Source organism: Papaver somniferum, chromosome 11 (assembly GCF_003573695.1).
Source record: "Papaver somniferum cultivar HN1 chromosome 11, ASM357369v1, whole genome shotgun sequence".
Taxonomy (NCBI): Eukaryota; Viridiplantae; Streptophyta; class Magnoliopsida; order Ranunculales; family Papaveraceae; genus Papaver; species Papaver somniferum.
This window is the reverse complement of record NC_039368.1, coordinates 13,922,965-13,995,053: the sequence shown is the minus strand read 5'-3', so window position 1 is coordinate 13,995,053 and position 72,089 is coordinate 13,922,965. Positions and strand designations below refer to the sequence as shown.

General features: G+C 38.2%; 4 protein-coding genes and 2 long non-coding RNA genes across 7 annotated transcripts; 2 read left to right on the top strand and 4 right to left on the bottom strand.

The window, feature by feature from the left end:
• Positions 1-38,646: 38,646 nt before the first annotated feature.
• Positions 38,647-43,106, bottom strand: LOC113321225. The gene is made up of 4 exons (XR_003346558.1): positions 42,896-43,106; positions 41,686-41,847; positions 39,889-39,973; positions 38,647-39,167 (listed from the first exon to the last, which is right to left on the bottom strand). It is a non-coding gene; the product is annotated as an uncharacterized LOC113321225 (long non-coding RNA).
• A 343-nt stretch (positions 43,107-43,449) lies between these two features.
• Positions 43,450-45,723, top strand: LOC113323460 (pentatricopeptide repeat-containing protein ELI1, chloroplastic-like). The gene is made up of 2 exons (XM_026571777.1): positions 43,450-45,341; positions 45,587-45,723. The coding sequence occupies exon 1, from the start codon at positions 43,589-43,591 to the stop codon at positions 45,290-45,292; it is 1,704 nt and encodes a 567-aa protein (XP_026427562.1). The 5' UTR covers positions 43,450-43,588; the 3' UTR covers positions 45,293-45,341; positions 45,587-45,723.
• LOC113323459 (TOM1-like protein 6) lies at positions 45,341-48,481 on the bottom strand. The gene is made up of 9 exons (XM_026571776.1): positions 48,267-48,481; positions 48,089-48,167; positions 47,899-47,997; positions 47,656-47,769; positions 47,302-47,483; positions 47,077-47,158; positions 46,885-46,970; positions 46,358-46,741; positions 45,341-46,254 (listed from the first exon to the last, which is right to left on the bottom strand). The coding sequence occupies exons 1-9, from the start codon at positions 48,374-48,376 to the stop codon at positions 45,462-45,464; spliced, it is 1,929 nt and encodes a 642-aa protein (XP_026427561.1). The 5' UTR covers positions 48,377-48,481; the 3' UTR covers positions 45,341-45,461.
• On the top strand, positions 46,111-47,640 carry LOC113323461. Its single transcript, XR_003347623.1, has 3 exons — positions 46,111-46,232; positions 46,899-47,008; positions 47,415-47,640. It is a non-coding gene; the product is annotated as an uncharacterized LOC113323461 (long non-coding RNA).
• A 179-nt stretch (positions 48,482-48,660) lies between the features above and the next one.
• LOC113324151 (protein LURP-one-related 15-like) lies at positions 48,661-49,822 on the bottom strand. Its single transcript, XM_026572479.1, has 3 exons — positions 49,461-49,822; positions 49,076-49,298; positions 48,661-48,977 (listed from the first exon to the last, which is right to left on the bottom strand). Exons 1-3 carry the CDS (start codon positions 49,790-49,792, stop codon positions 48,834-48,836), a joined length of 699 nt encoding a protein of 232 aa, XP_026428264.1. The 5' UTR covers positions 49,793-49,822; the 3' UTR covers positions 48,661-48,833.
• Positions 49,823-59,378: 9,556 nt separating this feature from the next.
• On the bottom strand, positions 59,379-61,368 carry LOC113320134 (protein LURP-one-related 15-like). 2 transcript variants are annotated; one of them, XM_026568069.1, is made up of 4 exons: positions 61,041-61,368; positions 60,217-60,326; positions 59,859-60,113; positions 59,379-59,740 (listed from the first exon to the last, which is right to left on the bottom strand). In XM_026568069.1, exons 1-4 carry the CDS (start codon positions 61,078-61,080, stop codon positions 59,597-59,599), a joined length of 549 nt encoding a protein of 182 aa, XP_026423854.1. In that variant the 5' UTR covers positions 61,081-61,368; the 3' UTR covers positions 59,379-59,596. The 2 variants fall into 2 exon arrangements, with proteins under 2 accessions (XP_026423854.1, XP_026423853.1); XM_026568068.1 differs by lacking the exon at positions 61,041-61,368 and having other exon boundaries at positions 60,217-60,699.
• Positions 61,369-72,089: the final 10,721 nt, after the last annotated feature.

Below are 72,089 nucleotides of genomic sequence, written 5' to 3'. Positions count from 1 at the left end.
CATGAGCAAGGGTTGCTATGAGTGGCTATGGTATGACGCCATTCTTAGGGTTTCCTGGGTCCCACATGGCTCGTGGCATGTTGTGGGGCCCGAAGTGGCGTAATTTAGGCCACAGCTGGAAATTAGGGTTTTGACTAACGCCACTAAAGCAAGGTCGTGTTTCTGATTAGGATACCCTAATTGAAGTCCGCTGGCCACGAACAGAAGGTGGGTTATGTTGTAGTCTTAAATTTGCGGTAAATACGGATTCGTTACTCGGACTTGAAAAGATTTTTAAAACAAAAATATATAAAAAATTGTCACAGGATCAAGAGATACTAGGACTCAGGATTTCACCAATTCTTATACTCATGCGATTCATGTATTTATTCTAAACAGTTATAGTTTCTAAACATCGACTCTTTATTTGCCAAAATATATTTTAAAAATATTAAGTGTAAATCTTAAGCATGGCCTATCAAAAGGATTAGTCCCAAGCATAAACTATAAAATGAAATCACAAATAATTAAGAAAAATCATAATTCAATTCATAATAATGCAAATAGTCATAAAAGAATTAAATAAAAATTATTCATGCATAAAGAATGGTTTCCTCCATCATCCCAGTATTGGGGTTTAGCTATTCATATCAATCACACACTCAACATATTAATTCAAAGCTCAAAGTGTGATTAAAAGAGTCAAAAGTGATAAAATAGTAGTTCTGAGACTTATAAAACACGTCCAGAAAAGAACGACAACAGGAAACTGCAGCGAACTGCGACACCTCTCTTCTGCTGTTGAACTGCTGAAAATAAGACTGTTCTGGAGCTGCTGAAAATAAGACTGTCCTGGAGAGTCTGTTCTTCGTGTTCTTGAAGCTTTTTAATGGCAGCAGCAGCAGCAGGTGATCATTGTTGTTTTTCCTTCTTCTTCGCTCCTCCTGGCTCTGGCTCGACCCCAAACTCTTCATCCCTCTTCTCTGACATAAAACCAACTATTTATAGGCTTTAAATCCCCTTGAAACTCGATCAAACCCCTTCGAAATCTCCATTATTCTTTACGGGTTGTTTGAAGAATAATCTTCTTCTTGTTGCGTTACATGCTGTTTCTAGCTATTCTCTCGTCTCAAATATCTTCTATGACTTTTACCCAACTGTTTTGATGTATATCCCACGCAAGATATCCCATAAATCTCTCAAACTAATCTCAAACCCTAAACAGAAACCGTGTGCACTGTCTTGACTTTGTGTGGATTTTCTGACTTATCCAGCCCAATTAGATGGGTCTAATCGCTTCTAAAAGGTCCCTTATGTCTTGTAGAGTCCGTGGGTACCAAATTTGACCATTGAATCGCCTCCTAGGTCGCTCAAATCCTTGATCCAAAACTGTTGACGCTGCTGCCTTTTTTCCCGCCAAAATCCAGTTTTGAAACTTTGAAGATGACCTCCCCCTATCCAGTTCCGGTGTCCCTTTAGTACATGCCCTGAAATGGGGTGCCCCTTAGTAATTAGGTTACCCCTTATCCAAAGTGAGAGTCCGTATAGTAATTTTCTCCCACGAGCGCAAAAACCACTTTTTAGCCAATTTCACCGCAAAAGCTTATTTCTCCAAAAACACCTACAAAGACATAAAATAACCAAATAAGTACAAAATCGAGTACTAACAAAATAAACAATTGGGACAAATTAGACACATAAATGCGTCTATCAAATACCCCCAAACTTATTATTTGCTAGTCCTCGAGCAAATCTAATCTAAAATAAAATGACTACACTTAGCACGTGCAGTAAGCCGTTAAACCACTAGGTGGCCCTAGTGGCGGAGTGTTGTCTCCGGGAGGTTTACCAGAGGTGTACCCACAAAACCTTAATACTCCAGAGCTTAGCTATCTACGCAGAACCTTGGAAGGCACTAAAGAATCTCCTTGGTTGGCATACTTATTGACTACAGGAAGAAGTACCCTGATGCGAAATTCCAATTGATGTACACGAGTTTGCACTCAAGCATACTAAAATTCATATAAAGTGACAGAGCTCTACTCAGATAGTTGCACTATGGACATCATATTCGGAGTCAAACTAATCACATGGATAGATCAAGAAGATGGATATAGAAAACATAGATGGTTTTGATGTTTACTAAGTGAACGACGTTTCCCATATCTGTCTGAAGGCCTCCGCCAAAATGAACCTATCCTAATGGATTGAGATACTAGTCTGACTAATATCAACACACTGGCATATACAAGGGTACCAGTGGTCGATAACCTAACTCTAGGTCAACACAACTGGCATATACAAGGGTACCAGTGGTCGACTTTATTGAATTTATTCCTTTTGGTCAAATGGTCTGGTCTCAATTTTTTTTTTTTTTTTTTTTTACTTTTTGGTAACTACCATTTTTTTTTTTTTTCATCTTTTTTTTTTCTCTTTTTCTTTTCAACTTTTTTTTCAACTTTTTTTTTTTCATGGTATCTCAATCACTCTAATTCACCCTAGCATTGGTAACAACTTGAATCGTGGGCCCCACCTATCACTTAGAGAAACATAGTTTAAAAACAAAATAAAATAAAAATAGAAGTGAAAAGGACTCAACGAGATATGGTGAAACTATCATGTTATTTCTAACACCTGAGCTCTGTGCTTTTATGAATAGACTCTTTAGATGTTTCCATCTAATCAGATTGGTTCCTCAAACTCCTACAATCAAAATGCTTCCATCCACTTAGATTAGTTAGTGCAATCCTCAATAGGCATAAATTTCTAAGCTCTGGAGTTTATTTATTCATACTGCAACTAAAAGTTTCTCCCATACCCCCAAACTTAAACCTAACATTGTCCTCAATGTTCTAAAGATGAAATTAAAAGCATGAACAAGGAGAAACTGTTACCATTTGAAATGAAAGAGTTACGGAAGGATATTACCTGGTTGCATGAGATTGGGTTACCTCCCAAGAAGTGCTAAGTTTAAAGTCTTCAGCCAGACTAAGAAAAGATTAGTCAACTCGAACCGTATAACAGTAGCCGGAATAACTGTGGGTCTTTAACACCAAAAAGAGCTGACAAAAGGAAACTGCAGTGAACCAAGAAAATGTACAAGACTAGCATGCCCTTACCTAGTTTCCTGATTAAGATATCTATATCTAATTGTGGTTCAGGTTCAGGTTCTATAAAAGGGTCTAAATATATTTCTTTAGGCTGCAACTCCTCAAAATTGAGATCCGAATTATTAGGTCCTAGAGTCTGTGTAATACTTAAATAAGAACTTAGAAGCACAAAATAATAACCTAAATAATTGAGGATCCTCTAAGTCAATCAGGTTTGACTTACATAATTGACCACAGTGAGAGTAGTGGTCATTCTTAAGAAAATGTGTCGATTCTAATATCCTAAAGTAATTAGGTTTAGTCTCAGAACTTAATAATTGACACATTTGAAATTTATACGTTCCCACAATTGTTTGAAAAATATTTGGTGGGAAAACAAAGTCGATCTTAGTATCATAGCCTGGTCTAACCTCATCAACCAGAGGATGGGTTTCTAACAACTGAACTTCCTTATGGACATCACTAGGTTCAGGAAAACGAGTATGAAAGTAATCTTGTAAAATGGTTGAGGCATTGATGTCAAGTCCTAAGTGTGGGGACTTTCTGAGAGTTAAAGGTAAGGCACTAGGGAAGTGATAATCACCCCCAAACTTAGAGTTTTCAGTTTCTCTAGATAGACCTCTAATTCTTGAATTTCCGTATCTTCAGAGTCCTTAAAATATTCAAGAGATTCTTCTAAGTTATTATCAGGTAGTGCATCTTTACTCATCTCTACGGGTCTATCTTTTCTTCCAAGACTATTGTTTCTAAGTCGCTAGACTCTAAAACAGTATTTTCGAAATGAACCCGTTCCTCTAAACCACTATCGGCTTCGTAATCAAAAGGAAAAACTACATCGTCTAAAACGGTGGTATCCCTAATCAAATCCTCGTCCTTTTGAATAGGTGAATAATCATAAAAATTATTTGGATTTGAAGTAGAAATAATATAATCACTATAAAGCTCAATTGGATTACTAGATTCCTGATTACTATGCCTACATATTTCAGATTCTTCATCACTACTATCCTCATCATCATAATAGTACGAAGATGATTGAACCTTATCTAAATAAGTAGTGTTACCAATTATAACCTCGTTATCTTGATTATGTGAAAAAGTATCTTCATTCTCAAGGGTATTATTGGATACACTATATTGGCAATTCAAGTTATTTCGAGCAATACTTTCGTTCGTCTCTAACTCAAGTCTACGTGTCGACTCAGCTATCCTCTCAAGGGTCTCTTCCAAAGAAAGTTCCCTTAGTGTAGGATCTAAGTTTTGAGTTAATCTATTGAGGATATCTTCTACAGATTCAGTTGTTGTTGCAGTTCTTTCGTCCATAACTACATTATTCACCTCATCTAATTTATACGTCGATTCAGCTAACTGACGTGATGACTTAGCTAAATTCCTGAGAGTCTCTTCTAGAGAAGGAATAGGAACTGAAGGATCATAATAAGGACTACTTTTCAAAGTTTGATTGTATCCTCTAAAGACGAAGAACTAGTATTATAATCTTCTTGCTCGTATGACTGATGCGCGTGCGGATAGTAATTGGGCTCACCATGGTATGAACCATAACCTTGAAAAGGTTGGCGTCCCCAGTCACTATTCTCACTATGGTCATAATACTGATGATGTCCATATTCAAATTCAGGTCGATATTCATTGTATTGGCTTCTATCATACCAGTTCGACATTCTTAATTGCAGGGGAATTCTACGCAATCACAAACAAGTCCGACTCGACCAAATCAAACCTATAGAATCTAGCAAACAAAAAGCATGATGGCTCCACTTAGATTGTTTTCTAGACCAGCTTCTATTCCTTCGAAAAGGAATTCGTTACAATTTGAGCACACCCCTCTGGAATCAATCCGAGCTAATGTAAGTTGAATCGAGGCGAGGGAAGCTCAGTGGAGCTTTGATACCCAAGGCCTCACCGCTATCACAAGGCGGCGCAGTCACGCATTCAACTCACAGAAACCATCATGAACTTTGAAATGTGCTTAAAGAGCAACCAATATTTTTCGAACGAGTTTCCTATTAAGCTCGTTACCCTATTGGTCTCGTTCTATTCAAAATTTTAGGCTTAGGTTCGCGTTTGGTTTCGTTTTCCTAAGGCGGGCAAGAAGGAAACGGTGATGAAATCCGAGTCCTTATCTTGTTTAGGCCAGGCCTTGCCCTTTACTAGGAAAATAAAGACAGTCCGGTTCGTCCTCAAACAATTATCACCTTAAGGCAGACAGTAACCCGCTTGCAGGAGATTCGCGGGTGTTTCGATTGGACTTACCTCCCGTACCAGACGGGCGATGAACCGTTGTCGTCGACTCGGGCCACGACTCCTATGCGTGTGCGAACCCGAGGGGCCGAGACGATATCGTAATCGTCGTCCTTCCCTGCAAACAGTTTGTATTTAAGGATACCCTTCCGTAGGGTTTAAAAATAATGTCCAAAGTCCAGAATAAAGTCCAAATAAAAAGTCCAAAATTACAAAAATTATGAAAAATAAAGCCTATTTACAAATTCTAAAAAAAATATATAAAAGCTATATACAAAAAAAAAATAAAATAATAAATAAAAAAAATTAAATCCTAAAAAAATTATGTCTTTTTTTCTCTTCTCTTTTACTTTTAGCTTTAAGCTTTTTGTTCCCAAGTCCTTAGTATTCCACTTCGAACCTGTAAATCAAAGACACAAAAAGAAACGTAAAAAGGAACAAATAATAGTAAAAAAATAAAATAAAATAATAAACCTAAAAACAAATCTATATACAAGTCCGCGTCGGCGGCGCCATTTTGTGTGTAATTCGATTGCGGTAAATACGGATTCGATGCTCGGACTTGAAAGATTTTAAAACAAAAATATATACAAAATTGTCACAGGATCAAGAGATACTAGGACTCAGGATTTCACCAATTCTTATACTCATGCGATTCAATATTATTCTAACAATTATAGCTTATTAACAAATATCGACTCTTACTTTGCCAAAATAGATTTTAAGTATTAATGTAAATCATAAGCATGGCTATCAAGGATTAAGCATAAACCATCAAAAAATCACAAATAATCAAGAAAAATCATAATTCCATTCATAATAGTGCAAATAGTCATAAAAGAATTAAATAAAATTACTCATGCATAAAGAATGGTTTCCTCCATCATCCCAGTATTGGGGTTTAGCTATTCATATCAATCACACACTCAACATATTAATTCAAAGCTCAAAGTGTGATTAAAAGAGTCAAAAGTTATAAAATAGTAGTTCTGAGACTCACAAAACACGTCCAGAAAAAACGACAACAGAAAACTGCAGCGAACTGCGACACCTCTCTTCTGCTGTTGAGCTGCTGAAAATAAGACTGTTCTGAAGCTGCTGAAAATAAGACTGTCCTGGAGAGTCTGTTCTTCGTGTTCTTGAAGCTTTTTAATGGCAGCAGCAGCAGCAGGTGAACATTGCTGTTCCTTCTTCTTCGCTCCTCCTGGCTCTGTCGACCCCAAACTCTTCATCCCCTTCTCTGACATAAAACCAACTATTTATAGGCTTTAAATCCCCTTGAAACTCGATCAAACCCCTTGGAAATCTCCATTATTCTTTACGGGTTGTTTGAAGAATAATCTTCTTCTTGTTGCGTTACAGGCTGTTTCTAGCTATTCTCTCGTCTCAAATATCTTCTAGGACTTTTACCCAACTGTTTTGATGTATATCCCACGCAAGATATCCCATAAATCTCTCAAACTAATCTCAAACCCTAAACAGAAACCGTGTGCACTGTCTTGACTTTGTGTGGATTTTCTGACTTATCCAGCCCAATTAGATGGGTCTAATCGCTTCTAAAAGGTCCCTTATGTCTTGTAGAGTCCGTGGGTACCAAATTTGACCATTGAATCGCCTCCTAGGTCGCTCAAATCCTTGATCCAAAACTGTTGACGCTGCTGCCTTTTTTCCCGCCAAAATCCAGTTTTGAAACTTTGAAGATGACCTCCCCCTATCCAGTTCCGGTGTCCCTTTAGTACATGCCCTGAAATGGGGTGCCCCTTAGTAATTAGGTTACCCCTTATCCAAAGTGAGAGTCCGTATAGTAATTTTCTCCCACGAGCGCAAAAACCACTTTTTAGCCAATTTCGCCGCAAAAGCTTATTTCTCCAAAAACACCTACAAAGACATAAAATAACCAAATAAGTACAAAATCGAGCACTAGCAAAATAAACAATTGGGACAAATTAGACACATAAATGCGTCTATCAGGTTAGCACGTATGCGCCCTATTTATGGCACGTTGGCACGCTCGGCATGTTGTTGTGGTAAAGTGGCACGTTTGGCATGTTTGGCATGCACGTTTAATACATTGACACGACATGGCATGTTTGGCATGCCATTAGCATACAGAGCGGGATGGCATGTTTGGCATGTACGTTTGGCATGCCATTGGCATGTTGGCGCGGTTTTGGAAAGCCAATTTGGCGTTGTGACCAACTAGCGCAATTTTGTCTCTTTTAATACTGTGGCAGGTTTAGAGCAACCTGATTGGTCGATAAAATGAGGGTCCGGCCAAGCATGAGCGTGGCCACACTTCCAGTGCGTGTGGTGGGTTTAAAGCAACCTGATTGGTTGACGGGAAACAGGGGCCGGTCAGGCAACATGCGGTGTGGCCATTTGCAAGTGGCGCCGGCTGGCCTATGGCATGGCCACACCTCCCTTTGTTGCTGATCCTATTCCGGGACTCCTTTTATTCCATGTTTTATGATTTTGGGTAGGATTTTGCACCTACTAATCCATGGAGGATTAATTGCCTACTTCTCCTAAGCTTAATTTCGACCGGCAAGGTCTAATATAATACGCAGGGCGTAAAACCCTAATTTTTACAAATTAGTCAGGGTAATATCTGAATCTTGTGAATTATCACAAAATTGATTGAATTCCATGTGCTGATACAAAGTTCTTTAAGTTTATTTCCAGAGAGCAGTATGCTTTCCGATTGAGTACTTTTATACAAGGACCTTAACCTTGATACTTGGAAATTCGTGCGACTCTGCTGCGAGTGAACACAAATTGTCATGCCATATCAATATTAAGGGTTCATCTAGGGAAGAAAGCATAAGAAAAATACTCGGCAGGCTCCGATATTAGTGAGTAATGCAGCTAGGAGCTTACATATTCATTAGGCTCTATACTAGTGAACAATTCATCTAGGAGCTTGAGTTTCAATATAATATGAAGAGAGACATAGGCACTTATCATATTTTGATATATTCTCCAAATTACCTGCGGAATATATACATATCAGTGTCTACTACATCTGATGTCGGGTCAGGTAGATAGACTTTTACAGTTTTCGCCCTATACTAAAAACCACCATCAACATTAAGTCCTCTTCTTAGCACGTAACAGTGGCATTGTTGTGGGGTAAGCATGAGATGGTGATAGAAAAGGATAACAAATCGAAAGGGCAGGACATGAAGAGGTTACCAGGAAAACATCCGACCGACCTTTGGCCAGAGGCATGAACAGTCCGTGATCTTTGTGACAACGCGCCTATGGCTTGGCCACGGAGTACTGGTGTTACAGAGTGTTGGCGCCGCGGAGCATTGCAGGTTGAGCGGATGGCTTGGCTACGGAGTATTGCAGTTTAAGCGGTTGGTGTTCCTCGTGCAGGCGCGCTGCTGGTTTGGTCATGGAGGTTGGTGCCATGGAGCGTTGGCGCTGCGGGCCCAGTTGCCTTCTTCCGTGCATGGTCCAAAAGGAAAAATCTTTCTCTACTATAATTCCAAAAGCGCTATGCATATAAAAGGGCGTGTTAACTTCTTCCCCTTTCATTATTCGCTCGTCTGCTTCTTGCGTTTGTTTGCAGCAGCTCGATCATAGACGTGTCAATCGTCTTCGTATTTTTACCCCCGAGTGTAATATCCGTGAGTAGTTGATAAAACTTGGACATTTAGCTCGGTGTGAATGAATTTTTTTGTTAGCGGCGGTAAAGAGAGCATCAAAGGCAACAAAGCAATCTCCAATAGTTATAATCAGCATCAAGGTGATTTAGGAGAACTCAAGGTAGGTTCTCTTTTCTATTTTATGCATGTAGCCCCCCAACAGTACCATCGATCTTCTCCAGAATGTGTAATAAGGTTCTGACTCCAGAAGAATGAGCATCTAACCTCTCCAGTAGATTTCAAAATTTACCAAACTCCATTGCACTCCTGGGATGGATGGATGAAATATAGGCTCGACAACGATCATGTCAGGGCTAATCTTGGAGAGTGTAACTGCGTTGTTGATCCGTCCTTGACTTTAAGTTATTTGGTGTCTGGACTGCTGAGCCGGTGTCTGTAAGGCTTATTGTTGCCTTTCTGATTGCGGTTATGATATGCTGTGGATGCTTGTATGGTCGAAATCTTCCGGAACCGCTGGGTGAAGTAGACGAGCTGAGAGGCGTTGCGTTTCCGAGGAGCTTCTATCAAGTCTCCAAGGACTTCATTCCAAGAGACATCCTTAGAACCATCTTCTGAGTCTTGGACTATTGTATCGAATGGGATGCGATGAGCAGTCCCCGGTTACACTTCCGTCTGGTCATAGATCTGATGGCGTGGCCGGATATGTGAATACCTCTGTGGCGTGATTTTGGAGTCTTTAATGCACGTGTACGGCTTCATGTTGGGAAATTATTCTATTGTATTTTCTGGTAAGGTGGTTGACGAATTGATGAAGGCGACAATCTTTTGGATTCGTCATTTGTTCATCAGTGGGCGGGAGTCGCACTTGATAGCTCGATAGCTCTGCATTGTATCCAACTTCTGGCAGCCCATGCACCCCTTCCATAGGAAATTGGAAATCTAGAAACACTGAATTTGGCTTTGTCGGCGATATGTGGCTTCATGCAGGCCTTGGGTAGGCGGTGCTGAGTTATGAGTAGGTGATGTGGCAGACATGGTGTAGTTGGTATGTGTGGATTGCTGAGGCGCGAATTTCCTCTTTGATTCTTCACTAACAACAACGCTTATGAATGGCTAAGCCAAATACTTCTTGTTGGCCAGGCGCCTTCCAGACAAGGAGGTGGTGATATCCCTGGATATTATGTTGTTGTTAACCAAAAACTTGTTACCGTTTGGTTGAAATAGGTAGAACCTATTTATACAAGTCATATTGAACGCACCCTGATCTCGTAGAAAGTAGGAATGATTGAGTGATGGAGAAGTGAGGTAATGTGTAAATGCCAGAGACCACGTTCCCACTATGAAGGAAACGGGTTAGTTTAAACCCACTACTTCTTGCCGCCACTAACTACCCTTCTTTCTGACACTTCCTTATAATGGGTGTGTTGCACACCGCACACTGTAAACCTCCAGACTAATACCCTGATAAGTATCCCCCAGTTTGTGACATGTTTGATGTCTCGAGTGTTTTTCATGAAAAACGTGTAGCAGATTTCCATGTGTGGCAAGTCAAAGTCATGAGACTTACCGCAGGAGAATAGAACGTGATGCTATTAGGCTTGTCTTGGTTGGTCGCCAAAGACTTGCTACAGGCCTGTCAATCCTGTGGCGAATTTGGACGGCTGAGATCGTAACTCATGAGAGAGGGCGGCCATTGATTGTGGACACATTCTGTTGGCGCCTGATAATAGCACAGTGGCGCCATTGGCACATGCCAATGGCATAGTGGCATACTTAGCGCATGCCAGTGGCACAATGGCGCAAGTAGCGTCTGGCGTAGCCATGGCCACTAGATTTTGGCACATTGGTGTTAGACTCATATTACTTCCAGTTGCCACATCAATCCCAATGCTATGGGTAGCGTTACTTGGCTTGATTGGCGTAGCAACTTTACCTAAATTAGGTTTTGGCTTGCCGAAACCCTAATTAGTGCGTGTGGCATGTGGTCGCGGCACAGTGACGTTTTTGTGAAAACGGTGCCATAGCCATGTCAAAGGAACTATAGCAAGGCCATAATGTGGAAACGGACACAAGAGAAAGGGTTTCTATGAGTGTCTATGGTATGACGCCATTCTTAGGGTTTTCTGGGTCCCACATGGCTCGTGGAATCTTGTGGGCCCCGAAGTGGCGTAATTTAGGCCACGACTGGAAATTAGGGTTTCGACTAACGCCACTAAAGCAAGGTCGTGTTTCTGATTAGGATACCCTAATTGAAGTCCGTTGTCCATGAACAGAAGGTGGGTTAACACGTAGGCGCGCTATTTATGGCACGTTCGGCATGCTGCTGCGGCAAAGTGGCATGTTTGGCATGCACGTTTAATACATTGACGCGGCATGGCATGTTTGGCATGCCATTAGTATGCGGAGCGGGATGTCACGTTTGGAATGTACGTTTGGCATGCCATTGGCATGTTGGCGAAGTTTTGGAACGTTAATTTGGCGTTGTGACCATCTAGCGCAATTTTGCCTCTTTTAATACTGTGGCAGGTTTAGAGCGACCTGATTGGTCGATAAAAAGAGGGGTCGGACAAGCATGGGCGTGGACACACTTCCAGTGCGTGTGGCGGGTTCAAAGCGACCTGATTGGTCGACGGGAAACAGGGGCCTGACGGGCAAAATGGGGTGTGTCCATTTGCAAGTGGCGCCGGCTGTCCTATGGCATGGACACACCTCCCTTTGTTGTTGATCCTATTCCGCGACTCCTTTTATTCCTTGTTTTATGATTTTGGGTAGGATTTTGCACCTACTAATCCATGGCGGATTAATTGCCTAGTTCGCCTAAGCTTAATTTCGACCGACGGGGTCTAATATACTACACAGGGCTCAAAACCTTAATTTTTACAAATTAGTCAGGGTAATATCTGAATCTTGTGAATTATCATAAAATTGATTGAATTACATGTGCTGACACAGAGTTCTTTAAGTTTATTTCCAGAGAGCAGTATGCTTTCCGATTGAGTACTTTTATGCAAGGACCTTAACCTTGATACTTGGAAATTCGTGCAACTCTGCTGCGAGTGAACACAAATTGTCATGCCATATCAATATTAAGGGTTCAGCTAGGGAAGATAGCATAGGAAAAATACTCGGCAGGCTCCGGCATTAGTGAGCAATGCATCTAGGAGCTTACATACTCATTAGGCTCTATACTAGTGAACAGTTCATCTAGGAGATTGAGTTTCAATATAATATGAAGAGAGACATAGGCACTCATCATATTTTAATATATTCTCCAAATTCCCTGCGGAATATAGACATATCAATGTCTACTACATCTCATATAGGGTCAAGTAGATAGACTTTTACAGTTTTCACCCTATACTAAAAACCACCATCAACATTAAGTCCCTTGCTTAGCACGTAACAGTGGCATTGTTGCGGGGTAAGCATGAGATGGTGACACAAAAGGATAACAAATCGAAAGGGCAGGACATAAAGAGGTTACCAGGAAAAATCTGACTGACCTTTGGCAAGAGGCATGAACAGTCCGTGATCTTTGTGACAACGCGCCTATGGCTTGGCCACGGAGTACTGGTGTTATAGAGTGTTGGCACCGTGGAGCATTGCAGGTTGAGCGGATGGCTTGGCTATGGAGTATTGCAGGTTGAGCGGCTGGCGTTCCTCGTGCTGGCGCGCTGCTGGTTTGGTCATGGAGGTTGGTGCCATAGAGTGTTGGCTCTGCGGGCCCAGCTTCCTTCTTCCGTGCATGGTCCAAAAGGAAATATCTTACTCTACTCGAATTCCAAAAGTTCTATGAATATAAAAGGGAGTGTTAACTTCCTCCCCTTTCATTATTGACTGGTCTGCTTCTTGCGTTCGTTTGCAACAGCTCGATCATAGGCGTGCCAATCGTCTTCGTATTTTTACCCCCGAGTGTAATATTCGTGAGTAGTTGATAAAACTTGTACATTTAGCTCGGTGTGAATGAATTTTTTGTTAGCGGCGGTAAAGTGAGCGTCAAAAGCAACAAAGCAATCTCCAGTAGTTATAATCAGCAGCAAGGTGATCCAGGAGAACTCAAGGTAGGTTCTCTTTTCTATTTTGCGCATGTAGCCACCCAATAGTACCATCGATCTTCTCCAGAATGTGTAATAAGGTTCTGACTAGAAGAATGAGCATCTAACCTCTCCAGTAGATTTCAAAATTTACCAAACTCCATTGCACTCCTGGGATGGATGGATGAAATATAGGCTCGACAACGATCATGTCAGGGCTAATCTTGGAGAGTGTAACTGCGTTGTTGATCCGTCTTTGACTTTAAGTTATTTGGTGTCTGGACTGCTGAGCCGGTGTCTGGAAGGCTTATTCTTGCCTTTCTGATTGCGGTTATGATATGCTGTGGATGCTTGTATGGTCGAAATCTTCCGGAACCGCTGGGTGAAGTAGACGAGCTGAGAGGCGTTGCGTTGCCGAGGAGATTCTATCAAGTCTCCAAGGACTTCATTCCAAGAGACATCCTTAGAGCCATCTTCTGAGTCTTGGACTATTGTATCGAATGGGATGCAATGAGCAGTCCCCAGTTACACTTCCGTCTGGTCATTGATCTGATGGCGTGGCCGGATATGTGAATACCTCTGTGGCGTGATTTTGGAGTCTTTAATGCACGTGTACGGCTTCATGTTGAGAAATTCTTCTATTGTATTTTCTGGTAAGGTGGTTGACGAATTGATGAAGGCGACAATCTTTTGGATTCGTCATTTGTTCATCAGTGGGCGGGAGTCGCACTTGATAGCTCGATAGCTCTGCATTGTATCCAACTTCTGGCAGCCCATGCACCCCTTCCATAGGAAATTGGAAATCTAGAAACACTGAATTTGGCTTTGTCGGCGATATGTGGCTTCATGCAGGCCTTGGGTAGGCGGTGCTGAGTTATGAGTAGGTGATGTGGCAGACATGGTGTAGTTGGTATGTGTGGATTGGTGAGGCGCGAATTTCCTCTTTGATTCTTCACTAACAACAACGCTTATGAATGGCTAAGCCAAATACTTCTTGTTGGTCAGGCGCCTTCAGACAAGGAGGTGGTGATATCCCTGGATATTATGTTGTTGTTAACCAAAAACTTGTTACCTTTTGGTTGAAATAGGTAGAACCTATTTATACAAGTCATATTGAACGCACCCTGATCTCGTAGAAAGTAGGAATGATTGAGTGATGGAGAAGTGAGGTAATGTGTAAATGCCAGAGACCACGTTCCCACTATGAAAGAAACGGGTTAGTTTAAACCCACTACTTCTTGCCGCCACTAACTACCCTTCTTTCTGACACTTCCTTATAATGGGTGTGTTGCACACCGCACACTGTAAACCTCCAGACTAATACCCTGATAAGTATCCCCCAGTTTGTGACATGTTTGATGTCTCGAGTGTTTTTCATGAAAAACGTGTAGCAGATTTCCATGTGTGGCAAGTCAAAGTCATGAGACTTACCGCAGGAGAATAGAACGTGATGCTATTAGGCTTGTCTTGGTTGGTCGCCAAAGACTTGCTACAGGACTGTCAATCCTGTGGCGAATTTGGACGGCTGAGATCGTAACTCATGAGAGAGGGCGGCCATTGATTGTGGACACATTCTGTTGGCGCCTGATAATAGCACAGTGGCGCCATTAGCACATGCCAATGGCATAGTGGCATACTTAGCGCATGCCAGTGGCAAAATGACGCAAGTAGCGTCTGGCGTAGCCATGGCCACTAGATTTTGGCACATTGGTGTTAGACTCATATTACTTCCAGTTGCCACATTAATCCCAATGCTATGGGTAGCGTTACTTGGCTTGACTGGCGTAGCAACTTTACCTAAATTAGGTTTTGGCTTGCCGAAACCCTAATTAGTGCGTGTGGCATGTGGTCGCGGCACAGTGACGTTTTTGTGAAAACGGTGCCATAGCCATGTCAAAGGAACTATAGCAAGGCCATAATGTGGAAACGTCCACAAGAGAAAGGGTTTCTATGAGTGTCTATGGTATGACGCCATTCTTAGGGTTTTCTGGGTCCCACATGGCTCGTGGAATCTTGTGGGCCCCGAAGTGGCGTAATTTAGGCCACGACTGGAAATTAGGGTTTCGACTAACGCCACTAAAGCAAGGTCGTGTTTCTGATTAGGATACCCTAATTAAAGTCCGTTGGCCATGAACAGAAGGTGGGTTAACACGTAGGCGCGCTATTTATGGCACGTTCGGCATGCTGCTGCGGCAAAGTGGCATGTTTGGCATGCACGTTTAATACATTGACGCGGCATGGCATGTTTGGCATGCCATTAGTATGCGGAGCGGGATGGCACGTTTGGCATGCCATTGGCATGTTGGCGCGGTTTTGGAACGCTAATTTGGCGTTGTGACCATCTAGCGCAATTTTGCCTCTTTTAATACTGTGGCAGGTTTAGAGCGACCAGATTGGTCGATAAAAAGAGGGGTCGGACAAGCATGGGCGTGGACACACTTCCAGTGCGTGTGGCGGGTTCAAAGCGACCTGATTGGTCGACGGGAAGCAGGGGCCTGACGGGCAAAATGGGGTGTGTCCATTTGCAAGTGGCGCCGGCTGTCCTATGGCATGGACACACCTCCCTTTGTTGTTGATCCTATTCCGCGACTCCTTTTATTCCTTGTTTTATGATTTTGGGTAGGATTTTGCACCTACTAATCCATGGCGGATTAATTGCCTAGTTCGCCTAAGCTTAATTTCGACCGACGGGGTCTAATATACTACACAGGGCTCAAAACCTTAATTCTTACAAATTAGTCAGGGTAATATCTGAATCTTGTGAATTATCATAAAATTGATTGAATTCCATGTGCTGACACAGAGTTATTTAAGTTTATTTCCAGAGAGCAGTATGCTTTCCGATTGAGTACTTTTATGCAAGGACCTTAACCTTGATACTTGGAAATTCGTGCAACTCTGCTGCGAGTGAACACAAATTGTCATGCCATATCAATATTAAGGGTTCATCTAGGGAAGATAGCATAGGAAAAATACTCGGCAGGCTCCGGCATTAGTGAGTAATGCATCTAGGAGCTTACATACTCATTAGGCTCTATACTAGTGAACAGTCCATCTAGGAGATTGAGTTTCAATATAATATGAAGAGAGACATAGGCACTCATCATAATTTAATATATTCTCCAAATTCCCTGCGGAATATAGACATATCAATGTCTACTACATCTCATATAGGGTCAAGTAGATAGACTTTTACAGTTTTCACCCTATACTAAAAACCACCATCAACATTAAGTCCCTTGATTAGCACGTAACAGTGGCATTGTTGCGGGGTAAGCATGAGATGGTGACAGAAAAGGATAACAAATCGAAAGGGAAGGACATAAAGAGGTTACCAGGAAAAAATCTGACTGACCTTTGCCAAGAGGCATGAACAGTCCGTGATCTTTGTGACAACGCGCCTATGGCTTGGCCACGGAGTACTGGTGTTATAGAGTGTTGGCACCGTGGAGCATTGCAGGTTGAGCGGATGGCTTGGCTATGGAGTATTGCAGGTTGAGCGGCTGGCGTTCCTCGTGCTGGCGCGCTGCTGGTTTGGTCATGGAGGTTGGTGCCATAGAGTGTTGGCTCTGAGGGCCCAGCTTCCTTCTTCCGTGCATGGTCCAAAAGGAAATATCTTACTCTACTCGAATTCCAAAAGTGTTATGCATATAAAATGGCGTGCTAACTTCCTCCCCTTTCATTATTGACTGGTCTGCTTCTTGCGTTCGTTTGCAGCAGCTCGATCATAGGCGTGCCAATCGTCTTCGTATTTTTACCCCCGAGTGTAATATTCGTGAGTAGTTGATAAAACTTGTAAATTTAGCTCGGTGTGAATGAATTTTTTGTTAGCGGAGGTAAAGTGAGCGTCAAAGGCAACAAAGCAATCTCCAATAGTTATAATCAGCAGCAAGGTGATCCAGGAGAACTCAAGGTAGGTTCTCTTTTCTATTTTGCGCATGTAGCCACCCAATAGTACCATCGATCTTCTCCAGAATGTGTAATAAGGTTCTGATTCCAGAAGAATGAGCATATAACCTCTCCAGTAGATTTCAAAATTTACCAAACTCCATTGCACTCCTGGGATGGATGGATGAAATATATGCTCCGCAACGATCATGTCAGGGTTAATCTTAGAGAGTGTAGCTGCGTTGTTGATCCGTCCTTGAATTTAAGTTATTTGGTGTCTGGACTGCTGAGCCGGTGTATGGAAGGCTTATTCTTTCCTTTCTGATTGCGGTGATGACATGTCGTGGATTCTTGTATGTTCGAAATCTTTCGGAACCGCTGGGTGAAGTAGACGAGCTGAGAGGCGTTGCGTTGCCGAGGTGCTGCTATCAAGTCTCCAAGGACTTCATTCCAAGAGACATCCTTTGAACCATCTTCTGAGTCTTGGACTATTGCATTGAATGGGATGTGATGAGCAGTCCCCAGTTATACTTTCGTCTGGTCATAGATCTGATGGCGTGGGCAGATATGTGAATACCTCTGCGGGGTGCTTTTGGAGTCTTTGATGCACGTGTGCGGCTTCATGTTGAGAAATTCTTCTATTGCATTTGCTGGTAAGGTGGTTGAAGAATTGATGAAGGCGGAAATATTTTGGATTCGTCATTTGTTCATCAGTGGGCGGGAGTCGCACTTGATAGCTCGATAGCTCTGCATTGTATCCAACTTCTGGCAGCCCATGCACCCCTTCCATAGGAAATTGGAAATCTATAAACACTGAATTTGTCTTTGTCATCGATATGTGGCTTCGTGCAGGCCTTGGGTAGGCGGTGTTGAGTTCTGAGTAAGTGATGTGGAAGACATGGTGTAGTTGGTATGTGTGGATTGCTAAGGCGCTAAATTCCACTTTGATTCTTCACTAACAACAACGCTTATGAATGGCTGAGCCAAATACTTTTTGTTGGTCAGGCGCCTTCCAGACAAGGAGGTGGTGATATCCCTGCGCTACATCTTTGAAGAGTGGTGACCTTGTCACGGTTATGACTTCATGTGTGACCGTCTCTTCTGAGTTGAAGAGGTCCTTGAAAATGAAGGGATCTTGTGTTGAGCCTCAGTCCCCAAGGGTGTTTTACGTGGTTCTATCTTATATGGTCTCGATGTGTTGACCATGATAAATGTATCACCATCTTGCCTCCATACTGGTGACTCTATTACTTCCTCTATGAGAAACATAAATATGAAGAAGTTCGGATTAGCTCTGTCCGTCGTGGTTTTTACTATGGTGAATCTCTGGATGGTATCAACAAAGGAGCAGCAACGGTTCTTGGCAACAGATGTGATTAGAAGAGACTACATTGTCGTGGGAACAAAATAGGTTGGTTTGGCTGGCTGCGATCACGATCCTTGACAGGGAGGAGTGGCGGCTATGGAACGATCCTTGGCAGGAAGGATTGGCGGTTACGGGCACGAACCCTGGCAGGAAGGGGTCGTTGAAGTGGCTTCGGATTCTGGAGAGAACGTTGAAGCGGAGCGGCTCCAGGAGCGAAACGTTGAAGCGGCTTCTGGAGAGAAAGTTGAAGTGGCTCCTGGAGAGAACTTTGAAGCAGATCCTGGAGCGAACTCAAGTGATGGCGCCATTAACCCTTGACTTCGAAAGACGAGTTGACATGATACGGCAGACGGGAAAACGGTGCACAGATAGTGCTGGTCGAAAAGTCGTGTTTTCTCCTCCTGGGGAAGACTACGCTACTTCTGTTTGATTTTCCCTTGCAACTCTCAGAGTCTTGATGGTTACAATGTTGAAGTCGGAGGCCGCGTCAATCAGTGCGCTTTCAAACTCGACATCTTTCAGGTGAGTAGTGGTAAAGAGTCCCCAGTTACATTTACCAGCCGTACCTTCCAAGAGAGACTGGGATTTCGGGGTAGCTTCTCCAATTGAAGACAATCGCCTGCCCAACACAACACGGTTGAGGGCTGAAAATACATCCATCATAGATTACACGGTTTTGTGAACAGAGTCCCCAGAAAGCGTTAATGCACAACTCCACTAATTGATGTTCAGTAACATTTGGATCATGACAGTCTAATGCCCAAATTCTGAATCCCTTGACATAATCATTCGGATGTTCGTTGATCCGCTCCCTTTGAGTTGTGGCCATGTCCGTCTGAGTTTTGGTAAGAACTTCCAGTCTCCCCAATAAATCGACAATGGTAATGAGAGGTTGGTTTCCTCTAGCTCCTCCAGTTTCTCGTCCTGACGAAGAAGTGGCAGCAGCCATGGTGATGATTGGAGGTGTCATGCTCAAAGGAATATTAGGAGTAACGGCGACTCTGGCTCTGGTAATAGGAGGTGTCATGCCAGAGGGGATGCTTCCGGTGTTTATGGTATTGGTGTTATAGGGTGTAACACCATGGGACGGTACATTGGTGTTGGTCATTCCTTTTTTCTCTCGTTGGATACGTCCACATACTCTGTCTGCATCGTCGTTAGTGGGGGCACAGACCTCAGATAAGGATTCAACATATTTTGTGCCATCTCTAAAATTAGTGGCGTTTTTCGAGTGAATGTTAGCTGGATCTTTCTATAGCCGGTTTTCCATACTCTTTAAGAGACAAAATATCTCATTTTGTGGATTGACAATATCAGCTTGATTTGCGACAACATCTTCTAATATTTTTGCCATACCTTCCATGGTGATTATATTTCGAGCATCAACGGCTTTGGAAGTGTTTGGGATTGGTAATTAAAGTGAATTATGGTTAATGATTGAATTTATTCCTAAGATCCACTATCTTGAGGTTCGCTTCACAACCGAGAGATCCCACCGTGGTCGCCAATTGTTTGTGGGTGAAAACTGTTTATGCTGTTTTGGTGAATTTGGGTGTGTGGATGAGAAACAAGCCTAAACCTTAAACAAATGCACTGCATGGGAGTACTTTAGATTCGAGAGATCAATCTGTACAATCCTGGCCTAAACCAAGAAATGGTCGTTCCAGGATTGCTTCGGTCACAAAGTAAAGGAGAAGGGTTGGTCTTAGGTAGGGAAGCGAAGAAGGTGTTGAGACCAGAATAGTTAATTATGAAGGTGTGACTATTTTATGACTTGTATCAGAATGTGGAACTGGCTTGCAGAATGCAAGCTATCAGTTCTTTGGTATTTTCTGGATACTGTGTTGTTGTTAACCAAAAACTTGTTACCGTTTGGTTGAAATAGGTAGAACCTATTTATACAAGTCATATTGAACGCACCCTGATCTCGTAGAAAGTGGGAATGATTGAGTGGTGGAGAAGTGGGGTAATGTGTAAATGCCAGAGACCACGTTCCCACTATGAAGGAAACGGGTTAGTTTAAACCCACTACTTCTTGCCGCCAGTAACTTCCCTGCTTTCTGACACAACCTTATAATGGGCGTGTTGCACACCGCACACTATAAACCGCCAGACCAATACCCTGATAAGTATCCCCCAGTTTGTGACATGTTTGATGTCTCGAGTGTTTTTCATGGAAAACGTGTAGCAGTTTGACATGTGTGGCAAGTCAAAGTCAGGAGATTTGCTGCAGGAGAATAACATGTGATGCTATTAGGCTTGTCTTGGTTGGTCGCCAAAGACTTGCCACAGGCCTGTCAATCCTGTGGAGAATTTGGACGGCTGAGATCATAACTCATGAGAAAGGGTGGCTATTGATTATGGTCACATTCTGTTGGCGCCTGATAATAGCACAGTGCCGTTATTGGCACATGCCAGTGGTACAATGGTGCAAGTAGCGCCTGACGTAGCCATGGCCGCTAGATTTTGGCACATTGGTGTTAGACCCATATTACTTCCAGTTGCCACATCAATCCCAATGCTCTGGGTAGCGTTACTTGGCTTGATTGGCGTGAAAACTTTACCTAAATTAGGGTTTGGCATGCCGAAACCCAAATTAGGGTGTGTGGCATGTGGCCGCGGCACAGTGACGTTTTTGTGGAAATGGTGTCATAGCCATGTCAAAGGAACTATAGCAAGGCCATAATGTGGAAACGACCACAGGAGAAAGGGTTGCTATGAGTGGCTATGGTACGGCTTCATTCTTAGGGTTTCCTGGGTCCCACATGGCTCGTGGCATGTTGTGGGGCCCGAAGTGGCGTAATTTAGGTCACGACTGGAAATTAGGGTTTCGACTAACGGCACTAAAGCAAGGTCGTGTTTCTGATTAGAATACCCTAATTAAAGTTCGTTGGACACGAACAGAAGGTGGATTAGCACGTAGGCGCGCTATTTATGGCACATTGGCACGTTCGCCATGCTGCTGCGGAAAAGTGGCATGTTTGGCATGCACGTTTAATACATTGACGTGGCATGGCATGTTTGGCATGCCATTAGCATGCGGAGCGAGATGGCACGTTTGGCATGCCATTGGCATGTTGGCGCGGTTTTAGAAATTCAATTTGGCGTTGTGACCATCTAGCGCAATTTTGCCTCTTTTAATACTGTGGCAGGTTTAGAGCGACCTGATTGGTCGATAAAAAGAGGGGTCGGCCAAGCATGGGCGTGGCCACACTTCCAGTTCGTGTGGCGGGTTTAAAGCGACCTGATTGGTCGACGGGAAACAGGGGCCTGTCGGGCAAAATGGGGTGTGGCCATTTGCAAGTTGCGCCGGCTGTTCTATGGCATGGACACACCTCCCTTTGTTGCTGATCCTATTCCGCGACTCCTTTTATTCTTTGTTGTCTGATTTTGGGTAGGATTTTGCACCTAATAATCCATGGAGGATTAATTTCCTAGTTCGCTTAAGATTAATTTCGACCGGCGGGGTCTAATATACTGCGAAGGGCGCAAAACCCTAATTTTTGAAAATTAGTCAGTTTTCGCCCTATACTAAAAACCACCATCAAAAAGCCCCTACCAAAGTGCGTTCGTACCAAAAAGATCAATCCAAGACAACATCACAATTTCCAATGAAATCTTTCACGTCATCATAACCACTACACCATCAAAACATCCTAAAATTGCGATAAAACTGGACATCAGAAAGGCATACGACTCTCTATAGATTGGGGTTTTATCAAGATAGCTCTCACCAAACTCGGATTCCCACATCAGTTCGTAGACTGGACCATGACGTGTATCAATACTGTCATGTACTCCATAAACGTTAACGACACGGCCTACGAAAATATCAAACCATCTAGAGGTATTCGACAGGGAGATCCGCTCTCCCCATACATCTTCATCTTATGTGCAGAGATACTATCCACAAATCTTGGACACTAACATCAAAAAGAAAATATCCAAGGTATGAAGATCTCGAGAAAAGGCACCCCAATCCTCCATTTGATGTATGCATATGACCTCCTAATATCATGCATGGAGAAGCCGAAAACATGCCAAGAAATAAGATCTCTTTTACATTCATATGGCACCTCGGCCGGACAACACATAAACAAAGATAAGTCCCACATTATTCATCACCCTAAACTACAACCAGATGATATTAATGGCTTAAATTATTTTTTTGAGATACCAACAACACCAGACCCACCAATATATTTGGGTATCCATTTCAAGAGAGGTCGAAATAGCAGCCACATGTTTACAGATTTGCTGAACAGGATGGAACAGAAAGCTAGAGGTTGGATCACGAAATATGTAAATCAGACCGGTAGACTCCTCTTGATCACAACTTTACTCCAGCCAACTGCAAACCACACCATGCAAAACCAATTATTACCAGTTCATGTGCATACAAAAATGGACCAAATCGTGCGGAATTTCTTTAGGGGCCATGATAAGACAAAAAGAAAGCTTCACCCTATTTGTTGGCATAGGATTGCTAGACCAAAAGTGACAAGGGGAACCAGCACAAGGAGAAGTAGAGAACATAACCAAGCCTTACTCATGAAAAAAGTTTGGCAGGTGCATGGCGATGAAAAGTCAATCTGGGCAACGATGAGCAGAGAGAAGTACCTACACAACCAACCATTACTTTCAACACCCATTCAAAAACCAAAACAATCAGCCAGCCCATTATGGAAAAGTTTGACTAACCTAGCTACTATTTTGCAGGAAAATTGTTTATCAAAAATTGGAGATGGACGCAACACATCGATCCTCGATAACTGGATCCCACACCAAACCACTAAGCTTATACACCCACCTCTACCAGATATTCGGGTATCGGCACTCATTGACAATACCACAAATACCTGGAACTACAGTCTCCTCAATTCCATTTTCAACTCAACCACCACCCATCACATATTCAACATCCATATACCTAGGGATCCAACGGCAAATACTATCATTTGGCCGTACTCCAACAACGGTGAATATACTGCCAAAACTGGCTACCAAACTCTCATCTCAAAAATACCTTACAAAAAACAAACCCAACAAACATCTCAATGCCCCCAGGCAAACCAAACGGTAACCAACAACATGGATACCACACTACCAACACACCCCACCACCAACCCAACCACAACATCAGCACCCCACTACCAACCAACACCACAACCACCACCATTCAATACCATCTGGAACTTGAAATGCCCTCCAAAAATCAGGCTTTTCCTACAAAAATCTACTCTAGAAGGCCTACCAACCTTCTACACTCTAGCAGCAAGGAACATCACGAACATAAACCTTTGTCCGATATGCAATATTGAAGCAGAGTCAACAACCCATCTTTTATTCCGATGCACCAGAGCCAATCAGGTTTGGCAGCAAATCATAAACTAGAATAACCAAAACACCCCGACAAATCAAAACCCAACCCTAACAACCAAATACCAACAACTATCCACCAAACCCTCGAACCAAATATACCACATTACATTGTATGCTTTTACGATGTGGCATATCTGGTTAGCAAGAAACAAAGCAGTTTATCGACAGCACCAACAATCCCCGATTCAAATACTTCAAATAATAAAGGTAATGCATGTGTGATGAATATATTTGGGCACAACAACACTTGATTTCGATCCTACCACATATGGAGAGCACACGACAGCAACAACCAACACATACAACAACGACAACCATAATGGTAGGATGGGAGGAACCACCGGAAAATTGGATAAAAATCAACACCGATGGAGCAGCGAAGGGATGTCCAAGACCAGCAGGAGCGGGAGTGATTTGCAGAAACAATGAAGGAGAAATACTACTTACGATGCCGGCATCGTTAGGAGTGACAACGTCGACGACAACGGAGACATGGGGACTACTATTAGCTACACGAATTGCAGTACAACAACAATGGCCAAATGTGTGGTTCGAAGTGGATTCTAAGACAGTAATCCAAATAAAAGAACGTGATTCCAATGAACACACTTGGTACCTAAAGAGTATGCTAGCAGAAATAAATTACCTCATGCAAAACATACCGCACACAAGACTACGACACACCTACAGGGATGCGAACCAGACGGCAAATGAACTCACAAACCAGGCGGTGGCATATCAAGCGCAGAACCCGACTGAGCAACATACTAAGGTTTGGAAAAATATGTGTCCACCGTTTCTTAGACGCATTTCACATGCCGACACCGTGGGAACAAAATTCCCAAGGAATGTAACAACAATTTGAGTTAATAAATCGGTCCTAATTTTCAAGAAAAAAAAACATCCCTAATCTATTTTCTCTAGTAATTTATAGTTGAAAGATAATGGTCATGCCAATCTTAATAGTGTCAGATCTTGACACGACAATGGTGGTAGGAGGACGGTACAAAATTCCTTTTTTTTGTTACAATTACAAATGTCTTAGTTTTCTGTCTCTATGTATCTTTCAGATCTCCTTTAACTTCTTACTTGGGTTGTTTGTAAATTGCAAAGGTATTTTTATGGCTTTAAGCAGGATTCATAAGCATTGGTATGAGAAAACTCATGGATGTTCTTGTTAGTATGAATTTCAAGCTTTCTAGTGCCTCTTCATTTCTGTTTGCTCAAAAGTTAGGATCACAACTCACTACAATTTTAGTGTGTATTTTTTATCTGTCAATCAACAACTTCTCATCTTATAACACCAAATATGGTTTTAAGGTATTTTAAAAGTACTCTGGGACATGGTCTATTCTTTTGAAAAGTGTCTGTTGGTGAAAACCGTTTCTGCTAATTTTGATAATTTTGTGTGAGTGCGGATGAGAAACAAATCTAAACCCAAAACAATGTACTGCACGGGAGTAATTTTGATTCGAGAGATCAATCTGTACAATCCTGGTCTAAACCAAGAAATTGTCGTTCCAGGCTTGCTTCGGTCACAAAGTGAAGGAGAAGGGTTGGTCTTAGGGAGGGAAGCGAAGAAAGTGTTGAGGCCAGAATAGTTGCTTCTGGAAGTGTGGGTGTTTTGCGACTTGTATCCGAAAGTTGAACTGGCGAGCTGAATGGAAAGCTACCAGGTGATTTCTGGATGACAATCAATATTGATGCCTCTTATATGTTTGACACTAAAAAGGGAAGTGTTGGTCTGATTATTCCGGCCTGTGCAGGTACCACAATAAGGGTCAAAGGAATTAATCTAGATGAGGAAGTTGAGGCAGAATTTGGAGCTGAATACTTTGAGTGTAAAGCTTTATTATTGGCAGTTGATTGGATGGAACATCTAGAATACAAGAAGGTAATTTTCGAAATGGATTGTGATAATGTAGTGAACTCTTTGCAAAGTGGGGAATCACAGATTCACTGGCATAACCAACATTTGCTTGCAACTATTAAAAATAAGTTTTCTAGGTTCAATTTCTGGTTTTGTAAGTCAGTTCATAGACTAGGTAACAATGTGGCTCATGCTATAGCAAGAAAAGCAAGGTTAGAAGCCAGCAATTTTCTTTATATGAACCATTATCCTACTGATATTATCAAAATGACAGAGGATGATTATGTAAGGTTTTAATTCAATCAGTGAATAAATTTTTAGTATCAAAAAAAAAATGTAACCCCTTTTCAACACCAAACTCTTGAATGATCTTCAAAGCCTTAGCAACCATAAGAGCATCTCCAATCAAGATACCATCATCCAAGTTTTGGCTATATTAAAATATTTCTTTTTTAGTTTTCTTTTTTTTCTTCTGTTTTTCTTAAATTAATTTATTTAGAAAAAAAGGTAAATAAAAATATTTATTAAAATAAATAATTTTCAAAAATTAAAAAAAATTATCTACTATTTTCTTTAAAAAAATAATAAATTTTTATAATAAAAAGTTTTAATTTTTAATTTTTTTTTCTAACTTAAAAAAAAACTAAAAAAAAAAAACAAATTAAATAAATTTTTTTAATTAAATAAATAATGGATAAGTAAATTAATAAAATCATTGAGGGAAACTAAGTAATTCACCTATCCTTGAATATTCCTTATCACCACACTCTAGTTAGGGTAATCATTTTGTATGCCCTAAAATCTTTTTGTATGCTCTAAAACATAGTTCTTCTAATGACATCTCTTATGGATATGTATTTTAAATCCCAAAAATGCTTAACAAACCGAGAAAAAAAAACCACATGAAAACTACTGTCTCACATTTGTTGAAGTTGTGGGGCCCAAAAGTAGCCCCAGCTAATCCCCAAACGGGTGGGTCCCAGCAATTAGAGGTGTAAATTGGGTTGTGCCAGCACGAGCACAGCCCAGCACAGCACACTAAAATCGGAGCCCAGCCCAGCACGTGATTTAGCCCAGCACGGCCCAGCACGTTAGTTTCGTGGGCTGTGTTGGGTTAGCCTAATCGGCACAGTAGCACAGCACGCGGCACGGATAAGCATGTGGTGCAGCCCAGCACATCACGTTAAGAAAGCACGTCATAGCATGCACAAATACATAATATAACAAGGTACGATATATCACATTTTGTGTATATTTTACAAAAGAGTCACTATTCTAGCTAGTTTTTGACATTTTATGCTGGCTTATTTTTACAACAACACATATAAGACCTAAATATTTGGAAAATATATTTTAATATCGTTGTTATAATGTCATTATCTATATATACTTGACTAGAACATTAATTCACATGACATAATTTCAAATTATATGTTGTCTATTTAGATATTGTGATAATGTCCGACTTAATGCATACCATTAAGTGATCTCAAATTGTCTATAACACGTGTGCCAGCACGACACAGCACGGGACAGCACGTTACGTGTTGTACCCGTGGACTGTGATGTGCTAGCTTTTGACTAGTAAAACATAGCACGGCACAACACGTTTAAATCGTTGGCACAGCCCAGCACAGCACATGGCACGTGAAACACGCGACTTCGTGTGCCGGGCTGTGCCGGACCGGCACGTTTTACACCTATACCAACAAGATGTGAGGAGGTGGTTTTCTCTTAGTTTTTTTTACTGGGTTCGTTTAGAACCACTGTTTGAATCCAGAAGCCATTCACTCAGTTGAGCTCACCTAGTCACCTCTTCTTATGCTCACAACTGTTTTATGAATTGTCGTTGTCCCATGCATGCCTTGGCTATCCCGTACTTAGCATTCTCTAAACAGCCTTAAATATTAAGGAAAGCAGAAAGCCTATTTTTAGCTAAAGTTTGGAAATACATGGCGTTTACTGATTGGTTTCTCTTTTTTTCTGCATTTCTACAGCTGTAGAGACTAGACAGTGAGAGACAGAGACCAAAAAAAAAAAAACGAAAATTGTAGAAAGAAACAGTAGTGGGTTTAACAGGGACAGACAGAAGTAACTTTACTGAGACACAAAAATGGAAATGGAAGTTAAAACTCTGGTAATGGGCAGTAGTACTAGTGATATTAAATATCTCCAAATATTGTCTCTTCAATCTTCATCCATTCTTATTCTTTTCTCCAAAGCTCTCATTCTGTAATAACATTGTTATTCCATCATCTCCATCTTCAACTACAGATGAACTTATATCTAGCCAAGATGTCTTTTACTCCTTCACCAACTACTATTTCAACTAATCAACAAGCCGTTCCATTGAACAGAATATCACCTGATTGCTATGACAGAAATTTTCATGACATGTATATTGTGAATGATCGGATTCTATTCAACGTGGTAAACAAGATACAATACATCTGTTCTTATATACAAGAAACAGAAGATAAAAAGAGAAACAAGATATACATGAAAAAGGGAACAAAATATACAAGATATACATGCCATGTAGAGCAAGATATTATCCCAAGAAATCAGGACAATATCGTTTAACATCCTCCCTCAAACTCAAGATGGTGCAACACACATGTTGAGTTTGGAAATCAAGAACCTTAGACGAGTTGAGGTCAATGATTTGGTGAATAAATCAGCGAGTTGCAATTCCGAGCGAACAAATGGTAAGACAATAGTTTGTTGCTTGAAGTGATGTCTTACAAAGTGACAATCTATCTCAATATGCTTTGTACGTTCATGGAACACATCATTATGAGCAATGTGAATAGCTGCTTTATTGTCACAATACAATGGAGTATATTCTGATAGGTGAACTCCCATATCTTCAAGGATCCATCTTAACCAAACAATTTCAGAAGTTATATTCTGATAATGTTTGTGATACACTCTGTGTTGATGGTAAAGTGCAGTTTTTGGCCAAGTGACCTGGTTTCTTGGAGTTGTAACACTGAACCTGTGAGATGTCACGATAGTTTCTCTGAGAACTGAAGGTATTACTAAAACTTGTACGTGAAAGAACTGCAAACATAGCAGGTATTTCAGGCTTGATCCGCTTCCGAGTTTCTTCAGTAATAAGCTCAGATAACGCAGCTTCCATCGTAGGGAGAGGTGACCGATGAAGAATTGAAGCTCTTATAATCTCAAAATCATCTCTTAACGCCATCAGAAGTTGAACCAGACGTGACTCTTCTCTGTATTTATGCCATAACTCAATATGTGTAGTCCAATTTGGTTCCATGAGTGCTAGTTGATTCCATATAATTGACATCTCAGAATGGAAATATGAGATTGACTGATCCATCTGTTGCTTCATGGATAGAATATCTTGTTCTAGTTTGTAACGTTGAGAAAAGTTGATTTGGGTATATCTTCTTGAAAGAAAAACCCATGCTTCTTTGGCAGTTTCAAAACCAGTGAGTTGCATACTTATGGAGGTGATCACTGTATTGCTTATCCATGTCAGTATCTTGTGATTGTTGATACCCCAGTCTTCAAGGCTTTCTTCAGTTTCTTTGTCTTTGCTAGGCTCAGTTTGTTTATCTCTAATAACAACACCAGTCGTAACAGTACTAGGATTTTTGGCTTTGCCATCAATATATTTCCACATAGCTTTTCCTTTGAGAAAACTTCTCATAAGGAAGGACCAATGATTATAGTTTGTTCCATCAAACTTCACGGTAATAGGTTGATAATCTTCAGGCGACATATTGAACAATAACAGGGAAGGATTTTGGATATTAAGGTTTGAGTTTTACAATCTAAACACAGACAAGAGAGAGATGGAATGGCGGGGATTTATCTTGTTGTTGTTTGTTATTGCAGCGGAAGATGGATTGTTAGATCTTACCAGGCTCTGATGCCATGACAGAGATTGTCATGACATGTATATTGTGAATGATCGGATTCTATTCAACGTGGTAAACAAGATACAATACATCTGTTCTTATATACAAGAAACAGAAGATAAAAAGAGAAACAAGATATACATGAAAAAGGGAACAAAATATACAAGATATACATGCCATGTAGAGCAAGATATTATCCCAAGAAATCAGGACAATATCGTTTAACATCCTCCCTCAAACTCAAGATGGTGCAACACACATGTTGAGTTTGGAAATCAAGAACCTTAGACGAGCTGAGGTCAATGATTTGGTGAATAAATCAGCGAGTTGCAATTCCGAGCGAACAAATGGTAAGACAATAGTTTGTTGCTTGAAGTGATGTCTTACAAAGTGACAATCTATCTCAATATGCTTTGTACGTTCATGGAACACATCATTATGAGCAATGTGAATAGCTGCTTTATTGTCACAATACAATGGAGTATATTCTGATAGGTGAACTCCCATATCTTCAAGGATCCATCTTAACCAAACAATTTCAGAAGTTGTATGAGAAAGAGCGCGATACACAGCCTCTGCACTAGACCGAGAAACTACACTTTGTTTCTTACTGTGCCAGGAGATCAAGGAATTGCCTAGAAATACACAGTATCCTGTGGTTGAGCGTCTATCTGTAACGTCACCATCCCAATCTGAATCTGAATATGCATGAAGACAGAGATCAGAAGTAGATGAGAACTTTATACCTTGATACAGGGTGCCTTTGATATAACGTAATATCCGAAGTACTGCAGCATAATGTGTGGACCTTGGAGATGACATAAACTTGATAACTACATGAACTGCATGACTGATATCTGGTCTTGTGATGGTTAGATAATTACGACTTCCCACAAGCTGACGATATAATGTAGGATTTGATAAAGCTTTTCCTTCGAAAGGATCGAGTTTCACATTTAGTTCAAGAGGTGTTTCTGCAGTCTTACTATCTGTTAAACCAGCACGATGAAGAATGCCGGAGGCATACTTCACTTGTGAGATGAAATAACCATCAACTGATTTATCAACCTCTATACCAAGAAAATACCTTAAGAGACCTAAGTCTTTCATTTCAAAACACGAACTGAGATGAAGTTTGAGAGCAGTAATTCCTTCTAAATCATCACCTGTGATAACCATATTATCAACATATAAAAGAAGAATAACCATACCCTTATCAGTTGATCGAGTAAACATTGCTGAGTCATATGCACTCTGATTGAATCCGTACTGAAGGATAGCATTTGAAAACTTCCCAAACCAAGCACGTGGTGCTTGTTTAAGTCCATACAAAGCTTTACGAAGTTTACATACTTGATTTGGAGAATGAGTCATTCCTGGTGGTGGTCTCATATGCACTTATTCTTGAAGTTCTCCATTAAGAAAGGCGTTCTTGACATCCATTTTATGAAGATTCCAATTACGAGCAGAAGCAACATCAAGAAGTGTACGTACAGTAGTCATACGAGCAACGGGAGCGTACGTTTTTTCATAGTCTATACCATATTCTTGTGTATATCCTTGAGCAACCAAACAAGATTCGTGGCGTTCTATCTCTCCTGCTGAGTTTGTTTTGATCTTGTATACCCATCTACTTCCAGTAACAGTTTTCCCTGGTGGCAAGTCAACCATATCCCATGTACCAGCGTTCTTGTGAGATGTTAGTTCTTCTCCCATAGATGTTTGCCAGACTGGACTTATAGATGCTTCCCTATATGATTTTGGTTCATGTATAGATAAAATGGATGATAAAGAACAATGATAATCTGCAAACCTGGCTGGTGGTCGACGAGCACGTGGAGGTAAAGCATCATCCTCAGGTACAAGATCCCTTTCTGGAGAAGCAATGTCAGGATTTTCCATAGAGTGGTCATGTGAAGTTTCGAAACTTTCAAGAGGAGTAACTTCTGTGGTGGTGGATGGAATATTTCTAGGCTGAGATATAGATAGAGAAACATCCTCAAAAGGATCTAGATACGTTAAACTGTTCTAGAGTAGAAGACTTGCTACTAGGAATAGACCAAAAGGGTATATTTTCCCAAAACGTAACATGACGAGAAATACGTAATCGACGATTCTCTGGGTCGTAACAACGATAACCTTTTTTTTCAATACCATAACCTAGGAACACACAGATAACATTCTTTTTGCTGAGTTTGTTTCGTTCTTGTTCTGTGAGAAGGATAAAACGTATGGAACCAAAAACACGAAGCTCAGAATAGTTTGGTTTCTTATCATAGAGACGTTCATAAGGTGATATTCCTCCTATGACTATAGATGGAAAGCGATTTATTGTGTAAACAGCAGTAAGAACTGACTCACCCCAAAAATTAGAGGAAACTGAAGCTGAAAGAAGTTGTGTTCTAGCTGTCTCTATGATGTGACGATGTTTTCTTTCTGCTATACCATTTTGCTATGGAGTTTCAGTACAGGATAACTGAAGTAGAGTACCTTCTGTTTTAAGAAATTCTTTGAAGGGAGTTGATATATACTCACCTCCTTGATCAGCACGAAAGGTTTTAATGGATATTCTAAATTGAGTTTTGACCATTCTAGAGAAATATGTGTACATTTTCAAGAATTCTGATCTAGGGCTGAAAAGATATATCCATGTAAAACGATAGAAATCATCAATGAAGATAACATAATACAAAGCCCCTCTCTTAGAGGCAATGAGAGACTTTCCCCACACATCAGAATGAATAAGATCAAAAGGTTCAACTGAATAAGTAACACTATTATTAAAACGAAGTGCAGGTTGTTTACCCAACTTACATGAAATGCAATAAGGTTCGTTATCAACTTGAGTTGTTCCTAGTAATACTTTATTGATCATATATGTAAGACGTGAAAAAGAGACATGTCCTAGCTTAAAGTGCCAAGACATAAATGGAGACACGGTAGAATGAAGGGAATTTGCATCTGCAACGGTAAGTTCATTCTTTGATTGTTGAGGAACAATTAGAGTTTCAAGGAGATATAGTCTACCGACTCTACGGCCGATCCCAACAAGCTTCTCTGTCCTGGGATCTTGTATTACACAGTAAAATGAGAAGAAATAAATGTTAAAACCCTGATTGCATAGTTTCCCAATTGATATAAGATTCATCTTGATCTTTGGAACAAGTAACACATCAGATATACGTATTTTGTCTGAGACTTTAACCTGACCAATGTGACTAGCAGCTATCTCAGATCCATCTGCAGTTTGGATTTTGGGTGTAACAATAGGATGCTTGTTTTCAAAAATATTAGAATTGAATGTCATATTATTAGAAACACCTGAGTCAAGAAACCAACCGTTTGAAAATGTACCTGTAGGAAAAGAGAAAGCTGACGTTGTTGTAGTGTTATTGTTACCAATTGCAAGGGCTTGTTTGAGCATCTCTTGAATATCAGCAAGATTACTTGATGTAGATGCTGATGTTTCATGACTTCTTTCCAGTGCAGGTGCTGCAAGAATAGATGGTACAGGTGTGTATGCAGTGACATTTATCCTTCTTCTTTCTCTCATGTTTCTTGAAGATGGATATGTACAGTTTCCTACTGTATGACCAGGTTCTTTACAATAGTTGCACTGAATCTAAGAATTCTAACTTTGATTGGTTGGAGCTTGAAAGGATAATGTTTGTGATACACTCTGTGTTGATGGTAAAGTGCAGTTTTTGGCCAAGTGACCTGGTTTCTTGGAGTTGTAACACTGAACCTGTGAGATGTCACGATAGTTTCTCTGAGAACTGAAGGTATTACTAAAACTTGTACGTGAAAGAACTGCAAACATAGCAGGTATTTCAGGCTTGATCCGCTTCCGAGTTTCTTCAGTAATAAGCTCAGATAACGCAGCTTCCATCGTAGGGAGAGGTGACCGATGAAGAATTGAAGCTCTTATAATCTCAAAATCATCTCTTAACGCCATCAGAAGTTGAACCAGACGTGACTCTTCTCTGTATTTATGCCATAACTCAATATGTGTAGTCCAATTTGGTTCCATGAGTGCTAGTTGATTCCATATAATTGACATCTCAGAATGGAAATATGAGATTGACTGATCCATCTGTTGCTTCATGGATCGAATATCTTGTTCTAGTTTGTAACGTTGAGAAAAGTTGATTTGGGTATATCTTCTTGAAAGAAAACCCCATGCTTCTTTGGCAGTTTCAAAACCAGTGAGTTGCATACTTATGGAGGTGATCACTGTATTGCTTATCCATGTCAGTATCTTGTGATTATTGATACCCCAGTCTTCAAGGCTTTCTTCAGTTTCTTTGTCTTTGCTAGGCTCAGTTTGTTTATCTCTAATAACAACACCAGTCGTAACAGTACTAGGATTTTTGGCTTTGCCATCAATATATTTCCACATAGCTTTTCCTTTGAGAAAACTTCTCATAAGGAAGGACCAATGATTATAGTTTGTTCCATCAAACTTCACGGTAATAGGTTGATAATCTTCAGGCGACATATTGAACAATAACAGGGAAGGATTTTGGATATTAAGGTTTGAGTTTTACAATCTAAACACAGACAAGAGAGAGATGGAATGGCGGGGATTTATCTAGTTGTTGTTTGTTATTGCAGCGGAAGATGGATTGTTAGATCTTACCAGGCTCTGATGCCATGACAGAGATTGTCATGACATGTATATTGTGAATGATCGGATTCTATTCAACGTGGTAAACAAGATACAATACATCTGTTCTTATATACAAGAAACAAAGGATAAAAAGAGAAACAAAATATACATGAAAAAGGGAACAAAATATACAAGATATACATGCCATGTAGAGCAAGATATTATCCCAAGAAATCATGACAATATCGTTTAACATGCTACACTCACTGTCTCTACGTTTCCGATGGATTCGAGACTACTAAACAGGAAGTCTTCAAAACTTTTCCACATCAAAACCCTCATTTTAAACCCCTCGAAAATTACCCTCCAAGTATTCGTGATGCTATGAAGGTAGTCTTAGACTTGGATTTCGTTCATCTTGATATTACATTTTCTCAAACTGATGACCCTGTTAAGTTTTTTGATTTTATGGAACATTATGTTTCTCAGCTCACAACTCTGGAAGGCATGGGTTATGATGTTGAGAAGCTCTGGGAAATCTATCACGAGCTTATGAGTATTGCAGTAGATGAAGCAAATAACAGGAAAATCAGAGAGGAACTTGAAGCAAAGATGAGAGATTTAGAAGGTAAAGCACAAATCACTCGGAGTAGGATGACTGTGTTAAGAACAGAAATGGTGCAGTTATAAGCTAAGTCAAAGATCCAAGTTGAAGGTTCCCAAAATATTGAGTCCAAGATTAGGAAGTGCACTTTAAAAGAAGAGGTGAACTTTGTGAATTTTAAAGCAGCTGCTACAAAACCTTGGTAGTAGTAGCAAAGGCAAGGGCAAGGACTGGTTCTTTGACTTCAGTAGTAGTAGAAAAGATTAGGAAGTCCAATATTAAGTTCTTAGTATGACTTAATGGTAGTAGTCTGGTTCTTTCAATTTAATAGTAGTAGTATTATTAGAAGTAGATCACAGGAATATTGAGTTGCTAGTATGAACTCAGATCTCTGCTGACTGCTGTAACATTTTATTTCCTTGAATGAGATTTGGTGTTTTTTCCCGTAATTCCTTATATTTTTGTTAAGATTTCTTCAAAAGATTTGATTGTTGGATTCTATAATGCTGCATTAGAGAATTTACGTTCCTATAAGAGTGCTGCTGTTAATGCATAATAACGCACATTTGTAGCTTATGGTATCAAAGTATCAAACAATACAGTCAGATGAAAGCTTAGTTGTTGCTGCATCCAATTGAAAAAATTACCAGTCTTATGATCCTCTGTAGGCGTTAGTCCTAAAATCACAATGGATGGGTTCCTAATCCATTCATAGAGTGAGAATAGTGTAGCCCAATATTCTTGTGCTATGCAGGCAGTCTTGAGAATGACAAAGACAGAGAGAGGAGGAATAACATCCCTCCTCACATATTCTCTCTGGTAATTACAGTTGAAAATTAATGGTCATGCCAATCTTATGATAGTGTCACATATTGACATGACAATGCTAGGAGGGTACAAATTTTTATTTTTATTTTGTAACAAATATGTCTTTAAACTTTTGTCTCTATCATAACAAATATGTCTTTAAACTTTTCGGATCTTATTTAACCTGGCTAAATTGGGGCTTATACCACTTAATTGGGGCCTATGGTTAGATGACAAAAAAATGTCACTAGAAATCACTTCACACCACCCCTTATCAAAATAATTACCAAACTATCTATTTTACTCCTGATTAATTAGCACTAATTAATCGCATTAGGGATTAATTTTGTTTTGGATGTGAGATTAACTAATGTTAGAGAGTTCATCAAAACATCAACATTTTGATTTTTTTCGTAAAAATTACTCATAATCGGTTTACGTTAATTCACTTGTAAACCGATTCTGGATTGGTGTTTAGAATTACCAGAGGACATCCAGAATCGGTTAACACTGACATGTTTTATAATCAATTGTGAAAATCGGATTTTACTTATGACATATATAAACCGATTTTTCCTTTCATTACCAATTTTCATTCATTGCATTATTATTGTACGATGCATTTAGAACATGCATCAATACTTTAAACCCCTAGGCGACCTTAGTGGATGAGTTATAGTCTCGTGAGGGTTTACATAGAGGTCTACCCACAAAACCTTTACAAAAACTTCTAAATCCATCAATCTTCCTCCGACGAAGACGATACCGCATCCAGGTAGTTCGGGTTATCCTCCGGGATTCTATCTGCCAAGAAGTGATAGCTTGCATCAAAGGCGAATGCTTCCCCCTTTACTTCCAAGTAGCGCGCTTTCACGACTTCGTGCTACAAAAACACAAAAACAAGCTTACATTTGTTAGTGGTGTTTCGTTGGAAGATAACACAACAAGGGTTACGTAAAAAAAATCACAAAATTACTTACAAATTGTGCAATGGACAAGGTGAAGGGGCGAGCGTTAAAAATCGGAGGTTGGAGAGCTAAAAAAGCAAGTATCGCGTTTTCGATGACTAGCTGCCTTTCATGGATGGCTTGAACACTTCTTGCGTTAGGATTTCCAAATTCTTGGATAAATTTGTTGTGTACTTTAACCCAAAAGGTTGTTGAATCCTCCCTTTCGGAGGATTGACGTCTAAGCCGATTTTCCGCATACCATGCTTTCGTGATTGCCAAATCTTCCGCGGAGTCGAATGATGTCATTTCTTGTATGTATATGTATGAAATGAGTAGTTGTGGAGTATATGGAGTGAGGGGGAATAAAATGATCAATTTTGGGGCAAATGGGGTCCAAGGGTGAGGTCTCTATTTATGGAGAAAGTCTCAAACGACTATTTTTTTTGAAAAACGTGAAATAATTTGAAATAATCGGTCTTTTAGAAGGACAATAAAAGCCGATTGTGTTTATATGCCACAAGAATCGGTCTTTCTTGCGACAAAAGTAAACCGATTAAAGTCATTTTAAATTTTGAATTTTCACCAACACTGATCGGTTTATATATTTCCAAATGTGATCCGATTCCAAATCATCCAGAAAGATTGGCTTGCATAATCGGTTTATAATGACATATCGAGTAAACCGATTCTTGGCATGTCATGCTAGAATTATAGAGAAACACATAATTACAATTAAAGCTTCAAGTTCATCAAGTTCAATACAGATATCATCTAAAATAAAAACCTTAAAAGAGTGTTAAGAACTTAAAATAACCACAAGTCTTACAAACCTAAACTTTTAATATCTAAAACTTAAACATAAGAACTTAAACATCAGGAGCACCAGCATCAGCAACAGCAGCACCACCGGGAGCATTCGCAGCACCACCATCAGCAGGAGCACCAGCATCACCATCATCAGGAGCAGCAGCTTGTGCTTCAGCCATTAGTTCCCACATACCTTCCATTTCTGCATGGAGCTCCCTCCCAGATGAAATCAGGTTTCTCCTCATCCTGGCGAAGGTGATGACCTCAATAAGCTCTTCAAGTGAAAGCTTATCAATCAATGCGAGGGCTTGGCCAAGACGAGTTTCAGCTCCGAATGCAAACTTGTATAGGCTCCTTACTAGCACTCTTTGTGGTTGCCTCAGGATATCCTCCACGGTTAATTCGCGATTGTAGAATGGTAGGTGTCCGAAGTCCATTCTACACAAAAAAAAAAATCAAGTTAAAAATCGGTACATAAAGAAAACTATGTAACCCGATAATGAAAGAAATATGAAAAGACTATATTAATCGGATTATACATATTACATATATAAACCGATTCTGGCGATGTACTTTCATATTTTATTTCTAAGCCAGAATCGGTTGATGTTAATCTTTATGTAAACCGATTACTGTGCATGCTCTTCATGTCGAAAACAAAACCCAGAATCGGTTTATTCGATAGGTCAATAAAAACCGATTCTGGGTGTAATCAGAGTTTTGATTTGTCAAAAACGATGATTAAAGATGTAAATCAATAAGATAAGTAGATAGGTTGATAGAGATTTACCTTCTTCTTGGTTGGATCGAAGATCGTCGGAGTAGAGGATGAAAAAAAAATTGATTAGGGTTTTGAGAATTTGGAAAGTTTATGATAAAATAGAAAGATTTTTTAGGTTTAGATTTTTTTGATTTTGGATTTACTGAAAATAGAAAGATTAGAATTTATATGAGTGAGTTTTAGAAATTAATGTGGGGGTAAATTAGTATTTTTATAAGGTTTGGGTGCCTAGAGTAATTTGTGGTGTGAGAAGGAAAAACCTATAGGCCCCAATTAAGTGGTATAGGCCCCAATTTAGCCAGGTTGTTTAACTTCTTATCTGCTTTTGGGAAAAATACGGTTTAGTCCAAAATCCCATCCAAGTATACTAGTTAGTCCTAAACCATTCAACTAGGTACAAATTAGTCCTTTTTATGGAAAGTACATAAATAACATTTGTTTTACAATTTAGTCCAAATATTTGCAGTTTAGTCCAAAGTGACTCATGATGATGTCAACAGTTTTAAATAATATAGAAGAAAAAAAATTTATCTTTCGAACCGTTTGTCCAAAATTCGCGAACTTTATATATTCAGAAAGCTCTTTCCGATAGCTACAAAAAGAGTACCCATATGACTATATAATTCTATTTTTTTAAAAAAAAATTAGTTTGCATTGGTGTACAAACATGTACACATTACGAAAATACAACCTGTTTACAACCCAAACTCATTACCAACACCAGATCCAACACTCAACCACTCTTAACCCTGCTGCTGCAAACAACTAGAGCACCTCAACCATTCAACTCAAATTTTTATTTGTTTATGTAGCTTTCCAATCTTAGCTGCACTTCTCTGCAGCAACACTACCCATCCAACAACAACATAAATTCGTGCTCCTCAGCACCACCAACATCACACATTTCAGATTTCATCTTTACAATTCCATCGGCATTTCATATTTATTCATCATATCACCACTTCAGAGTTCTACCATCACTTAATCAGTTGTACCATTCCTTGTAATGCAACATAAAAGCAAACTCGTTCTTCCAAATTTCCCATAGCATCACCTGCAATTGCTTCATAGCCAGTTGTAACACCTCAACCATTCAACCATTCAATATTCATGATAGTCAGCCTGCGACTTTAGTCTACACATACTGACAAAAATATCAAACCGTCAAGCTCTTGCTGAAGAATGGTATGATTTTCATAGGATGGTTAGCAGTTAACCTGAATCCAAGAAAAAAAATAAAACATAAGAAACCATAGAAGAAAAAGTGATAACCTTCACTAACAACCACATAAGAAACAAAGAAAAGAACAGGATGAAAATAAAAATTTAGGCAGTTATAAATTAAGAGACACAATCCATTTGGGTCTAACTGCACAAACTTAATATCAACAAATACGAACCAAAGTTTCCATTCCTGACAAATCAGTCACATGCTGCAAACCAAATTGGAACATACTAGAATTCAATACAACCTCCACAGAAAAAACATAACTTTCAAAACATGCATAAAGACGATCATTCATAATAACACACAAACCTATTTTTTCATGGGAATTACATAGGTACACCGCTGTAAAACGCGAGAAACCTACTTTTTCATAGAAAATACACAGGTGCACCAATGTGTGCACCCCTGTCAAACATGCACAAAAGCCGATCACTCATAACCACACACAAACCTTTTTCATGAAAAATACACAGGTGCACCAATATGCACACCACTTCAAACATGCATAAATACGATCATTCATAACCACACACAAACCTACTTTTTCTTGGGAATTGCATTAGTGCACCAATATATACACCCATCCAAAATATGTATAAAAACTACTTTTTCAACTAAGATATCCTAATGCACGAAATCCTATTATCAGCTGAGACCAATATTAAGGTGGGTATCAAAAAAGGAACCAAGTACACAATTAAACAAAATACTTGTCACCCAGTTGCAACATCTTGGGTTGCAAGCATAGAAGCATGAGGCGAGGACCCATCTTTATCAGCTTTGACCTTCATTCTCCTGCAATTGAGAGAAATAAAAAGGTTGAGAGTTTGAGACACATATTTTACTAATGATCTAATGCCTAAACAATCATTTGATCCCCATCCACATCAAAAGTTTTAACATATGATATAAGCAAAGAACAAGCATAGAAACAAGTCTCAAACATTCCTGGGTAAACATATATCTCATAATAACAGCATAAACATAACTACATGCATAGCACTCAAAATTACTAGATAAATCACGCAAAATTGTGAAATAATTAGCTAAAACAAATTCATACCAGAAATAAGAATCATAGTTTCCCTTCCTAACAAATCTGTCACATGCCACAAACCAAATTGATACATATTATAGCTCAATACAAGTGTATAACTATATGCACATTAAAAATCAACAGGTGTGAAATTATGTGCACAATAAAATAAATAGGTATACAATTATGTACATATTAACAAACAGGTGTACAATTATGTACACATTGACAAACCGGTGTACAACAGTGAGTACATAAAAGTCCACATGTGTACAATTATGTACACATTGAGAATCAACATGTGTACAACTGTGTACACTTAACAATTCAATATATAAAAATAGTTGAAAGTCAGATTTTATGTGAGACCTTCACAGTATCCTATAAGAGCATGCTTACAAGTATAAGTTTAGGTGTAAGAAACCATGTAATGTTTTTCATTACACAGATAAAAATCATCCTTTCAAGTATAAGTTTGCACCAGTTTGTACACTCTAGTCAAGTATAAGTTTATGGAGTTATTTTTTTCACATGTGCACTAGTTTGTACACCCTAGTTTCCATGTAATGCTTTTCAATGGAATCAAATGCTATCCTTGGATAAGAACCACAAATTAAATAAGATATAGTGCATTTCCTATAACATAACTGGTGTACAAGCATACACACCTCGTATAACAAGCACAATAAAAACAGTGCGCTTTTACATGAAACGCATACAGATGGTGTACAAGAAAATACACATATTTTTAGATACTGCAAGCTTACCAACAAGTCTACACCAGTTGGTCCTCCCCCAATAAACATCAAGCTTACTAGTTGACCCTCCCCAATGATTAAGCATTGAAACTACAGACTCTATCTTGTTGTAGTGTACGTGTCATAAAAAAAAATATATCAACACTTTAATTTTTAGAAATCATCCCTTCAAAGAACTCACTACAAAGATAAACATTTCATTATTTCTCACGTTGCATACACTGCAAAACATGGTATATGGACTCTATACTGAGACTGTTGATGGTCATCTCATCTCATCAGAGTTTATTTGTGTGCTTTTGGCACAGACATTAAAAATTTGGGCTAAGTGTCACGTCATCTACATTGTAATTAGATTAAATGAAAAATTGTCTTTTGTACGCTAAAAATATCTTAACAGTGTTCATACGGGAGACTGTAAGATGATAATCTGTGCCAGGTGCCTCTACATATTGAGATTCATTAATGGGTGGGTGTAAGTGCACAATGGGTGTACAATTATGTACACATTAACAATCAAAAGGTGTATAATTATGTGCACATTAATGATAAGCAGGTGTATAACTATTCCCAATCGATAACTTTAAGTTGATAGTCAGTAATCATTCCTAAAAATGTTGGATATATATGTAGCGGAATTCAATGTACACACTCTAATCATCAAGTTGAATTCAAAGAGGGCGAATTTACGAGGTGGTAGGAAAGTTATGTACCTCTAAGACAATGGACTATCCATTGTTTTCCTGTGATATCGTTGGTGTCTGCAACATCCTTTCCAATCTCTTCTTTCTGGTACTCCAAAAGTTCTTAGCATCGTTATAAGTTATTCCATGAAAATATGTCACAGTTCTTGCCCATTTGTTCACAAACCATGCCTGCATATAAGTTGGTCCAAGTTCATTTCACTTCATATTCATTTTGAGAGAGAAAAAGAAAAAAAGTTAAACATATAGGTACCAAGAAGTTAGACAAATTAACAAATACATACTAAACATGTTTTACGCAGTTTTTAGTTTTAACGTTCTAAAATGAAAAAATTGTTTCCAAAACTAAAGTTGTTAGAATATCTCTTTCATCTGCCCCAGATGCTACTAGATTTGAATGAAAATTAACTCTAGATTACGACTGAAATGAAATGCTGTGAGCAAGCCCCCAAAAATATTCGTACGCGACCACACCCACTGAATATAGAACATATGCCAAAATAAAAACAAAAAAACTTACAGGTCCGAGATGCGACTTAATATGATAAAAACAGCCTCCTCTGTGTCACTTGCAAAAGCAAGATACCAAAAATGTAGTCTAGGTGTTAATTTTGGTGCAAAAAGTTTGCAAGTAAATTTTTGATAAACTGATACAACAAATCTATACACGAGAAGATATCAGATTGGCATATTCTATACTTCTGCTCCTTTATAAGAGATCATAAAACATGTAAGGGGCATGCATACATAAGGGGAAATTCTTAAGACTCTTACAGTTGTTTTACACTTTAAAGTGGTCATCATTTTAAAACCAATAATCTAAGCATACCAGACATGCTACGTTGACAAATTACTCAGACCAGCATTTCATTATTTTTATAGTACATCCTAATTATCAAACAATTCTTATTTTAAATTATTCATGTGCCTTCAAAAAACAATGCTGAGACATTCTGAGTTTCTTACCACCAAATTTACAATAACGACATTCCAATAATTTTAGGCATTCCTTTTCCACAATACCAAATCACCAATTCAAATATGACAATCTATACACCAAAACCAAAACACGATCAAAATCAAAAATCAAAAACCTAAAACCAATCACAAAAACGCAAAGACACCATCGAATCAAAATATTAGGTTTTTGAAATCGTAAAAAATATTCTGGATCGATAAATTAATAGTTGGATCAAATTAAATGAAAAGAATAGATTACATTTAACTTTTCAATCGCTTTCAACGATGAACTCTTCAATGTTGAAATTGAATCTCATCAAATTTTCCCCTGGCATGATTAACCTTCAAAAAAAAGGTACCAATGACAACGATTTAGGCTTTCAAATTGAATCGATTGCTTATTTCATTCTTACATTTATGTTTTGAGATACTTTTACGGAAAGAAATTAGATCTTGGATTTCTTTCTTCACTGGAGAATAATTTCAAACGTGGAAATAAAAGCGTGAAACTTGGATTACGAAGAAGTAATATCAGTGATAGGTATTTTCGGCAGTGAGAATAATCAATTTGGATTGAATAGTTAGAAAAAGGATTAACCCATTTTAAATTTGATATATTTGGACTCGAGCGTTCTAGGCTTTGAAGGGGTGGACTACAGCGTCCAAAGCCCACTAAAAATGGGATTAGACGTCAATTTTTACTTTGCTGGAACCCGGCACCTCCAGATATTTTTCTCAAAACTGGGTAGTCTGTAAGTGGGTTTCCCTTAAATTTAATGAAAATGCAGACGGTACTATAGAAAGGTACAAATTGCAAGGCTAGTTTCAGAAGGTTTTCATCGATTAGCAAGAAAGCTTAGACTCACTTTAAAAGAAGGGACATGACATGAGACCTACGGTGCCAAATTTAGGATTCACGAACACCGAACACGCCTAAACTGGGCTCATACAAATGGTTTCTGTGACACCTAAAGTACCTGTCATCCTCCTTTATACTCTGCAAAATACCATCCCCAAAGTACAGCAAAGACCAAATTCCACATTGGCTACCAAGATAATTTCTCTAGTAAACCAAGGGCAAAGCAGAAAAGGTTTGCTTCTTTTCAACCAGCTTCAATCATTTGAAGTTAGAGTAACTGGATTCTTACTCACAGCTGTTCTCAAATGTTGTGCAAGACTTGAAGCTCTTAACGAAGGAAAACAGACCCATTGTGTTATATTCAAATATGGGTTCAATAAGGATTTGATTCTAATGACATCTCTTATGGATATGTATTTTAAATCCAGAAGCGTTTTCGAAGCTCGTAATGTGTTCGATGAAATGGCTGATAGAGATGTGATAGCAGTTAATGGAATGATCAGCGGGTTATGTCGATGTAGTTTAACGTCAGAAGCAGTTCAAATATTTGAGAACATGTTTGAGAAAGACGTGGGGTCATGGAATTCATTGATTTCAGGCCTTGGTCAGAATATGGAGGGACTTAGAGCTCTGAATTTCTTTAGAAGAATGCGATCAGAAGGAATGAAAATTGATCTTACGACGATGGTAAGTGTACTATCGGTTTCTGCTGATTTAGCAGCTTTGGTTAATGGTCAACAAGTACATTGTTTGGTTATTAAACATGGCTTTGAAATGTATCTTCCAATTGGGAACGCCACAGTTGATATGTACGCAAAAAGTGGGTGCATAAATGATGCATTGCTTTGTTTTAACAATATCACTTCTAGGAATGTGGTTTCTTGGACTTCTTTGATAGTGGGTTTAGGGAAACATGGACTTGGATATGAAGCTCTGAGAGCTTTTGATCAAATGGAAATGGAGGGAGTTGTACCGAACAATGTTACATTCTTGGGTGTTTTATATGCATGTAGTCATGCAGGGTTGGTGGAGCAAGGATTGAAAATTTTCAACAAAATGATTTATAAATATTCTATACAGCCCATGATGGAACATTATACATGCATGGTTGATCTCCTCGGGCGAGCTGGAAAACTTGAAGAGGCACGTGTATTCATTGAGAAAATGCCAGTTAATCCAGACGTCAAGCTTCTGACAGCGTTCCTTAGTTCGTGTTTTTCTTTCATGAATGTAGAGTTAACAAGAAAAGTGGGTGAGCAGTTACTTGAGTTGCAGCCTGATGATGCAGGAGCTTATATATTGTTATCGAACTTCTATGGATTGGTTGGAGATCTGGAAGGTGTTGCAAAAGTTAGAAGGTTGATGTCCAGCAGGGGAATCAGGAAGGAAAAAGCTTGTACGTGGATTGAGATTAGGGGAAAAGTTCATGTCTTTGAATCAGGAGATAGATCACATCTGCTCCATAAAGAGATCTATAGTTATTTGGAGGAACTAATCAGGAAGATGAAGAAAATTGGATATGTACCGAATTTAAGCTTAGTGGTGCAGAATGTGGATGATCAGAGAAAAGAAGAAATATTATCAGGTCACAGCGAGAAGCTTGCGATTGTATTTGGGCTTCTCAGCACGCCGCCAGGTTCTATGATCACAATTGTCAAGAATCTTCGAATATGTGTAGATTGTCATGCAGCAACTGCATTTATCTCGAAAATTGCAGGGAGAGAGATTGTGGCAAGAGATTCAAGTCGGTTCCATCGGTTTAAGGATGGAGTATGTTCTTGTGGAAATCATTGGTGACAGCTCGGGTTTGATAGAAATGATGCGCAGTGCATGTTTGCCTAAGAAAGTAAGAATTACTATCTTATTTCAAAATTTTAAATATGACAGATCCCAGTCTGTGAGACATTATTATGAAAGAAAAGCAAACATTAACAATTGCAAAAGCATATTATGTTGTGGTTTCATTTCATAGGGCGGCTTGATTAGACACTGTGCTGTTCATCCTGTAAAATTTTCTCTCTGGACTTCCAAGTACATCTAGATCTTCAAACAATCTGTAAGAGGGAATAAATGCTTTTTGTCCTATTGCAGGATTAGGGTTTCTCCTAACCACCATGGCCTGTTCTTCTCCATACATAGCAGTACCATGGTTTCCATTTGTTGGGACTACAGCAAATTGTTGCATGGGCATGTATGAACCCGGAGAAGCATTAACGTGATGCATTAGAGATGTAGAAGGTGTTGTCATAGCTAACGCAATCTGGCTACCATTCACATGCGCCGTTGTTGCCCAAGGTGGTGGAGGACACGCAGATGAGTAATTAGGTAGTTGAGGTTGTGTTTGTGGTTGAGGATGAAATTGAGCTTGGACCCAGGGGACAACATAACTCCCATATGGTAACTGATTTTCTACATAAGGGTGGGACCCATAAGGATGCCCATTTGTGGTTGGGGACGCGCTAGGAGACATCGGTAGTTGAAGCATGTTTTGGTTAGAGGGTGATAGAGGTGTTAGAGTAGATTGAGGTGAAATTGTGGTCGTTGATAGTGTGATGCTCAAATGATCAACCAGGTCTTGCTCTTTCATGTTAGTCCTCACAGGCGGAGGTGGGGTTGTCAGAACCAAAGAGCTGAATGGGTTGGTGCTTATGGAAGCTGTTGCTGGAACCATTGATGCTTCTGGAGTTAGGATGTCGATCAGATCATATGAATCAGCACCACCAGCATTTGCAGTAAGGTTAGATTTATTTCTGGTTTGCCTGCATTTGGGTTTACAGAGTTTTTTAGACATTTGGAAATCTTAAAGAATGTCAATAAATGCCATTGAAGTAGAATAACAAAATAAAACGAAATAGGACCAACCTGTGAAGCAACATGACATGATCATTCTCTCCGTCCTCCTCGTCAACTTGTTTTTTTTTGGAAGTATTTATGTCTGTTTCTGTCTCATTTGATATTGGGATCAGTTCAATTACTTCAGATGGCGCAGGGCTCACTTTCTGCACTTCAGTTTGTTTAGGGCTCAGGTCAATGATTTCAGTTTGTCTAGGCATGTCTGTTATTTCTGTTTGTTTGTGCGTCGTGTCTACAATTTCAGTTTGTGGGGGGCTCCTTTTTGTGTTGTCAGATTGTCTAGGGATGGAGTTTTTTATCAGGACTTGACCAGACACTATGGCATCATATTTGGCAAGTACATTGTTTAGACTGTCATTCAAACGGAGGCCATGTGTAAGGAGATCCTGATCACTGCCACATGCACAAAAACTGTCAAACGGGAGAATCTGATTATAGCTTCACAATCTGTTCGAATATAACTTCAAATATCCTCCCAAATGTTTGTGGATAGCTGTAAAGTTGGCTGATTGTAATGGGATTTACAGAAGACTCACCCATTTGAATTCAGGAACCGAGCAAGCTTTTTCTGGTTGCAGCGACACTGGTCCACAAGCTCAAGCATCACTTCTCGTTTGTTTGGCTGTATCAGAAGGGTATAAAATGTGTATATATTGTTAGGTAATGAGGTCTATCAGATTTTTTTTTTTTTTTTGGTGTTCAATTGTTAACAAGCATTATGCATGTACCTCGCATTCATTAGGGTTAAAATTGTATAACATGTCAGCTAGGACCTCCTTAATACTCCGAATACAGTCCATGTGTGATAAACTGAAGTAGCAAATCACAGATAAATGGAGATAGTGTGAGAATTCGGAACAAAATGGCGATAGAAGTAACAGATATGTGAAAAATAAATAGTAACATGAACAGAGAGCTATAGTGCAATGAGCTAGTTGCTTCAAATTCCTCACCTTAGACTTTCCACTTCTTCACTCTTATCCTGATCAGAAGATTCTGATTCTTTCAGGCTTAGTGAACTACTCCTTGACAGTTCTGACCCTGCTTGTGATTGTCCTTGTGTCAGCTGTTTAACAGGTGGTGTGTATGCTGGACTTGTATCAGCTGGGCGTTCAGGGAATTGTACTCCAGCTCTCTGGCATTAATACAAGCTTCTTAGCAATTTATCAGGTTTGGATGTGGTTCTCAAAGCATAACGTTTGTTTCACAAATATGATATTTCGACCAGGTTTTGAGAATGTATCTGCCGCTTATTTCATGAATAAATAAAGTAGAGAATGCATATGGCCGGAATCAGCAACGCTTACCCTTAATTGGGTGTACGCCCAGTAATATTGAGGTCGTTTCCCATCGGCACCACCATATGCTTCTTGCCAAGTTTCAATCAGTATCAAAATCTTATCCCTCACTTGCGCATTAAACTGTTGATATATTTTATACAATCATGCTCAAAAAAGCAGGCAACAAAATGAAACCCATGAAAATGAAGTGAGATGATATTAGTTAAGCAGTAAGCACATTATACAAGGAACAGGTAGGTGCAATTTTACCGTCTTCCTAACGATCTTAATAAGTTCGCGAAGGATGTTTCGTTCACTTATTTGTAAGTGCAGGTAATCACCACAATTTTTCATCATGGTTTCCAAAAGCTTGAACACAAAAAGCAGAAGAGAATTAACATAACAATTTCAAAAATGCAGCAATGATTGAGTTTGTAGATTCGTTATTTGCAATTCATACCGTCAAAGCAAGTACTTGAATCTTTGGGTTTCTATGCTTCAATCTTTTCTTCAATGCCTTGACCATATCTTTTGTTAACCTGCCAAAATTTCAAAAGCAAACCATTGATGAATTTCTTACAAAAATTTGAGAATGAAAAGAAAGCTGCATTTCAAAATCCTATACTATATTTTATTACCAGAGATTATTATTCATGGAATCACAAATAGCAAAGTTCATATGCCAATCAGGTCCGGCAAGCAATTCACTTGTTGCCTTATCAACTCTTGCTGTCAAGGAGGTAAACATTGTGTCTCTGGTACTTTCCTATTGATCAAAACTTCCTTTGAAGATTGATTTTTATTTTCTTCCGATAAAAATTAGTGATAGTGAGAGACCAATTTTAGAGTATAAATTTACCAACAAATTTAAAAATAGTTTCCAAGAAAATCTGCATTTGAAATGGATCTATTTGACCCTTTTTTCTTTTTCATTTGGTTGTTCTTATTTTCCGTTTTTTCTATTTTGGTCATGATGTCCAAATTTCAGTGCCAGTAAAACATAAAGGTTGATGCCAAATAACTCATTTTATTTAATAGTGTCACATATTACACGTTAGTTTACTACATAAAATTACATTCATTGCTATCAATGTTGCAAAAGTACATATTGCTATAATGATTACTATTACAAAAACAGCAGAAGCATAACACACAACAAAAGGAGAAAAGGGAAAGCAATGACGAAGTTTATAGCTAAATATGCATCATCTCATAGCTCTTAGGTCGTTAACGGCATCAAGGACGATAATAACTGCAATAACAAATGCAGAGTCATGATTTGGCTGCACGGTGACGTTAAATGTATCCTTTCCGAGCACCACGCTGTTTACTGTGTGTTTCTTGTGCATCTGCAATCAATTGTTTAACAAGCATGATTAAGAAGACGCTTTACCGAATTCTCGGGGGGGAAAAAAACTGCTAATTGAAATTACTTCAGAATGCTTACTTGAGCTATGATGTTATTAGAATCTTTGTCTCCATCTCCGGCATATACAGTACAAGACCTCTCCAACCAGTTACCTTTGACCTTGAAATCACACACATCCTCTTTTGTGTTGTTTGGTAAGAACACATCTAGTTTGGTAGTCCACTGAATACAATGAGACTGTTTCGCAGTGAATACGAGGTCTTTCATATCTGTGCTATCTCCCTTGAAGACGTTAAACCTCCTGCGTGCAGTCATTACTTGAATATAAGAACCAAAATGCAGTGTGTGTTATATATAAATCTCCACATACTGGAATTTTGTGAAAATTAGCTGGTTATAAATGTCTCCACTGATTTGTTTGCCTCATTGATCGAGTGATTTCTGGATGGATGATTGACAAAACACAGGAATGCAATAAAATTGTACCTTTTCAAGAATAGTGACAATAGGGACTCCAGCAGGGTCACGTAAGACACGGTGGTGACGGACGAGAGTAAGCTCATCCTTGATATCGAAAACAGGATTTCCGTTAACATCTGAAACTGTATAGTTATCATGTGTCAATTTCAGAACCTTTCTGATAATTGAGAGGTCAACTGGATAAGGTGCACAGTACTTCGGACTAATAACTGAGACTGCACCACTAGTTACTGTGGGTGGACAGCTTGGTTGAGGTTGCCCGACTACGTAGTTACTGGATTTAGTGACAGCGTTGTTGCAGTGCTCTTGATTCATTTTTTGGAAACTAACTGGGAGGGCTTAAAAATTTTCTTAGACAAGAGGGAGATACGAAACAAAGGATTAGGCTCAGCTAATTCTCATTTGTTTATTGATTTTTTGTCGGCCATGTAATATTTTATTAGTAAGAAAATGTATCTGGCAGTCAATTTATGTGCACAAGAAAATTCTCCGAGAGTTGAAATTTTGGGACTAAACGAATAAAATGTGTTGGAATTTAGCAGCCTCTTCTTTTTTCCTTCTTTTTTTTTTTCTTTTTTTTCCTTTTTTTTCTTTTGGTTTTGAAGCTTTCCGCGGGGTGAAATTTTAGCAGCCCTTATCTTCTTCGTATCGATGGCTTTCTATAAAGTGGGGTAATGGGAAATCGGGGATTGATTTGTGCGTTGATATCACAAACCCATGTTTGATGATAAAGGACACCTAAAGATTTAAATGTAGATTTTGGACACAATGCCCACTTTTGTTTACTAGGTAGACTTACGACGATTCCTATGGATTCAACAAACAGTGGCTCTTTATGAACCGAGAAAAACAAACATGACAAAACCGTCACTCACAGTTTTTCTTTTAATTTGTGGGTCTCAGTGGGTCCAGCCCTTCTGGAGACGTGCAGGGGGAGGCATTATGTGTGGCGATTTTTTAGTGTGGTTTTTCTCTCAGTCTATGCAGACTTTTTGCTCAATAAATCAACGATTTGTTTATCTAGATCCCACTATGAACTCAACAAAAGAGAAAAATGGTTGGGCAAACGGGAAAATTTTAATAGTTTGCCCATTGTGGTTTTTAAGCAGCCGCGCGTCTCGTCTCTGACCGCGAGGGTCACCAGAAGGCGTCAGTGGCTTTACTAAACTTGCACGGTCCATGTAAATCCATTGGTGGCTTAAGTAAATCCGTGCGGCCTTTTTGCAACCGCCAACGTATTAATCTGATTTGGATAACCGTCCATGAACAACGCCTTTATACACGATTCAGTTACGGTTCATCCTAATCGGGGTGTATATCTTGGTATGTTAATCTCATTTCAAAGATTCATCTAACGGTGGATATTGTTTGCTTGGTTCTAAAGCTATCTTAGCTTAAACCTAAAGCAACCTATACTTTGAAAGTTTATATAAGAGAGAACCTCAAGCAACTTGGATTTTTAATCCCTGACACTATTAATTGTGCGTCCTAGTTGTAGACTAGAGTCGTCCTCTCCCTCAAACCATTCTAGGGTTTAGCGACTAAAAAGACTTCACCTATGGATTCGTGAATCCAGCTCCAACTATCTTTATCTTAATAGTTCGTGTATCCTGATCTTGTTTTGATTGTTGATTCTTACTCCATCAAACAAGATAGATAGAAATCGCAAAGTTCTCTTCGTCTCAGACTTTGTGATTCCACGGGTTTAATACTTGTGGGGTGAATAAGAATCTAGCCCGCTCTTCGGGAGTCGTAAGTTCCGGATTTTGAGGTTTGCTAGACTTTGTCTATTGCAATCAATTTCTAGTCTCACCTTGATCTACGATCAAAAAGGAAACCACATGCTTATCTGCGGGAGGAAGATTGGTTTAAAGTCTTCAATTGGGTTGAAGCAACTCTTAGGCTGTAAAGGACGTCAGCTAAGGGAATCAATTGCGTGGAATCCTGTTGGGATTCAAGAGGCGTAAGGAGCGCGACTATAACTAAATTGTTGTGGTGGTTTGATTCGGTCTTAACTACATTCCATTTTGAAGTTATTTGTAGTAAGCTAGAGTCTATAGCGGCTTAATACAGTTTGGTGTTCAATCTGGACTAGGTCACAGGGTTTTTCTGCATTTGCGGTTTCCTCGTTAACAAAATTTCTGGTGTCTGTGTTATTTCTTTTTCGCATTATATTGTTTATCTTTATAATTGAAATATCACAGGTTGTACGTAAATCAATCAAATTACATATATCCATCTTTGTTTGTTTGATACGACTTGATTGATTCTTGAATATTGATCTTTAGAATCATCCAAGTACTCTCACACGTAGATCAGGTTCACAAACAAGTCTCTGTAAACTTTATGATTGTGGGAAGAAGAGATATAACTATGAATATTATCCCTTGATGAGATTCATTAAGTTGAACTCTCGGAATTGTATTTAGGTTTGTCCATACAGGTTGCCTAAGAAAAAGTTTGTGGTGTATTTTGGTACACCTGTATTTTCAATGTTAACTAAGAATTGCAACCCGTAAGTGTATGCGAGTTTTTATTGAAAAAAAATGAAGAAAAATGTAACTATTTCCCAAAAAAAGTTTGTAAACGTTTTACACTTTAGGTTTACGAACGCAAGTAACTAGATTCGCGAAATCAATTAAAAAAAGTCTAGGAGAAACCTTTCTAATTTATGTTCGTAAACTCAAAATATAGGTTCGCAAACTCAAGTAACATTTTGGGTTTAAGAACTCTTCTATCTCCACCAGTTTCATGAACTCAAAACTTAGACTCGCGAACTCAAACAAAATCGGAGGTTAGGAACCATTATCTCTTCTAGATTCGAACTCAATGAGCATAATATTGAAATATCAGGAAATACTTATTGAATAGGCTTGCGAACTTAACAAGTAGGTCTATGATCCCAAGTCATAAAAGAATTCTTATTTGATTCTAGTTTCGTAATGCGATAAGCAAGAGATTGACATCGAAATTTCACTAGACTTTGATCAAAGTATCTAATCATTATGCACGTTGCTGGACTAGCTCTTGAAACCCTTGCTAGATTTTTTCCGTTATAAACTTCTGAAATTGATTAATAATTGACTGGGACTATGAAAACTGATATAGTGAAACTTTTTGAAAATCTAGATGACTACGATGATACATCCTTCTACTTCAGTGAGAATAATACAGATGCGTGTAAAGATGATGATCTTATTTCAACCTCGGCAGCAGCTGTACATGGGTTAACGGCATTTTCGGAGGTTACTATTTATCTTATCACTTCATTGTGAACCTACTTCATTGTGAAACTTGTACAAGTTTTCTAACTGAAAAGGAGAGGGTATTAAGTACACTACCAACTTTTTCTTCGGCAACCTGTATGAACAAAACCTAATACAATTGCAAGTAGATCTAATGAAAGATCATTGAACAATATGTATATAGAGTTTTTATCTCTTTCTATTCACAATTAGAAAGTCAAGATAATAAAGTCCGTGAACCTGATTATTTAGAAGAGTGCTTGAACGATCTCAAAAATCAATATCCAAAATCAATCTAGTCATATCCAAATAGATAGGATCTAAATTCTGCCAAGTATGAAACTTGTTATCTATCCCTCGAGATATGAATTCTACAAGAACGAGTCTCGTAATAAATCACAATCTGTATGGACTTTTTTACCAAGATTGACTACGTACTACTTGTGCTAATCCTATTACAAAGATAAAACAATATAATGCAGAATCGAAAAAACATAAAACCAGACGACTACTACTTGTGTTAATCCTAATATATTGTTGTAGCAATGTTAAACAAGATAATGCAGAATAGGAAAAACACATTAACGAGGAAAACTGCACCTGCAGAAAATCCCAAGGACGTCTTCCAGATTTGTAGATACTAGCCTACTACCAGACTTCAGACTAGAATGTAGTTGAGTCCGAGTTAACCCTCAAAGTAATTTAGTTGCAGTCATGATCCTCACATCTCTTGAACCTCGCAAGGTTCTATACCATTGATTCCCTTAGTTGACGTCCTTTACAGCCTAAGAGTTGCTTCAACCTAATTCAATATTTTTGATACCAATCTTCCTCTAATATATAATCCTATTTGATCAATTTTTAAATCGAATAGATCAAAGCTTGGAAATCTATTTGCAATAGACAAATCTAGCAAACCTCAAAAAGCAGGAACACTTACACTCTGTTAGCTGAGAAGCCTAGATTATTAACCATTTCTCAAGAACAATCTTAAATCGATCAATGCAGAAGAGTTTTAAATAGTGGGAATGTTATTAATACCCTTCATTTTTGTTGACTTTGCGCAAATACCCCCGAGGGATAAAAAAATAATTTTTTTCTCGAGTCAACTTAAGAAAGTTGCTTCCAATTTTGGAGCCAACTTGAGTAAGTTGTTTTCACTTTTTAGAAGAAACTTGTGTTGGTTGCTTTCACTTTTGGAAGCAACTTGTGCTGATTGCTTCCACTGAGGGGTATTTTTTAAGTTGAAAAGGGTATATTTCAAAGGATGGATTTTGAGGGGTATTTAAATAATGTTCTCTTTTAAATATCTATCTTGTTTCTGAAAGAGATGAAGAGAACTTTACGATTGATATCTTTCTCGTTACTGAAAGAGATTATGAAATCCTCGGTAACATAAAGAACAAGATCAGGATACACGAACTATCAAGGTAAAGATAGTAGGACTCGGCTTCACGAATCCCTAACGGCGTGTTTGGTTGATGGGAAGGGAATGCGATACATGGGAATATGATTCCAGGAATATAGTTCCCTTGAAATATGATTCCTTTAATCTTGTTTGGTTTAGTCAGGATTAGGATCAAAAAGTAAGGAAATGGTTACTAAAAAAAATATATTGAAAGAAAATCAATTCCCAACCGACGGGAATACTAAACCCACCTTCTAGGTGGGTTTTTTATTCCCCCATATTTGGGAAACCTAAAAGTAAAGGAATAGACTTCCTGCGGTTATTACACATCCCAAACAAGGGTATGGAATCATATTCTCGGGAATACGATTTCATACCCATGAAACAAACACACTATAAGGAAGTTTTTAAGTCGTAAACCCAATTATGTTTCACATATGAAACTTAGGTTCTTATAGGACGACTCTAGAAAACGACTAGGACACATAAGTGCCAGGGATTAAAATTCCCAGTTGTTTGAGTCTCTCTATTTATAGACTAGATTAGGTTTGCTTAGAATTCAAGCTAAGATATCTTGAGATTCAAGCAAACACTTTAGTTGTCTAGATGAAACTCTTAATATGAGCTCATGTAGCGTATGATAAGTTTGTCTTGAAATTATATAGAAGAATATACATTATGGTCCTGAGTACCGGAACCGTGTATAATGATAGTTCATGGAAATTACGCTTTGAGAACTAATAAATAATATCGTGCTCATTAAAATACTTAAGACTTGATCATGATGCATGCGCACAAGGTATTTTAGTGATCAAAGATGTCTTAGAGGTGTCGATGAAGGTTGTAGCATGTTAAACATATTTGTGAAAATAGTTCATGAGCATCTACTAAATTCGTACTGGGTAGTTATGAAAAAGGGTATACGTACCTATGAACCCGTTCGTGAATTCAAATGACCAAGGTACGCGTACTGGGTATACATACCCTTAGGCTATTCAGGAACTCAAGACCGTGAGGTATGCGTAATGGGTATGCGTACCTACCTATGTTCATGAACTTCAGATATCTTGGGTACGCGTACTGGGCATGCATATTTATCCTGAGTCCAGATTTCAGTAGTTCTGAAAACTCTTTTTTTTTTGTAAGTTAAAGATTCAATCAAACAACTAATTTAGGGAATTAGCAAGCCTTACATCTTGTATAGTAGAGTTTTCTAAGGTGATGTTCTCTTACATTAGGTTTATCTACTTCCAAGCTAGATAAAATACAGGCAGGGGGATTCTTATCCCAATCAGTAAGTTTAACAAAAAAATTTGCCCCATTGGCTAAAGTATCAGCCACGTGGTTTGCTATTCTAGGAACATAGAAAAAACCCAAAAAGTTGTCACATTTGTTGAAGTTACAAAATGCTTCATTCATCAGAGACTGGTTCTGCCATTCAAGTTGGGAGGGGATCCCATTTACGTAGTCGATGAGATTTTTTCAGTCGCCTTCCACACTGAAATTGGACCATCCCTTATCCAGAGCCCATTTAGCTCCTTGGAAAAATCCTAAGGCTTCCGCTTCTTCAGGGGTAGCAGCTGTGATAGGGCATGCTCTTCCATCTTCCCATCCTCCTGCATCATTTCTCAAAATTAAAGAAAAACCTACAAGCAATATATGTGAAATCCAAGCTGAATCTATATTAAGCTTCAGATTAAAATTCCTAGGTGGTTTCCATTTTGGTAGCTCAGCTGAGTTGATTGTCATCTGCCTAGTTAGAGAGATATCTTTATTACAGAATTGTATATATCTTCCTATTTCTAAACCTAATTGAGTACTTGATTGCTCTTTATTCTCAAAGACCTTGTTGCATCTCTCTTTCCATATAAACCATGCCTTAGTTAAGAGAGTTTCTAGGTGAATTGACTGGTTTCCCTTACCTATCCAAATCTTACATATGTCCATGAAAGTAGTGTTATAATTAGTATGCACAGATACAGGATAAGGTGCAGAAGCCCAAAAAGCCTTAGCATAAGGACAGAGAAAGAGAATGTGTTCTAAAGATTCATGAACATTACATCCTAGAGGGTAATTAGGGTTAACCTCATGCATAAATTTGGAGAGTTTTAAGTTTGTTGATAATTCATTATGAAGGCATTTCCAAGAAAAAAATTTAATTTTTTGGGAAATATCAAGTTTCCAAATATGAGACCAAAAATTTTCTGTTTGACCCAAGTTATAGTGGTCAACATTTCTTTCTGTAAGCTTATTGTACATGGATTTCACAGTAAAGGAACCATATTTTGTTAGTAACCATCTAAGGGTATCAGGTTTACCCTTGGCAATTCTAATGTTACATATTTTCCTAACTACTTCATCAGGGAAGATTTGAGAAATGATCCTAACATTCCAATCTAAAGAGTCAGGTAGCATAAGATCTTTAAATAAGGATATCTCAGAAGTTGCATTGGACTTAAATCTCTCAATATTATGAGCTATGTTTGGTATCCAATTATCCTCCCAAATGTTTACACTGTCCCCATCTCATATTTCCCAAATACTATTTTGTTTCACTAATTCAATTCCTTTACTTATGCATTTCCATATCCAAGAACTGCTAGAGGGGATTTTAGCTTTAAAGACAGATGTATGCCTAAAGGACCTAGGTTTTAGATGTGAAACCCACAAAGCTTTTGGTTTAGTGAGAAGTCTCCAAGCTAACTTAGTAATCATAGCTAGATTAAATTTGCTTGCATTTCTAAATCCTAATCCTCCCTTTTTCAAGGGTTTACATAAACAAGAATAAGATTTAGGGTAGTTCTGAAAACTCTCTTTTGATATTTTAAAACATTCCAAATCTCCATAGATATAAATATCATTGCTTAGGTGATTTCCAAATGATCCACCAACATAGTCCTTTGAACAATAAGTTATTTCGAACTAAGATTGTTAAGGACATATGAACATCCATGGCTTGAATCATATTTCGAGATGTTTAACAAGAAAATCTTGACTTAAAACTTCTTCTTTGTAATACTAAATCTACTAGAAGTCATGCGACATAGTCTCATATAGATAAAATGGTAATACTTGTGAGTGAGTAGAATGGTTCAGTCTGCACATACCTCTTTGTTGATGATGCTCTTCAAATATCTTCATTCGATCTTTGAGAGTTATTCAGTGATGTCTGATACTCAATTACCAAACTCTAATCCTAGTCTGAGACTTTACTTAAGCAGACTAGAAATCAAGATATAGTTTTATGCATCTAACATTAGCAACAAGCTTGAGATGACGAAACTTGTGAGTTCGACCGAGCAGTGCGCTAATACTAACCAATATCTAAAGACACTAAATAAATTGAAAACCATGAGCTTAAGTTTGACTTAGAAAGAAATTCTCATCTGTTGGATCTATTAGAACTAGGTTTTTATATCATTAAATAACTCTCGTCTTCAGTTTACCATATACACGTCCACCTATAAATATTTCCCTCCCATCATTGATTATCACCTTCATACCTTTGTTTCAACTCTTTTATGGGCTTTTAAGTTTTAATTTCGAGAAACTATTTCCTTCGGACACCTTTCCTCTTATATATGCTATTACCTTTCATTTGTAGGTTGTAATTATTTTGGACTATTACTTTTTTTTTCATGGATATGGATTTCATTATTTTTGGTAATAAAGAGTATTTTGAGCCGTGTCATTGTATAGATGCATCTTTTGTATCTAGCCTCAGTATCGTCCTTGAAATAACAGAAATCTTACCGGGTAAAAATTAAGGATTGGTGTTAAATCAGACACAAATTTATGTAGTCTCTCCAATTATATGTCTTCTAAATTTTTGTAAAGATATAAGATTTCAAAGAAATGTACGTTGTCTAGCTTTTTGGAGCAAATAAAAGAAATTGTAGTCTGTTTGTTTGTTATTTATACGTGGAGCGGGCTTATGCCTTCCTCAGAGCAGACCTAACCCAACCTTTGTTATTAACGGCACGAGATGCCTCACTGAGCACTTACCAATCAAAAAATAAAATTATATACAAAAATAGGTATGTTTTTGGACCTGTTTTTCAATTTAGGCCAAGGGACCAAGAGAAAGGCTTCTTCTCAACCTGCTTTTTATCAGACTAATAATCATGTTGGTTCTGTTACCAACAAAGTCACATTCACAGTTGCAGATCCAAAGGGAAAGAAGAAACCAAAGAAGTACATGAAGGTCTGATTCTATTTGTGTTAGTGACTTAATCTATTAGTGTTAGTCTTTTGGGTTACTGGATATTTTTTTTGTTTGTTTAACTTAGGTTATCTTTTGTGAATTGATGGATTATTATAGAATATAGTTTGTAAGACAATGCAAGATATGAAAATGAAATATTTTATTATAAAATTGTTGCAGGCTACATTTTGAGATTTTCCTTGAATTCCTTGCGTATTTTATACACATTTCCTTTTAATGTTTCCTTAGTTTCAATTAAAACAGCATCTGAAGCCCATCTGAATGCATCACAAGCTTTCTTCTTGCACACCAGGTATGCTATATGTTGAATTTTACATACCCTCAGTTCTAATTGAGAATTGCAATTGTCTTTGAAGCATTTTTGATTGTCTAGTGGACAGTTTGTAACACTGTGATTGTCTTCTCCACATGCAACACAACCATGTGCTGATGGAAGCTTGATTGGAAGTGTGGAAGTATAGGAAGAAGCTTGATCAAACCACTCAAAATAGTTGCAGGTGGGGTTCAAGCATTTCAAGAACAACTTTCCATTAGTTTCATCTGTTTAGACGTCAATAAAGCTCTCGCTCCATTACAAGGTACATTTTGGACCTTGAATAAACCTAAGAACATGCCTTTGTTTCATGATCTTCTTCCTTTTCACACATTAAACATACCATCATACTACTTGAACTTGATGTATCATTCATACCACCACCCATATTTTCAGATGTGAAAATGAAGAAGAGCTAATTTCTGTGGTGGTGAATATTTTCAGTGCCATGTATGCAGTATTGATGACGTGTACAGAGTCAAACCATCGAGTCGGTTATCAATGACTGATTCAAAGGACTATTCTGTCATTTTAAGTTCATTTAACTGCGCTAACTTTCCATCACCAATTTTCCAAAAAACGGGCAAATAAGGCCGAGTTTTATATATAAAAAAGAACGGACCTAATTTTGTAAAAAAAATAAAAAAAAACAGGTTACTTTTGTAAATTGCCCAATAAATAAGTCGTTAGGAACAAACAAACAAACAAGGTAAAAACGGAAAAAGAACGGAACCCATTTATTCAATCTTTTCACCCTTACAGTATATAAATCACAATCATTACTACGAAATATGAGTCTATGATCAATCACAAACGTACTGTGATAAGAAGCACGTATCTATGACTATGAAAGACATAGGGTACATTATCACAAAAAACAGCCAAGGGCATGAAGCAAAAGAAAAAAGAGAGAAAGAGAATACATGCATCATGATTCAGCTCTGGCATCGTTGACGGCATCGAGGACAGTAATAAGAGCAATAATGAATGCATAATCGATATTTGGATATACTGTCACATTAAAAGTATCCTTTCCGAGCACCACACTGTCTACGGTGTGTTTCTTTTTCATCTGCAATCATAAATTGAACAAGCATAATCAACACACGGTAATTACCAAATTACTGCCTCTTGTGTAAGTAGATTAGAGAAACATATTGGATTCACTATATATATACAGATATGCTTACTTGAGCAATGACTCTGCTAGAAGCTCCATCTTCATCTTTATCTCCGGGCTCTCCGGCATATATGATACAAGATCTCTCCAACCAATTGCCTTTAACCTTGAAATCACACACATCCTTTTTTGTGTCGCTTGCCAAGAATACATCTAGTTTGGTAGTCCACTGAATCATATGAGACTGTTTTGCAGTGAATATAAGGTCTTTCATATCTTTGCTATCCCCCTTGAACACATTAAACCTCCTATGCATACTCTTTATCTGAAATTGAGCAAAATCATTTGACATAATGATTCGGTCATTAAAAGTTGTAGTGGAAGGAAATTGAAAAAGAAAAGTAAAATGGAAGGAAAAGAAATGAAACCTTTTCATAAACAGTGACAATAGCGACTCCGGCAGGGTCACGCAAGACACGGTGGTGGTGGAGGAAAGTCATCTCATCTTTGATCGTGAAAACAATATTCCCGTTAACATCTAAAACATCATAATTATCATGTGTTAATTTCAGAACCTTTCTGACTATGGTGAGATCAACTGGATAAGGGGCACAGTAGTGTGGACTAATAACAGACACAACGCCCGTGTTAGTTGATGGTAGTGGTGGACAGCTTGGTTCAGCTACGTAGTTACCGGATTTATCGTCGGTGTGATGTTCTTGATTCATTTTACTCTAATGGAGGATTTTGCCAGAGAAGGGGAGATGGGAACAAGGGATTGAAGTTGAATCATATTTATGGCGATTGAATACTGATTTATGCTGGAATTGGTCCTTGTGATTATCTTTGTATTTAAGTTCTTGTCGGATCTCTAATTAAATTCTAATTAAGAATAATAATTGTGCAAGTGGTTCTTCCAAGATTTGAAATTTGAAATATAAATGTACAAGTACAATAATGTGATGTATAGTACAAGTCGTGATCGGTATTCAAATGAGGATAGACTTGTTCTCCCTTATTAGATAAATATGTCTGTTTCAGTTTCGTCAAAGTCAAGTTTCCAAATGTGGATCTTTGAATTAGTATTTTCTTTAGTTATTTTTCTGACGAATGGTGATATTCAGTTCGGGATCAATATTTGGTCGGGCTAGAGATAATTTGGTCACTATGAGAAAACGAAGTTTCCCGGCAGCAAAAAAAAATGGCAAGAGCAAATGTAAATCATGGAAACGAAATACCCACTAGAGCTAACCTGAAAACTTGGGGTGACCGGAGAGTGCTGAGAGATTCATGATCGATCAGGTAAAACGGGCATGATGGAAAAGAAGAGCACATGAAGAACCAGAGTAATCAAAAAAGTATGTAAGTATCTGATTGTGAATGATGCGATATATGACTAACTAGGGTAATGCACGTGCCCTGCTTCTCCATCGTTCACGACCATCACCCTTCTAAAATCTTCCAAGTTCCATCTTCATGGTAATAGCAGCTTAACGGAGAGCGCATCATTGAGAAGAACTGTCGATATTTTAGCTCCGCTCACTATGTTTTCCCTTATTTATAGAGCCGATCGAGACTGCATCCAGCTTGCCAGAGTTTTCACTTTTAACTCCAACTGATTAACAGCAAATTATCAACTTATTTATGTGTTTTACTATGAGATGATCATCACCACAATGGCACCTCAGACTTTAAATTAAATTTTCCTCACGAAGGTTAAAAGAAGAAGCTTATTATAGTGGCGGCATGTTTTATTAGAGAGGCGGCAGTGTGATAGTAATGTCTCTTTAATTGGTTAGAGGATATAAATTGACTAGATTACCCTCCCCATTTTTTAATCTAAATCAAAACTAAATTGAAAATTTGTTTTTTTTCTTCTTCTCTTCTCCTCCTCCCATCAACCATAACCTCCATTAAAACTCATAATTTCATCGTCTTCGATTAATCGACGATTCGAAAATTAATCAAGTGTAGTGTAATGACTTATATGAAGTATGTTTTGAAAAATCCAATTAGGGTTTAGTTTATTTTGTTCGATTTAAGTTTAATTTCTATCAAAAATTAGTGTTTTAGATGATAATTGAAATTAAAGTTTCTGGGTTTATGTGAGTTACAATTGATTTTAACTCTATTACGAACCGTAACGGGAGATTTTGATGTTGTTACGGTTGGTAATAGTTCAACTACCAACCATATGTTCTTGTATCTCAGAATTTTATTCAGTTACAGTTGGTAACCATTTTAGTTTACCAACCGTAACTCAGTTACGGTTGGTATCGAGCATTTGGTTACCAACCATAACTGAGTTACGGTTGGTATCGAGCATTTAGTTACCAACCATAACTGGTTTTACAATTGGGTTTTCCCCAAATTTAACCAGTTATGGTTGATAGTTCATTTTTTAAGAACCGTAACTATGAATTACGGTTGGTTACGAGGAAAATGTCAACCGTAATTAGTTCTGAAAATGTAAGAAATTGAATTTTTTTTACGTATTTGAGCAACAAAAAGCTAGTTTGTATTAATTTAGAAATATACCTGGTCATTTTCAGGTATTGGATTTTCACTTTGTTGGTTAATTTCTTCAATTGATTGAGATTGACCTTCACTTTAGATTAAGACTTCTCTACCATCTCCAAACTTTATTTTTTTTAACTAAAATTTGATTTTGTTTTAATTTTGAATTAATATAAATCAAATTAATCATTAAACATTAAACTTGATTATCATCACTAAATTAAGTTATCAATTATGAGAATTAATTTATCGTTTCCATTTTCTTTAATAAAGGACACTTTAAATATTCATGTAATGATTCTTCTTATCCTATTGAAATGACGTCATTCTAATACATCTTGCCGCCCCAATAATAAGGTTGTAAAAGAAACATCAAAAATCCGAAATGCTATATTGATAATCTAGTTCAACGATGGATGCTGAAGTTTGAAGAATTTTCTTTGGAAAAGTCAAACATAAAACAGGGCATTGGAGCATATTTTTTTTCCCTCTGCTTTTGTTTCGGTCTAAGAAAAGTGATTGATGTTTTCGTATTTTTGTTGTGTTTCCCTTTTTCTTTGAGTTCGATTTGGCATCACATCGTACTTTCATAGTGGAGAATATGAGTGCGGATGTGGCGCATGGCCATTAGTGGGACCAGAACACCATAATTGCTGTGAACGTGTGTGGACCACCGTCCAAGCCCTAAAACTCCGTGGTATGTGCTTTACTTTTCTTTCTTTGTTTTCCCATCCTTACATTTTGACGGATTCATTTTGTCCATGCACCTCTTGGAGTGTACAAAATATCCGGAAGTCTGCGGCCTGTCATGTACCGTCCGGGTCCGAAGAAGTCCGTGGACGTCCGACGGTCTGTCATGGACTAGCCCGGTCTGCCTGATAATTATAAGTGGGCGGATCCGAATTTTTGTTCAAATATTGGAGTCCGGCCTGTTAGTCTGTTCGATAACCTGTTTAGTTACCCGCCTGCCTTGCTGCGGATAGCCTGAAATAAAATTTTCTACTAGGGTGATGGATTTCTCAAGAACTTAAATTTCATATTTGGACAATTTATTAGGGTTAGAGAAAATTCTGAATCACATTTCACAGTAATGAATATGAATTGCTTGAACTATCATTTGAACGAGTTACAAATATATCATCATTCATCAAGTCAAAAAAATAAACCTATATACTTTAAAATTTTAATCATTTCTTGGGCCCGAGGCCTGCCTGGCCCGATCTGGCCTGACCTGTATTGTTTCATAGGTATGGAAAGGCCATGGGCATTAAATTGGTATTGTCCGGTCCGGCCTGACCTATTAAACTTAATGGGTATTAAGGACTACAAACCCGTCCGGCCTGGCCTGTGCTATAATCGGGTTTGGGCTGGCCTGCCCGACCTGATATACACCCCTATGCACCTCTAAAAAAATGTGAGTTCAACAAATACTAACATATTCTGCTAGTTAATGAACGGCTTTATTATCATGCATGCCTAAAATCTTGTCCCTTAATTTACAAGCCTGTTATAGGGGCTGGGTGGTTTATTAGAGGGGCATCAGTGTGATAGTAATGTCCCTCTAGTTGGTTAGGAGATGTCTTATAGAGGGTGTAAATTGACTAGACTATCCTCCCCATTTTTTAACCTAAATTAAAGCTAAATTGAAAATTTGTTTTCTTTCTTCTTCTCTTCTCATCCTCCCATCAACAGTAACCTCCATTAAAACTCAAAATTTCATCGTCTTCGATTAATCGATGATTCGAAAATTAATCAAGTGTAGTGTAATGGCTTATATGAGGTATGTTTTGAAAACCCAATTACGATTTGGTTTATTTTGTTCGATTTAAGTTTAATTTCTATCAAAAATTAGGGTTTTAGATGAAAATTGAAATTGAAATTTCTGGGTTTATGTGAGTTACGGTTGATTTTAACTCAATTACGAACCGTAACTGGAGATTTTGATGTTGTTACGTTTGGTAATAGTTCAATTACCAACCGTATGTTCTTATACCTGAGAATTTTCTTCAGTTGCGGTCGGTAACCATTTTAGTTTACGAACCGTAACTGTATCGAGCATTTGGTTACCAACTGTAACTGAGTTACGGTTCTTATCGAGCATTTAGTTACCAACCGTAACTGGTTTTACGATTGGGTTTTCTTCAAATTTAACCAGTTACGGTTGGTAGTTCATATTTTACGAACCGTAACTTCGATTTATGGTTGGTTATGAGCAAAATTCCAACCGTAATTAGCTCTGAAAATGTAAAAGCAGTGAATTTTTTACGTACTTTAGATAACTTTAAGCAACAAAAAGCTAGTTGGGACTAATTTAGAAGTATACTCAGCCATTTTCAGGTCCTGGTTCTTCATTTTGTTGATTAATTTCTTCAATTGATTGAGATTGACCTTCTCCTCTAAACTTTTTTTTTGTAAATCTAAAAATCTGATTTTGGTTTTGATTTTGAGTTAATATAAGTGAAATTAATCATTAACACTAAACTTGATTATCATCACTAAACTAGGTTATCAATTATGAGAGTTAACTTTCCATTTTCAGTTTTTTTTGGATAAGGGACACTTGAATTATCATGTAATGACCCTTTTTGTCCTATTACACTGTCGCCCCTCTAATAAACCATGCCGCCCCTAAACAGGCTTGTTAATTTAATAATTTTTTTATAAGACTTAGGCAAGTCTAAAAGTGATACAGATATATATCGGATACATGCCTAAAATCTTGTCCCTCAAATTTTAGTAGTTTTATTTATAAGAAACCTTAGGCAAGCTTAAGGGTGATCCGTATCGGAGCTTGGCTGACGTATTGCTATTGTCTTCTAAGGCTGCGTTTGGCACCACAAGAATTCAATTCCTAGGTAGTTCTAAGTACCTGGAATTTGAACTCCAGGTGATTCCAACTACTTCTAGTAAAACATTTGGTGTTTGGATTTCATATCATTCCATGTACGAAAAAAACCTTGTAAAGTGATGCTTCTTCAAATTGCAGATTCACATCTTCAATTGCAGAATTACCACCACCGATAACTATATGGAGAATACTAATTAGATCATAATTATCAGATGATATGAAAAGTAAAACCTATGCGACAAAAATCATACACAAATCATAAAACAAGTGGATCAAATTCGTATTTCTAATGAAACACAAGAAAAACATCAAATTGATCATGAAAAATTCATTACCCCTATATGCATAAACCCAAAAAGTATATAATATTTTCTGATCTTGGCTTATTTGGTTTAGAAAACTAGGATTTGGTAAAATCCATCAAAAGATGTTGAAATACTATTGTGTGACAGAAAGATTGATGTAAATTAACCATAGTTCATGATGAAAACATGAAAAATTACGATAGTTACTTAGAATAGGTTTGAGATTTGGTTTGTACGGCATAAGCTTTCGAGGAAGATAAGAAAAAAATGGAAGAAAAACGAAATGATGGAAAATAAAAGTGGAGTTTGAAATTCTATGGGATATGGTGTCAACTTCTTTTCCGCTGAATGAAAGAAAATAAACTGGTGGAAAAATGAAATCCTCCTAGAAAAAATTATGACAAACACCGTGAAACTGAAACACCTTGTCCAACTACCTCCTCTCCCTCAACTCCGCTGGTGCCAAACGCACCCTAAATTTAAAATTGAATTCTTGCAGTGAATAGCTTAGTTTTCGAGTTTTGGGTTTTGAAGTTTATGGACTATTTTGAGACCAATAAGAAGAATAGAAATAAAATTGTTCCCATCTTCGTCATCAATGTCTCTTCTACTTCTTTCGTGATAACTTCTTGGAATCTGTCATGGACAACATTCTGGTAGAGCATAGTAAAAAGAACAAGAATTTCGATATTTTCGGCTTGTAGTTCAACATTGGTAGTATTTCTTTTGCCCGAGTGAAAGCTAAGTTTGCTTCTCATATCGCTTTTCACGTTCCATTGTGTCCAGGATATCCTATACTCTCAACTTTGTTTCTTGCAAAATCCAAAGTTGTTAGTATTGTATAGATGTGCAAAGATTTTGGGTCTCGTAAAAATACATATTTTTATCAAGGTCCTAAATTCTCCTCTAAGAGATATAAGAGATGGGACTTGAATATCAGTGTCAGCTTAAACAGAAACGAGAACATTGTTTAGAATGTGATCTTGTAAGTTATGTACTCTATTATGTGAACAAATGTGTTGTTGTAGTGCTCTGAGCAGTTTGTCTGGCATTCAGAGAGGTGTGATTCAAGATACGATCACACCTAGCTTTCCAGATAAACCAGCAAGCGGTAACCTGAGTATGACTACTATGAATAGAGCGGTTGTTTGTACCAAACCAGGATTTGAACCAATCTATGAAGTTTGTGCTAGAATTAAACATCCCATGGTTTGGCCCATAGAGGCGATGCTAGAATTGGTAGCAGTGAAACAGTTTAGGAACAGATGTGCCATTGTCTCTTCCCAACTATTGCACAGCTTGTAGATGGAATCAATATGGTGCAAAATACTAGTTGGTTTAGTATTTATAGGGAGGAATCATGGCACATTTCCAAAGAAAAATCTGGATAACATGAGCAACATCCTTTTTCCATATAGGATCCCACTGAATGCTAAGAGGATTAGTTCCATACTTCTGATTAATTTTTGCTCTATAAAGGAACTTAACAGAAGAAAGAAAAAAATTGGTATTAACCAGCTTCCATTGAATTTGATCTTTGTCGCCAAGGTTTGGATTCCATTGAGTTGAATCAGAGGTTTAACTTTGGTATATTTTGTCCCTCCTCCCCCCTCTTCCAGAATGAGTCCCTTCAACAAAAAGGAGATTGTTACGACAGTTTTTAGGATTGGTCAAATAGATGGTGCCATAAATTGTCCAAGCATCATCCCATATGATAATTTTTTTACCATTTCTTTCCAATTTTCATCTTATATTCTCTTAGATATTATTTATTCCTTGTAGAATGCATTTTCAGATCCACGAGTCACCTACTTTAGGTTTTATATCCATGTTTAATACATTTTTTCTTGTTAGATATTTGATATCCATTAGCTGAGAGCAGAGAGAGTATTCATCCTTCTCCAGGAACCAACCTATTTTGGTGATCATAACAATGTTAAATAATTCCATATTCATGAAGACCATACCCTCTAGCTCCTTTTGGCTTGCACACAATAGTACATGCCTTTGGGTAGTAGCCTTCGGTTTGTATATCTTTGCCTCAAAAGAAGTCCCTTTGGATCCTGTTAAGGATTGGAAAGCTAGTTTTGGCAGTTTAAAGCAGATCATCTAGTAAATGCTTGAGGTAGAAGTTACAAAGCTTATTAGAGTAGATCTCCCTGCTAGGTTGAGGGTGTTAAGTTCTCCACCAGCCTAGTCTTGAGTCTATCAGCGCAAGGTTTAAAGGATAAGATTTTGCTTCTGTGAGTAACTAAAGGAGAGCTAGGATACTTGAAAAGAGGGGGTCTAACAACCGCACCCAATATTTCTCTTAGCAATCTGTATGGACTAACTCCAATATACTTTTAAGAGAATCAATTAGACAGTCAGACTCAGTCTTATTAAAAGTATATCAAGTAGTTATATCTCACTTTCTCGATTCAATACTTACTCAATCAAATAAGAATCTGCGAGTCTAATTGAATACAAGAGAAATCACTTGAACGGTACCAAAGACCAATGTTCAAGGATCAATCAATTTCAATCAACAACAAAAGGTTGCATTTCCCAATTGATCGATTCAACGCACAACCTGTGATATTTCAATTATATAAAAAAATATAATGCGGAAAAGAAATAACACAGACATTAGAAGTTTTCTTAACGAGGAAACCGCAAATGCAGAAAAACCCCGGAACCTAATCCAGATTGAACACCACACTGTATTAAGTCTCTAAAGACACTATGCTACTACAAACTAACTTCGGTCTGGGCTGTAGTTGAACCCCAATCAATCTCAAACTGATCCAAGGTACAGTTGCGCTCCTTGTGTCTCTGATATCAGCAGGATACTACGCACTTGATTCCCTTAGCTGATCTCACCCACAACTAAGAGTTGCTACGACCCAAAGTCGAAGACTTTAATAAACAAATATGTATCACACAGAAAAGTCTACGGTAACAGATAAATCTGTTTCCCACATAAATACCTACGAGTTTTTGTTCCGTCTTTTGATAAATCAAGGTGATCAGGAACCAATTGATATCTCGGACTTATATTCCCGATGAACATCCTAGAAATTATCAATCACCTCACAATAATATTAATCGAATAGCGAAACAAGATATTGCGGAATCACAAACGATGAGACGTAGGTGTTTGTGACTACTTTTCTATCTTGCCTATCGGATAAATTAATCTCAAGCCAATCTTACGATTGTACTTAAATACAATAGAAACAGCAAGATCAGATCATGCAACTACAGAGAAAATAGTTGGGTCTGGCTTCACATCCCAATGAAGTCTTCAAGTCGTTAACCTACAGGGTCTCGTAGAAACCTAAGGTTAAAGGAGAATCGACTCTAGCTAATACAACTAGTATCACACAGGAGGTGTGGGGATTAGGTTTCCCAGTTGCTAGAGTTCTCCTTTATATAGTCTTTCAAATCAGGGTCTGCAATCAATGTTAACTTAGTAACAAAGCATTCAATATTCACCGTTAGATGAAGACCTGATTAGACTCAAGCTAATATCTTTCAATCGTTAATCGAACTTAGATTGTTACACACAAATGAAATGCAAGTTTATCTAGGTTTGTGTAACCGTACCAAAACATGTACATTTAGTTGGTTCAACAGTAGTTAACCAAATGGTTAGCCATATGAGCACTTTCATATCAACCACATTCATCTTAACCATAACTAGATCAAATGACTCCAGAGAACTAGTTAGAGAGTTGTTCAATTGCTTAGATCTCATAGAAGTATATAAGACACAATCGAAGCAAAAACGATTTGATTCACTTGAATCAATTCATGAACTTTATAGCCACGGTTTGCAAGTATGCATTCCTTAATTTATATAAGTTTAAGTTCACGAATAAACATTTTTTAGAAACTAACCCACTTAAGTACGCATACTGGTACGCGTACTTAAGTACCCGGAATAAGCTTGTTTTCAGTTCACAAACTTCAGCAGAAATTCATGGGATGTGAACTTCCGACAGTGCGCGTACTGGTACGCGGACTTTAGTTCATGTTTTCCTAATCAGCAAAGTACGCATACTTTGGTTCAAGGAATGAGGACTTACACACGTATGAGTTGTCACACAATGTTTATATCCTTTCAAGGTTATATTCTAAACTCTCATTTCAATCATTGAAACATTCTTAGAAGACGTTATATAGTTGTTGTTCACAAGATATTTTTCGTCAAAGCGATTTTCAAGTAATTGAAACTAATATGACTTTCGTCACTAGTAAAGATGAACTTGGCCAAAGCGAAAGCTTACCAACACATATTTCGAGAAATAGATAAGTGAGGTAAACTCGGCTCGAAATAGCAAATGTGTATAATCGTAGTCTATATAGCAATACGACTTTTGTCTCAAGATAGGAGATAGAGTAGATAGATTTTTTAGTGATAGATAAGCTCAAGTATCCACATACCTTTTAGTCGATGAAGTTCCACCAGTTCACCGTCTTTGTATGATGATCTTCATGGAGTCTAGAGCTCAACTACACTTTCTATCCTAGTCCGAGACTTAGCTAATAATAGACTAGAAATCAAGACTTATAGTTTTGATCACTAATATTGACAAACATGCTCGAGATACCAACGCATGCGAGTTCGACCGAGCAGTGCTCTAAAAATCTCCCCTTTTGTCAATTTTAGTGACAAAACTATCAATACATATAGAATACAAAATAAATAAATAAACTTGTGTAGCTTCTCTTCCACATGCATGATCTCTTTGGTTCTTCAACATTACTCAAAATCTTCGTCACTTCCAAGTACTCCAAAGATTCCAAAGGTTGTAAGTTTAGCATCATCGTTGTTGAAAATCCGTAGCTATAACAATGAGAAAACAAGAGTTCTCAATCATTGTTACACAGTGTCATAGTATTATTACACAACATCAAAGTTGAATTTTATCACAACTTCGATAACAATACTATGGTGATATGTATCACTCCCCCTTAGTCAATACTCCATATCACATGGAAACCACTCCCCCTTACATAATGATCCGAAAACCATATGTGTTTGTAGTGTGAACTACACATTAATTCTCCCCCTTTTTGTCAATAAAATTGGCAAAGGTACGAAAACTAGTAGGATCCTAATGAAATTTCCATAGAGACATTTCATGACCAAAAGAAAGCACATATCAACTGTTTAGATGCCATCATATGACCGAAGATAAATTCATTCATCAAGGATTTTATAAAGATACAAGATAACCCCTATATTATTCCACAACCGCACTCCCCACAAAGATTTGGAAATTAAGCACGAGTTCAATTAAGAACTCTTCCCCATAAAATGTCATTCCCGAAAGAACAACAAGAGCGACCTTCCTTCACAAGAAAAGAAGGATTTCTTTGGATATAACAAATCACATACGAGTATGAATTTGAACCCAAAATACTCAATTAAATTAACCACAAGAAAACCCATGATTAATTTAATCAGAAATGCTCAATATAAGAGAACTTATGGAGTCACATAGTATATACATAAAAATATGGATCAGGGAAGATCAATACTGCGGAATAGACAAGGATTCATTCTATTTTCCATCACTATTTGCACAATGACATACAATAGACATAATCCTCGTAAACAAAAGTTCATCCTATCTTCCATTAATATTTGAATAATGACATAAAAGAGGCTTAACTTTAGTAATGTCAAAAGTTCATTCATTCTTTTATCAATACTTGCATATCGACATGTGAAAGGCTTAACTTTTGACAAGGTATGGGACAATCATAGTTCACGGACGCAAACACACATATCCCATAAAAATTGCAATATATAAAATCATAAAGATTAATACTGCAAAATCATATTTGCAAGGGTTCTGCTCCATAGATTCTTATCAAGTGTACTGGGGAATCAGATTTGCAACAACCAATTTACTGAAGACTTTAAAATGAAAGCTAATGTTGTCAACAGACAACTTCCCCCAGACCACGATTCGCTTCTATTTAGAAGCAATTCGGATAGCTTACCCTGAGTTGGTCTGTGATTCTCATGTTGAGGAATTGAAAATGAGCGATCAAGTGATAAGTTCAACAAATATTCAATCACTTCACGATTTACCTCAAATTTTATCCCTCCAACCATTGTCTTGAAGCAACAACTGATTTTGTTGGCAGCATGCAGGTTAGCATAAAACCGGCAATTCATCTCAGGATAAGAAGACCCAAGACCATCATGAATATAACCCCATTCATGTTGGTTCATAAACTGGCGAAACTCAGGTTCGCTAACAGTACGATCATAAACCCTTTCTATGACAAACTTCCCTTCAAGAAACTTGACATATTTATTCCTAGCAAGAAGACTAGTAAAGCTAATTTAAAGAGCAGAGTCATAAAAAGGCTGTAAAACGTCTAAACCAATTTCATCATCTTCAAACTCATTATCACTATCTAAGTTTCGATTGGGTTGAGAACTTGAACCTTCACCACGGCTTAACCTTTTCCTAGAAGCCATTTTTGAACAAAAACACAACAGAGAGGATGAACAACTTACTTGGTTCGTGAACTGTTGGCTTTTCCTTTTCTGTTCACGAACTGATGCTAATGGTGAAAAATTTGTTCAGCAACGAAGTGAGCAACGGACGCCAACCCGTGGAGTAAA

What these genes read in the sequence shown, in the direction of transcription:
- LOC113323460 (XM_026571777.1), top strand. Translation starts at nt 43,589, where the DNA reads ATGGTTTCTGTGACACCTAAAGTACCTGTCATCCTCCTTTATACTCTG.
- LOC113323459 (XM_026571776.1), bottom strand. Translation starts at nt 48,376, where the DNA reads ATGTTTACCTCCTTGACAGCAAGAGTTGATAAGGCAACAAGTGAATTG. An exon ending in TTAAGATCGTTAGGAAGACG is followed by an intron (nt 47,770 to 47,898) that starts GTAAAATTGCAC and finishes ATATATCAACAG; the next exon opens with TTTAATGCGCAAGTGAGGGA. An exon ending in CGGTTCCTGAATTCAAATGG is followed by an intron (nt 46,742 to 46,884) that starts GTGAGTCTTCTG and finishes TGCATGTGGCAG; the next exon opens with TGATCAGGATCTCCTTACAC.
- LOC113324151 (XM_026572479.1), bottom strand. Translation starts at nt 49,792, where the DNA reads ATGAATCAAGAGCACTGCAACAACGCTGTCACTAAATCCAGTAACTAC. An exon ending in CAATTTTATTGCATTCCTGT is followed by an intron (nt 49,299 to 49,460) that starts GTTTTGTCAATC and finishes GACTGCACGCAG; the next exon opens with GAGGTTTAACGTCTTCAAGG. An exon ending in CTAATAACATCATAGCTCAA is followed by an intron (nt 48,978 to 49,075) that starts GTAAGCATTCTG and finishes AATTGATTGCAG; the next exon opens with ATGCACAAGAAACACACAGT.
- LOC113320134 (XM_026568068.1), bottom strand. Translation starts at nt 60,516, where the DNA reads ATGAATCAAGAACATCACACCGACGATAAATCCGGTAACTACGTAGCT. An exon ending in TTGTCACTGTTTATGAAAAG is followed by an intron (nt 60,114 to 60,216) that starts GTTTCATTTCTT and finishes GCTCAATTTCAG; the next exon opens with ATAAAGAGTATGCATAGGAG. An exon ending in CTAGCAGAGTCATTGCTCAA is followed by an intron (nt 59,741 to 59,858) that starts GTAAGCATATCT and finishes TTATGATTGCAG; the next exon opens with ATGAAAAAGAAACACACCGT.